The following is a 72,089-nucleotide window of genomic DNA, read 5'->3' on the forward strand; positions in this document are numbered from 1 at the left end:
CCCATAGGACATGAATTAACTCTTCTGCCCATAAACCACTGGCTCTTTCAATTTTCTTTTTTATGCCGGCTGAGATGAGTTTGTTAAAGGCTTCAACCTGGCCATTTGCTTGGGGTCGGCCGACTGATGCAAAACAGTGTGAGATACCCTGATCTCCCAACCAAGTCTTGAGTTGTGAGGTCTCAAACTGGGGGCCATTATCAAACACCATAGACATAGGTACCCCAAACCGGGTGATGATGTTCTTCCAGATGAAAGAGATGACATCCTTTGTCTTGATGTTCTTAACCGGCTCAGCTTCTACCCATTTGGTAAAATAATCCACAGTCACCAAAATGTAGCGCTTTCCGCCTGGAGCAGGCGTATAAGGTCCTAAGATATCCATGCCCCATTTGGCGAATGGGACTAGGCTGTGGATTTCCGTCAGATCAGTAGCCAGGCAGTGAATAAGAGGGCCAAACCTTTGGCATTTGTCACATCTTTTGACTAACTCTTTAGCGTCTGCTTCAAGAGTAGGCCAGAAGTAATGCCGCCTGGCTCTAACGGCTAGGGACCTACCGCCTATATGAGAGGCGCAGTACCCAGCATGAAATTCTTCGAGAACTTCTTTTCCCTTTTCTAGGGTAACACACTTCAGTAGAGGTTTGAGGAAACCCGCCTTGAAGAGTTCTCCATCTCTCAACTCAAAGTTTGTTGTTCGCTTTTTCATGACGGCTGCCTCCTGTGGTGAATCAGGAAGCTTGCCGTCCGCTAAATATGCACGGATGCCATCCATCCAGGTAGAGCTTCGGTCTAAGGTTCCCATGGGTTCTTCATGTATGCTTCTCTTTTCAAGAACTTCCCAAAAGACCGATCGAGGAGTATCACAGCAGGCGAATGAAGCCAATTTGGACAACGCATCCGCCTGGTTGTTATCTGACCTAGGCACTTGATTCAGACGGAATTCCTCAAGTGCCCCAGCCTCTTCTTTGACTGCCTGAAGATATTTGATCATAGCCAGATGAGTTGCCTCATATGTTCCCTCATACTGGCTGACAACCAATTGAGAATCAGAATAGGCGTCAATTTTAGTTGCCCCTGCTGCCTTACACATGCGGATCCCGGCTAGCAGGGCTTTGTACTCCGCCTCATTGTTTGAGGCTTGAAACTTAAACCGCAGTGCATATTCAAATTTGTCCCCCTCAGGAGACTCATATATAATTCCTGCACCACAGCCGTTCTTCGTTGAGCTTCCGTCTACATACACTTTCCAAACCTGGTCAACATTATTCGGTTGCACCGGTCGAGTCATTTCAACAATGAAGTCGACTAACGCCTGACCTTTCACTGCCTTTCTAGGTTCAAAAGAGATTTCAAGACTTTGCATTTCAATAGCCCATTTCAGCATTCTGTCGGATGACTCCAAAGTAGACATTGGCCGCTTGAGGGGCTGGTCGGTGTAGATTACCACCGGATGAGCCAGGAAATAAGGTTTCAATTTCTTAAAAGCCATATATAGGGCAAGGCCAAATTTTTCTACCATGGGGTACCGGAGCTCAGCATTTCTTAGAACATGGCTAATGAAATAGACCGGAAGCTGAACACCATCTCTCTCAGCAAGGAGAACGGCACTGAGGGCATGATCCGAGACGGCTAGGTACATGTATAACACCTCTCTAGGCAGTGGGCTAACAAGCCTTGGCAAGGAGTGCAAGTGTTCTTTCAGCCGTTGAAAGGCCGCCTCAGCATCATCCCCCCATTCAAATCTGGTCTTCTTCCTGATTGCTTGGAAGAAGTAAAGGCATTTGTCACCTGACCGGCTGAGGAATCTCCCCAAGGCGGCCAGGCAACCGGTTAGTCTATGTGCTTCCTTGACAGTGCGGGGTGACTTCATGTCAATTACCGCCTATATCTTCTCAGGGTTAGCCTCTATCCCCCTTTGATCAATCAGGAATCCGAGAAACTTCCTAGACTCAACACCAAAGACGCATTTCTTAGGATTTCACATAACCTTATGGCGCCTGAGTGTGGTGAAGGTTTCTCGGAGATCAGCAAGGTGATCCGCCTGCTGCTTGGATTTGACTATCATGTCATCAATGTACGCCTCTACATTACTCCCAATTTGATTAATAAAGACCGTATTAATCATCTGTAAGAACGTAGCCGGCGCATTTTTCAAGCCAAACGGCATCACAGTGTAACAGAATAGCCCCTGATCAGTGACGAAGGCCGTCTTTTCTTGATCTTTCTTCCACAGGGGTATCTGATAGAAGCCGGAGTAGGCATCCATAAAGTTCATCAAGGCATGCCCGGCTGTCAAATCGACCAGGCTGTCGATCTTAGGAAGCGGATAACTGTCCTTGGGACATGCCTTATTGAGATCTGTGTAATCAACACACATACGCCAGGTACCATTCAGCTTCTTTACAAGCACAACATTCCCCACCCAGTCGGGGAAATTACATGGCCGAATGAACCCTGCATCCAATAGCTTTTTAACTTCGGCAGCTGCCGCCTGACTTCTTTCCTCGCCGTGATTTCTTTTCTTCTGCCGGATGGGCTTCTTTTTAGGGTCCAAGGCAAGTTTGTGGACAGAAAGATTCGGGATGACGCCTGGCATCTCTTCCACTTCAAAGGCAAAAATGTCTTTGAATTCTTTTAGCAGAAGGTGCAAGTCTGCACCCAACTTAGCAAAAGCAACCGTCCCAACCTTCACGGTACGCTCCGGACGGCTGTCGTCCAGAGGTATATCAATGTGTTCACCAGCCGGTTAGGGACGGAGCTCATCTGACCGTTCACCGGTCAATGATTGCTATTTTTTCTCTTTCTTCACCTCCACCAGCATAGGTGCCTTTCTTTTCTTCCCGGCTGCTAGTGGGGCTGGTACTGGATCAGCATCCTTGACATTGTCAAGGTCTATTGGTTCCTAGCCGTCTTGAGCCACGGTATCTTTGACGGCTGAGAGATAGCACTCCCGGGCCGTCTTCTGATCCCCATTCAAGGAACCAACAGAGCCGTCATCCCTCTCATACTTGATGAGCATGAGGGAAGGGATGATTACAGCTTTGGATTCTTTGAGGGTTGGCCGGCCCAAAATAATGTTGTAGGTGGTCAACTCCTCAACGACCAAAAACTTGACGACCAGGTGTCGCCCTTTTCCTTTCTCACCCAGCCGGATGGGTAGATCAACCCTTCCAACTAGGTAAACCATTCCACCCCCAAAGCCAACTAAAGGGTGGGTAACCGGATGCAAGATGATGTCATTGTATTTCAGCTTCTGCAAGCACCGGAGACTGATGATGTCTGATGAGCTGCCGGTGTCAATAAGGATCCGTCCAACCAGTTGGTTGGCAACCTTACATTCGATGACAACCGGGTCATCATGCGGGCGGCGAACACTGCCCCTATCCTTCTCGGTGATCAGAACATCCGGGAAGGAGGAGCTTGCAGACGCCTGCCCATCATCATCTTTGTCCATCTTTCGAAGATGGCTCTTGGTGCCCCCGATGGTAGGGCCACCACATGAGAACCCGCCTGCTATTGTGTAGACCGGCTCCTGATCGGTATCTGAGCTACTAGCAGGCTGGGGGTAGTCTTAGAGGACTGACCCTTGTTCTTCTTCTTTGCCCCGGCTGAGGACTAAAAAATGTGGGACTTCAGCATTCCCTTGTCAGTTAGGCGGTCCAACGCCCGTTAAAGGCTGAAGCAGTCATTGGTGTCATGGCCAACTTCCTCATGGTATTGGCAAAATTTATTTTTGTTCCTTAATTGAATGGAACTTTTCATTGGATTCGGCTTCTCTAGGGACAGCCGGTCCTTAATCTCCATGAGGATGGAGTTGCAGTCCTTGTTAAACTTGTACTTTGGGACGTACGGTTTAAATTCTTTCTTCTTCTTCTGGGACGGCTGGTCAGAATCACTAACCACCCAGATTTCTTTTCTCTTCTTGCTCTCTCCTTTCTTTTTGGTCGGCTGGGCAGGTAAGCTGTCTTTCTGCTTGTCGGACTTCTTGGAGTCCAACTGGCTACAAGGCGAGCAGAGGCCAGTAGCTTGAATGTAGCTTTCCGCCTCCCTCAGAGCCGCCTGTAAGGTGAAAGCCCCTTTTCTGAGTAGGTCGAACTTGAAAGTCGACCCGTCTCTCAGACCTTTGAAAAAGTCTGTAAAAGCTACCTCGTCAGACAGTCCTTGAATCTGAATTCTAATCAGATTGAACCGCCTGACATAGGAGCGCAGCCCTTCTCTCTCCCCCTGCTTAATGGTGCTCAAGTCCAAGCTTGTTTTCTTAGCAGGGATGTTCATTGAGAAGTTGGAAGCAAATAGGAAGGCGATCTTCCTAAAACTATCGATGGACCCGGCTGGCAGGTTACCAAACCATTGTTGGGCAATGCCCTTCAATGTAGCCGGGAAGCAACGACACCAAGTGGCATCATCCAACCCCTGCAGATACATGAGGTTGGTGTAAGCCATGAGGTGATCTTCCGGATTGGTGGTACCATCATAGGTACCAACCAATACATTCTTAACCTTGGCTGGTTGGGCCGCCTCGGTTATCTCCCGGGTGAACGCAGAAGGTTGTTCACCCAGGCGGAGCAGGCGAAGCTGCCACTCCAATGGCTGGAAATTGTGATATGTCGCCTGACCTCCGAAGAGAGACGGCTGCATATAATAAGGTGGGTACTTACCATAGACCTGAGAAGGTACGTATGGTGCAGCCCCAATCATCTTAGGGCCAGAGTGGACGGTATTACCGCCTGTCTGACTCTCATACAAGGAAGGTGAATTCCCCGCAGAATTATTGTTAAAGTTGTCTGGAAAGTTCGATGTAGAAGCCGATTCAGACAACCGCTAATTTCTCTTCCGGTTGATAATCTCCCGGGCATCAAGAGTTGATTTTTTACTTATCACCGGCTGCTGAGTCCGGCGGGTGTTGTTGGTATTCTTCTTTGGGAGAAGAATGTTCGACCAATCATAGGTCCCGGCTGCCTTCTCCTTTGGGTGAGGAGTGGGTTGCCGCTCTCTGACTGACTTCCCCTTTTCCAGAGGATTCTTCTTGGCCGACTGACCTTTACTTGGGCCAGCCCGGCTCTGGGTGATCAGCTCTTTAATTTCACCCTTGAAATTTGTCATGAACCTCACGAGTTCGTCTTGGGTGACATGTGCTGATCCAGAGGCCGTATGGGTTTCCCCTTCCGGCTGCCCAAGGGGTCGACTTGTACCCGCCTAGGAGGCACCCCGCTCCAGAATATCTCTGGGCCAGATGCTCTTGATTCTGAGCGAGCCATCATCGGCTGTAAAGGTTTCGACTTGAGGATCCTCATCCTCCTGGTCTGTAAAGACTTCTGGGTCATCACCCAGACGGTTAGGGGGTGGTACAGACTCTTGAACCATTTTCGAGGTACTCTCCCCACAGACGGCGCCAAATGTTTTGGGAGTTTTTGTCCCTTGGGAGAGTTACAACACGAAGACTGATCCGGTGTGAGTTGTACCTGCAAAACAAACGGAGACACCGGTTAGGCGGTGCTCCGCCTCCGACGCACAAGTTAGAAACTTGAAGGGAGAGAAAAAGGTGCGGAAATTTAGGTGGGTATCTACTCGGATTCCAAGCTTAGGTCTTTCTCTGATGTGAGAGAATGCAGGTGTAATCAATTATTCAATCTGTCCCCAAAGTGGGGAAATATCTCCCTATTTATAGGGTCCTTGGAGAGTGTGCCCCTATCTAGGTCACTTGACCTAACTTTCAGTGGGTTGCGCCGTAAAACGGCGCTTCTAGGGATTTGGGCCCTTGAAGGCCGCCATTTCAGAGGTGTATCTGAGGGCGCCATGTGTCAAGAGGATGTTAAGCCACGTGGGCCATCCTGAGCTCGACACGTGGCCTCCTCTCATTGGTCCACGTGTCTAGGGTATTTTTACCCTAAACATCAAGCATATTCACCACATGTTTTACGTAGGCGCACTTCGAATGACGCCTACAAGTATAGTTTTTTTTTTTTTGACAGCTAAGAAAAACGGAAATCAATCCCCAGAGAGACACTTCCTTGAACTAATACTAAGACTAAAGCAATGAAAGTCACATAGTTTAAATCTAATCCTGTGTAGCTTTTCTCGCACATGCGTGGCATCATTGCAATCTCCCTGTAACTAGTTTGCTATTCTGGGATCTGTAGCAATCACTTGAATGTGCCACATTTGTCTGGCAAGAACCTCATTAATACCTTCCTACAGAGTAGTGACCATATCATGCACCTTATCTCTTGACTACCTTGTACCTTCCCCTTGATATCTGCAACCATCTGGATGCTTGAGCTCCCACAGCCATGAAGACCTGTTCCTGCAGTTCACCCACTTAACCATTAAGGTAGCTTCCTTGCACTTACTGCTCCCTTGAATCAGCTGGATAGTAGTTTTGGGATGCTGCATCTCCTCCCTGCTATTTGGCTTGTCAAAACCAGGTGGGCCCTTGTCTTCATCATCTGAGAGACCTGCATCCTTGTTACAGTTGCTCAAGTTCCTGCAAAAAAGCTTATGTTCCATTTTTTTAAAAGGATAGTATATTATATGAAGTATGTTTATTCAATACTTTTATAGTATGATATTATTTAGTGTGCAATATTAAAGCATAATCGACTATTTGTTTAGATGGTTAAACAATAATATTTCTTCAAAGAGGTCAAGGGTTCAAACCTTCTCATCCATATGTCTTTTTTCAATATAGTTGAGGCGACATTAAGTATTGTTGGCAGTGCGGATGATTTAGCATATTGAGAAATTGAGTGGATGAAGTTGCATAATAAGGAGTTGAGTGAGTGATGTGGTGTTGTAAGGAGGTCTACGTGGTGTAGGGACGTTTTTAGGAATGCCTTTTAATATATTAGTATAGATTTTCTGTAAATTTTTATAACAAGTTCATTTCTATATTGGTAAATGTTCATTTTTATAACACGGACTTTTTGTTCATCAAATTAATATATTTTCTGAATTAAATTTTAATAATTTTTTATAATTAAAAATGAGAACAAATTATTTATAAGGATTACTGCGTTCATATCATTTTTAATTATTATAAGAAGTATTGCATCATCTAATGTTCATTTTTGTTTATTCGTGTTTCAACAAATGTTCATTTTTGTATCATTGGATGTTCATTTCAAAATCAATGTGTAAGTTTTACAATGCAAATGCATAGGTCTTAGAATTGTAATTATATAACTAAAACGTTGTTAAAAAATAATTTTTGATATATAATAATTCAATTTAATTACAATAATAACGCATTTTCATACAGCTATTCTATTACATCTAATTATTTTATAAACATGAAAGTGAACCAAATGTACATATTTGTCTGGTTAAATGAACTTTTTTTTGTTGCATTTGGTATAGTAAAGTATATTTTCCATGATATATATCCTCCTTGTTGCATCTCTAATCATATAATTGTGTGTTTTCCATGAAAAATATATAATCCGAGCATAATGTATATGTCGCCTTCAACTTTCTTACTTGATTATCCTATTCAATAAGAGATCGATCAAGTTTTTCAAAAAAAAACTAATAATAATAACATCACATTCTTAACAAAAGTACGTGGAATCTAAGACTTCAAAATTGAACATTTACGCATGAATTACAATTACAAAATCAGAAATGAACACCCTATAAACATATAAAAATCTTTCAATTGAGGATGCAAACGTAAAAAATTTAAATGAACATGTATTCAATTCTAAACGAACATTTATTAATATGAAAAAGAACATATATCAAAAAATCCAAATGAAAATCTATTAATATGTAAATGACCATTAATAATAATTCAATATGTCAAAATACAACTTGATATATATATATAATATGTGGATGAAATACCATAAGATGATATTACGTTTTAAATAATAATCATCAAAGGTCAATGATGAATGAACAATATATGATTTATTTTGTAACATGTTTTAACATATGAATGAACATACATTAATATATATATATATATATATATATATATATATATGTTTGAATATACACAAATCCAAATGAACATCTACATATCAAATTCGAATAAACATCTATCAATATTAGAATTAGAATGTATGTAGTACAACATTCAAATGACGTTCATAAGCATATATTAACTTAATATGAACTTAAACATGTATTATTATAGTATACGTGGATATTTTCAATATGAAAATGAACATATAGGTATTTAAATCCAAATGAACATTTGTTTAAAGAGCAGTATACATTTATTAATATGTAAATGATCATAAACAAAACTAGGGTATGCTTTTCTAAAGACTGAACCAAAGTAGAACTAAGGTGATAATGTAAATGATCATGTACAAATATCATAATGAACATCTATCAAAATGAAAATGAACAGTTATCGAAAAGTCATTTTTAATACAAACTAATAATTTAAATATGAGTAATTGTATGAAAACTCAACTAATAATTAAGAAAATTAGCACAATTATACTCTATACTCAATTTTCAATGGCAAACAATTTTATTAGTCCTTATGATTTTTATAAACATAAATGTACAACTAAAAACATGTATATTTTGAAAATGAAAATCAGCAGGACCACTACAAAAATGTGCAACTACAAACAGGTACTATTAACGTTTAGTAAGTTATAAATGATCATTATACCTTGTAATTCGAGACATTTCATTTTCAGCAAGACCACTCAACATTATTATATCTTTTAGAAGTTGAGGATCAATAATCACGGGAGATTCAGGTTGGTGTTTTTTTTTTGTAATGTATCCAATCGTTTTTTAATATGAATATCGTCATCTCTGTTTTGCATATTTTAATTTTTTTTCATTTTCGAAAATTAAACTAAATTGATAAATAAAAAACTTCACATTAAGTAAATAGTGCTTAAAAATTTGCAAATCTTCTTTGTTGCTTTCTGAAACTTCCTTCTATGGTCTACAAAAGAAATTAAACAAATTAATACTTCCTTTACTTGTTTTTGAACAATGTATTGTAATTACTACTTTGTTTACTATATTTTGAACAATATTTTGCACTTAATAAGTTATGATGAGAAAATCGTGATTTTTTTTAAAAAAAAAATAGAGTTTAATCATAAAAAATGCACAAATTAACTTATAATTTTGATTTTTTTTGGAGATTTTTCTTTTGCTAGTGCAATTTCTTCTTGTATATCACTCGTTATTGTTGAAATTGTAATAAATTTGCAGATATTTTGTCCAGAATTGTGTGGAATTTGTAAAGGTTTGATGAGAGAGAAAATGACAGTGAAGAACTGAAGAACAATGTAGAAACTAGAAAGTGATGACTTTTTTATTTATTGTTTCATTTTTTTGTATATATATGTAGGGTAGGGGAATTAATCGTGGTTAGTTGGAAGTTATTGTGGTAATTGTCCTAACTGATGCGGTTAGTGGAGTTAAGGGCTAGTCTGGTAATTTTGGGAGGGGGGAGTAGACAGCATTGCCTAGAGAAGGTTGTAGGCATTAGGAATTTCTTAACAAACAACACAACTTGTAGCACACTAGCCCGATCGGGCCCATTAGTTGAGCAGCGAGCTGGGCTAGCTATTTGTTTCTTGGATTTGTATCTTAGGCTTTTCTTTGGTCCAATAATTCACAATTATATTTTAGAGTTTTGGACCCATCTCTTCTTTAATCGAGCCTTTAATCACCGAACTTAATTTCTCTAATTCGGACTTGGGCTTAAATATTCAGTCATAAAATACGATCGGACTCTAATACTTTGTAGCGGCTCAATAAGCTCGAAAATTGATATAAATCTGCAAATTCCTGCAAAATAATACCCACTCTACAAAAACACTAGAAACAAGTATATTAGTAATAAAAATAGCTCTGCAGAGCTCGGATTTGCACAAATATGACCGTGGGACGAAAAATAAAAATACATATAAAACAGACTCATCAGTGGCTGGCCTTACCATGTGGCCGCTTGGAAAAGATCAAAGTAACTTATATAACATTGATCAAGTAACCCCTATAACACTGACAATGTAACCCATGTATTACTAACTGAGTAAACCCCCATATAACACTAACAAAGTAACCCTTAGAATAGTTGGTCACATGGTGTGACCGCCACATATGAAAGTTTGTGTAGAGATTACGAGAACCATACAAAATGTTACAAAGTATATGAAAAACAACGGATTCCATCTATTTTATTAAAATTCACCCTTTATCAACGTTATAGGTAACCGTTAGCGTTTGGACCAAATCAAAATACTACTAGAAAATAAGAGTGTTTGGTAAGGTAGCTTTCCATGCAGCAGTTAGTGGTAGAAATAGCGTTTGATAACATTTCTCAAGTGTTAAAAAAGCGTTTGAAAGTTAGCGAGTAGTATTTGACAAATTTTGTGTACTTTTTAAATAACTACAGGGAGTAATATTTCAATCGCTATATTATTAACTATAGTTAAACTCTGTGCATCACTAATTGATAATTATTCATTGCTCTAACAGCTACCTGCTACTCGAACATTAAAAGTTGTCCGCTACTACGGAGTATTTTACTAAAAGGATACTTGTAATTAGTGATGTCAAATTTCAAATCGAAACCGTTTAACTGCCTGAAACAAATCGACCCAAATGAGAACCGAACCGATTAAAAACCATTTTTTTTAAAACCAAAAATCGACCCGAATCGTATGTTAATGAACCCAAAACCGAATCGATCTGAATAACGTTACACCGTATAAGAACTGAACTCATTAATGAACCGAACCAGTTCTAAACCGAACTGAAATCAAACCAAACCGAAAAAGAACCAAATTGTTTCTAACCCGAAACCGTTTGAACCGGGATAAAAACCGTTTACACCGAACCGTTAACAACCCGCGACCCGTTTACACAGAAGTACAGAACTGTATATAAATCGAACCGCTTGCAAACCGAATCGCTTATGAACCGGACTGCTTGTAAACGAATCGGCTACAAACTGCTTACTATAAAGAGAATATTAAAATCAAGTTAAAAGGTGTTTTAAATGAAATTTAATTATCATAGTACAAAAATTCTTCCTGCCAAATTAATATTTATTGAAAATTTATTATCATAGTATAAAATATCTTCCTGCCACTAAAAATCCTCCTGCCATAAATGAATCGAAAAAGAACCGAACTACTTATAAATTGAACCGAAAAAGAATCGAACTGTTTCTAACCCGAAACCGTTTCCAACCCGAAACAGTTTGAACCGGGATAAAAACCGTTTACACCGAACCGTTAACAAACTGCATCGAACCAATTAACTACCCAGACTGTTTACAACCCGAACCGAATTAAAACCGCTTAAGAATAAAATGAAACTGAATCGAACCGATAACTATTTAAACCGAAATAGAACCGACCCGCGAGACACTTAAACCGATTTCAAACCGACGCGATTTAATATCGAACCGATTTCAAACCGAACCGAACCCGAACTGTCAAAACAAGTGCTACTTGTAATACAAATTGTTTCCTTCCCTCAAAAAAATAATAGAAATTGTTTCCTCCTCGGATCATTATTTCATAATAGTGTTCCTTTAATTTCGGCCGGTTTTGGCTTTACATGGTGAGCTTCGGGTATACAATGCTTCTATTCTCCAGATGCTATAATTGAACATATAGGTAGTACACAATTAGAAATTGTTTTGCTCACATCAAAGTATGAAGATATTGCAACACGTAACACGTTCGATTGTTTGATGGATACAATTTCATGGTGGTCCATCAATACAATAGGTGCACCGTATGACTTTTTCAGTCAACTGCCGGTGCTTTTGTCATTTTCCCTAGTTTCTCGATTACACAAGAATTTAATACTCCTTATTTTTATTTTTATTTTATTTTATTGGGACAATGAATACTCCTATTATATTATTGCCAACACAAATCCATCCAAACTATATAAAGACACTTTTTTTTTTGACTTGACAATAATAATATTCAACTTATTAACCATATAGGCGATATAGCATAATAAGATGGCATAAATTTTTTTTTTTATTATTATTTTTTTAATTCAGCAACTTATTAACCACTTCTCTTTTTGCTCTTCTTTAGCACCCTCTCAATATTTATTAGACTAATAAATTCGAAATTAACTAATATCGATCCTTCAAGACTCCAATTTAAGGAAGTTCCTACAATGCTTATACGTTTCTATAACTATGGCTTTAACCTCTGCCAAAAAAAAAAAAAAAAAAAAAAAAAAAACTATGGTTTGAACTGAAAACCAATGCTAGGTGGATCAATTTACTTGGCAATTGACTAAAAAGTCTAAACAATGTTTGATCATTTCAGCTAGAACTTGTCAAATTTTGACTCAATCCTAACCTAAGTCCCAAATTAAAAACAATGACTTTGGGGGGGAAAAATCCTTGGAACCTCATTCATCCAATCCCAAACATGGAACAAATACTCACATAGGGTAAAACCCGATCCAACTAGTTTGACTAGGGGCGTAAATGAGCCGAGCCGAGTATTAGCTTGTTCATGTTCAAGTTCATTTAACTTAGGCGAATTCGAGCACGATCCCGAAGTTTCAAGCGAGTTCAAATTTCTGTTCAAGCTGAGCTCATTTAGTACAATATATGTTCACAAACGGTTCGTGAACAACTCGTTTATTTAAACGAACCTTTCATGAACTAAATTAATAATAATCGAGCTTCTCCAATAAATGAGTTTTGTACTTTTAATATTTGAAAGTTTCACAATTAGCATAATAATTGAATCTTAATTATTAATTTAATAACTAAATTAACAATTATAATTAAATAAATAATTCATGAACATAAATAAACAAGTAGTTCATTAACATAAATAAACGAGTTGTTTATGAAATTATCTGAACGAGCATATTTATGTTCGTGCTCAAGCTAGCTAATTTATTAAATGAGCTTTAAAATTTGTTCAAGCTCGGCTCATTTATTAATTAAACGTACATGAACGAGCTTCAACCAAGCCCGAACATAAGTAATTTATTGATCAGCTTGGTTCATTTACACCCCTAAGTTTGACCTAGCCTAAGAACTTTTCTAAATACAATTCATTTAATTCCTTTAGTTTGATTTTATAATCCATATGATTTATTTTAACTTGGACATAATTTAGTTAGTTGAATGGCTATTTTATTGTGAGTAATTGGGGTAAACATATATTTAGGGTCTGTTCTCATACGTTAAAATTCAGTTCAATTCAGTTCAGCTCCTAATTTCCTTCTCATTTCAGTTCAGCTCCTAATTTCAATCTCTTATAAAATATTCATTTCAGTTCAGTTCAGCTCAGCTCAGCTGAGTTCAGTCAATGAGAACAGGCCCTTAATATAATATTGTCTTTTTATACATCACTTTGAAAATAAAGTGGCCAGAAAAAAACCACACGGGTAGGTATGAACAGAAAAACTAAGAAATTCTAATGGTATTTTTTGTGGTACCATTATGAATACATTTAGTACTATGGAAAGTTGTTAGTACTATTAGTCTATTAGACTATACATCAATATGTACCATTTATATGTTTATTTGTACTAATATGTGCATCATTAGACACTTAATAATATCATTAACAAGTTTAATGATACGAATACTATCTAAGTACTATCTCCGTTTCTGAAAGTTCTACTCACTTATTATTCATGCGGTCAAAATAAAATAACTTTGACCACATTTTATGATTTATACAATCAAAAGAAATTAACAAGTTTAGTCTTATTAGATTCCTCTACTGATAAATTTTTTAAATTTCAATTTTTAAAAAAAAATTATTTACACATAGCCGAAATTATTAATAGTAAAAAATGTTAATTAAACTTTCAAAAATGAGGGGAGTATTATCTAAAATCTTGTTGGTATATTGCACATATATCCAAACATAGGTAAAAACTCATATAAGTGGACCCCATTAATGGACTAAAGTATGCATAAACAAGCATAAATGTCTAAATGTTGCAGTTAAAAAAAAACGTAGAAAATATTTCACATTTAATAATTAAAATAGAAAATCATATCAACATTTATTGACTAAGAATTGACCTAAAGCTAAGATATTCAGGTAATAGTGTATTACTTGACCCAAACCCATTACATACCTAGAATGACCTAAACTAAAAACTCTTGAACCCAAGCCCGACCCAACCAACGCTTTTGACATGTCTAGCTTCCAAGAATTCAACTCGAATATGTGAAACCATCAAATAAGATGCAACTAACAACATAACTGGAAAAGAGCTGGAAGATTAGGTAAAAAATTGACCGGACAAACCAACCCAACAAGATTGGGTTCTGAACATATTTTGATGACAAAAACCACGGGTATACAATTCCATATAAGCTCCAATTTGGACTATTAGTTAAGGGAATCGCCAGTCACGCCAAAAATAATGGACTCATTCTCACTACGCATGTGAATTGCTCTGAAAAAATGCTTGATTGAAGGTTCTAGTTTAAATTCTACCGTATCTTACAGCTGTAATACATCGAAAGAAAATACTAAATCAGTTATTTTCAAGTTCTACCAAGTAGAAGCTTCATGTAAGCCAAACTAAATCTACTTCATAAAGGTTACAAATTATTTTTTTCCAATACACGGGTTGAGTAATCAGGTATATGGGTCAATTTTATCAGGTCTACTTCTAGTGTTTAAAGACTCACAACTTGTTTAGTGAAAAGGTCATTGATTAATCTGATGGTAATGACTTTGTAAGCAATTTTACCTATATCTGAGAAACACGCTACCACCCCTGCACCCCACTATACGTGAACGAAAGGGAAACCATGCAACTAAGGTAGTAAAAGATGAACTAAAGAATATTGTTAGAATTCCCTAAAAAAAATGAAAAAAAAAAAAAAGAATATTGCTAGAATGGGTGAAGGTAGTTGTAAAAGGACAAATATGATGATTTTGAGCTGTTGCACCTTCGCAACTGTAATATTGTGCATTCATGTAAACTAGAGCCACAATTTTTTCTTACAAAAGAATAGGCCCTCAAAGAACTTAAAGGAATGAGAAAGGCAATAAATTACAAAGTAAATTAAAAAATGGGCAAATTTTCTTACATATGAAAGGGCACTTTAGAATTCTTTGTTCCATAACGAATTCATGCATCATCACTGAAACTCCTCCTGCATACCTCTTGCATCAATAGGGCGAACAAGCCCCGGAAACCTGAGGGCAGGGGTAATTAAAAAGAAGCCTCACTCTCATCCCTCTTGGATCTCCTACAATCAAGACTTGCTATATGCTCTGGTTTCTCTTTTCTTCAGCCTCGAAGGTTTTTTACCTGTAGAATCACTTCTGCCCTCATTGATTTATGTTGCACTAATACTGTTCATTGTATCCCCTACAAAATCCTAAACTGTAAATGTCCAACTTTGATCAATCAACCTGTTCACCAATCAAATCGAGACCAACCAGCAAGAATGAAACCCCTTGAAAGAGTAAGAAGTAGAAGTGGATGCCCTGAGCTGAGAGCAGACTCCGAGCTGAAGCAGTCAATAGAAGGAACGCAAGGGACAATTCCTTCATGTAAATCCTATTGTGCTTCTTTTTCTTCTTTTTCTGCTCTTGCTTTAGTAGTTCCTCTTTCATTGCTGCCATGGTAGGTTCTGAAGAGCCCCTTTCAAGGATTTGCTCTTTCTCACCTAAAGAGACAAGATCACCTTCTGATGAACGGCCTGACTTCTTGGTGACAACCCACTCATATGCACTACCCAATTGAAACAAACCAGAGATCATGGCATTGAACTTTGTGATCGACATAGTATTCTCAAATAAAAGATATGGGACAATAAATGGGAAGGATTTTGGGGCGGGAAGGATGTTGAGAAAGGACATGGTGGCTGGAATGTAGCACACAACCCAAGCAGGGAGCTCTGCCTCGGGGATAAACATGGTCATTGGGAGGATGATACAGAAAAGAGTGAAAGAGTAGAACGGCAAAATCAACTTCCTCAAGAGGAAAAAGAGGAAAATCATATTCGCCTTTTTCCAAAAGCATATCTGAAAATTAATCATGGGATGAATATCAATTTGAATTCATGCTACTAATGTTCCAAATTCATACAATTCATGTGAAACTCAAGTTTTTCTTCTTCAAGTTACCTTTGAGTGGATAATGTCGGGCAAACAAAGACGGAATAACTGCATTGGCCCTGAGTGCCATCTATGTTGCTGTTTTCTATAAGCTTCGTAAGATTCCGGTAATTCACATTGGCACTACAAAAATTATATTCCAGAGAACAAAATACATTTAGTAATCATTAAAGTTAATAATCTAAAAGACTTGGTCTTTATAGCACAGCTAACAAATGAATTGAGTAAAAGAGACACAAAGATAATTAAAGAAAAACAGATGGGAATCCAACTGGTAAGAAAGGGACAGGAAATAAAAGGCAGGATTGGGAATACCTCAACATCATTAAGGAAGACAAATTTCCAGCCTTGAAGATGTGCACGAACCGCAATGTCCATGTCCTCGACAGTCGTTCTCTCCAACCATCCACCCGATTCCTCAAGCGCCTTAATTCTCCACACACCGGCAGTTCCATTAAAGCCGAAGAAGTTGATAAAGTTACCATTCACTTGTTGCTCCACCTCAAAGTGGAATGTCAAGTTTATGTTTTGCAACCTTGTTAGTAAATTCTCATCCTTGTTCACAAATGACCACCTTGCTTGCACTAACCCCACTTCTTCATTATCCTGTTCCATTTCATCAAACACCCACATTAACCCTCTACACAAATTTTCATTTCTCACACTCCGTAATTCAAACCAATAATAACAGAACACAACTACTTTTGTTCATCATACATTATTACATTCATCTATGCACCTAACTAATGGTAATTCGGAGTCAAATAAACAATCATAGTTATATTTAAACCAATAAAAAACGATAAATTACCTTAAAATGGATGACAGTCCGCTTAAGGAAATCAGGAGTAGGTTGAAAATCAGCATCAAAAATGGCAACAAATTCGTAATCCTTAACCGAGCTGCAATTCATAGCGGACTTAAGATTGCCCGCTTTGTACCCATCTCGAATCACCCGGTGCCGGTATACGATATTAGCACCCTCCGATTTCCACTTATAAACTTCCTCCCTAATCAACATTTGAGCCGTAGGATCATCCGAATCATCGAGAACTTGAATTAACATCTTCGACTTTGGCCAATCTAAGTTACACACTGCACCTATAGATTGCTGATAAACCTAATAATCCAACCAAACAACACAACACAACATACACGAATCAAACACTGAACTAAATCAAAGATAAGCTCAATTGGCAGGGTTAATTATCAAATTTACAAGCTGTACCTCTTTCTCATTGCACATAGGAATCTGAACAAGAACCATGGGGAAGTACCCACCACCCTCGCCGCCCTCCACATCCATGATAGAATCAATTTTAGGGACAGGTTTGATCTTCCGAAAGCGGATCCAAAAACATCCTAAACATAACACAAGTCTATCCAAAGATTGGATGAGAAACAAAACAATGCAGAAGTTAGTAAGCCATTGAAGAGGAGGAGCAAGGTACCCAACCCTAATCAAAACCCACATATTATACATCCATCCGAAGAAACCCCGAAAGCCGAACCCGAAAACGGCATTTCCATTCATAACAATGTGATCAAAATATAGTGCGGAATCTGCCAAATGCCAGCCCTTCAAGTATGCAGCAACCTCAACACAGAGAAGGATCAACGACATAGCTAAGAAAATCCGAATGAAGGTGTGAAGACGAGAACGAACAGCGGAGTTCTCGGTCCGAAGTGAGTCGGTGGAGTCGGTGCGGCCAGACTTGACTCGACGGCCGACAGCGGAAGCGAGGGACGAGAGGCAACCAGCAGCACGGTGTGCTTTAAGGAGTAGAACCCAGGTGAGTTGTTTAGCATTTTTTCCTCGAAATTTTCTAGATTTCTTAGGCATGAAATCGTCTTCATCAGAAGATGGGTTCTCGATCTCTGAGATCGACCAATTTGGGTTCTCCATTTTGATTACAACTGGTGTTCCTCTGTGTAGCTTTTGGTTGTCCTTTGCTCCTCCGCCCCACCATGGTACCATCTTGTTTTTTCACTCCTGTTATTCTCGAGTTCGGTTCGAATTAACTTACACAAATACAATAGATAATGTAGTAGTAATGGTTATGCTACAACATCGAAGGCATTGTAACGATTTCAAGGGGAAATGAACAAGAACAAACAACAAAAATGGGACAAAAAAAATGTAATGGAAAGTAAGATTTGGAAGATGAGGAAATTTGGGAGGTAATTAAAAGACAAAGAATAAATTTGGCATTTGAAGAGAGATGATTTTGGCAGGAAAAATATAGCAAGGAGATGACGAAGAGAGGAGAGAGAGAGAGCGGCGTAGGGAAAGTCATAGACAGGTATGGTGGTGGTAAGGTAGTAACAGACAGCTCAACACGTCTTTGATTCCAAGTATTCTCTTCCCCCTCTTCTCTTTACAATCAAATTTTGTTTTTTTTTTTTTTTTTTTTTTTCTTTTAGGACAATCACACCACTTTCTCTTACGAGCTATTTTTATTCAAAGTAGTTTTAGGCTCGGACGATACAAATACACATTCGGATATAAAGAAAAACACGATTTATTTGAATGCTAATTGCCGAAATTAAGTCGAAATCAGGATTTAGAAAAAAAAAATATATATATATATAGAGCAACTCCCACGAAAGGATGAAAACGATGGATGGAAAACAGAAAAGCCGGAGTGTTCCGACAAAATCATAAATAAAACAATCAATTCAATCAAACCTTTTCCACCTACTAATAAGAATAAGAACAACCAACTTTTATTTAAAAATAATTTTTTAATAGGAAATAAAACAAAGAAAGTGCCCTAGAAAATACCTAGGTGAATGACATCTGGGAATGAATTTAAATTTTAAAATTTAAATCAAAGCCCATAAACCCAGAAAAAAGAATAAATTAAAAATAAAAATGGGGTAATTAACTTTTTTTTTACAGTTGTGTGTGATTTGAAGGAAATGAAATGAAATTGATTGCCCAGATTTGGAGAATTAGGAATTTTGGCCCCTTCCTTTTTAAAGGATTGGGGCAAAATCTGGAAAAGTATCTGGGAATCAATTAGCTCAAAAAAGGTTGTAAAATAATTATTTTTTGGTTTTTAACATCTGTAGTAATAACTCCGTAACTAATGGATTTGAATGGTAAGGATTTTGTTTGATGTCTTTTTTTGACCAAGATATGGTAAAAAATTAAAAAAAAAAAGGATAAATAATTTTAATTTTTTGATAATATTAAAACAAAGTAAGGTTTTAGATTAGATTGACACGGTGAAAAAGGGATATATATACTTCATTGTTTCACAAGGAACGTGTGATATACTAACAAAACATAAACATATTAATTATTTTGGTTGGTAGTGCCCATGTAGAAAATAATATGTACTGTAGTATTTAATAATTGTTGGCCTTATTTAATTATTTAAACAATTATTTATTAGTTTATTAGACGCCTAAAAAATCAAAAATTTAGGTTGATTATACATTGTTTAATTATATATTGTTTTATTTGATTAAATCTCGTGTTTTTTGTTAAAATGGGACAAATAAAAATTCATAGGATTGACATATTAGTTTGTTTACCAAATTATAGGATATACTTTCTTCGGTTTTACTTAGTTGCTTCATATCTCCATGTGCGGAATTTTAGGAGAAGCTAGCATAGCACCCGTGCGATGCACAGCTTACTTATCTTATTACTTATATTCATTTCACAAAATTTTAAAGGTAAAATGATTTAATGAGTGATAATGTATTTACTTACATATATGTCTTAATCATGCATTTTTAACCTCTTAAAATAATGATATCTACTTTAAAGACAACTTTTTTATTCTTAAATTTACGTGTGACTGGCATGAATACAGTTACATCTTTTTATAGAAACCTCTTAAAAAAGACTCATGTCATATCTTTTTCTCTATGGCCTCTAAAACACTTGAAATTTAACATGCAACTTCTAAAAATAGGAATTTTTATATCCACATATAGCATGAATATAGTCACATCTTTTTATAGAAATTGATATGTTTATCCCAATTTTTTGTATGCGGCCTGTTGTATTGTGCGACGGATGCTACTTAAGTTACTCACGCGGTCAGGGGTTACTCGAGTTGTCGGAGTTACTCAAGTTACTCAGTCAGGGGTTACTCGAGTAACTCCTAACCGAGTAACTCCTCAAGTAACCACTAACTGAGTCACTCCTCAAGTAACCCCTCGAGTAATCCATGACCGAACCCCTCAAGTAACCCCTCGAATTACCCCTAACTCCTAAATAACCCGTAACCAAATTACTCGAGTATGTAACCCGTGACCGAAATCCTTACATAATCCTAACTTAGTAACTCAGGTAACCCCTGACCGAGTAACTCGAGTAACCCCTGACCGAGTAACCCTCAAGTAACCCTAGTACCGAGTGAAACCTTCGAGTAACCCTCAAGTAACCCTAGTACCGTGTGAAACCCTCGAGTAACCCCTATTCGAACCCCGCAAGTAACCCCTAACCGAGTAACTCGAGAACCCTTGACTGAATAACTCGGGTAACCTTTAACAAAAATAACTCAGGTAAACCCTGCCACACAGTGTGGCCTGGTGCACCAAAAAGTTGCTGTTGTTTTATTTTGTATGTAAATATTGGTTCTCATATTTTTCTTTCTCTCATGGAGAATAAAAAATATGAAATTATCTTGTCTCATCACCTACTAAATTTTATCACATGATGAATCAACCTCATCACCACACACATATTGCATCTTCCACATCCAAAAATTTGCACATATAAAATCTGAAAAATGTGGCTTAGTATAATTTTTTTTTTTTTTTTTAATTTTGAAACCTTTAGCTATATATGACCTTAGAAGGATGCGTAGGCTTGCCCTTAATTGTTTGATTAATTGTCTTATTTTAATAATAATAATAATAATTATTATTATTATATTATTATTATTATTATATTATTATTATTATTATTATTATTATTATTATTATTATTATTATTATTATTATTATATGTAATCATTTGATATTTTTATTGCACATACAAGTATATAATAGTGAAAAAAAAATTATAGGTTGTTTTTACCTTCTTTTCGTAGATTTCTTTCTTAATAAATGCTTATTAGTTTTATGCATTTTCTCTTTACTTCCCTTTTCTCTCTTGTTTTGTGTTGTTATGGTTTTTCTTGTGTTTTCTCCTTTATTTCTCCTCTTTTCTTGGTTGTAGGTATTATACGAGGTTCGGGTCTCGATATTGGTGGTTTTCTAAGTTGGAAGATGCTTTTGAAGTAAGCTCATAGCATTGGGAAATCTCAAGATGCAAGGAAATGGATGCTCCAAGTTCTAGCTCTTACGCTCTCAAGTCGTGCTCTCATGAAAGATAGTGTTAAACCCACCGTAGAGTCCATTTGAACCTGACATGCTTAGTGTCTATCATCATCATGTTGCGTGCACTCGAAGACCCATTTGTGAGCGCACGAAGTGGTGAAGAAGTCGAAGAAACCCAGAAGAGCGCGGGTGTGAAACCCACTCGCGCAGGTGCGCTGACCTGCCACGCGGGCGCGCTGCCCATGTGCACGGGCGTGCACATCCCATGCACGGGCATGCACATCCCATGCACGGGCGCGCACCTCTGCCCGCGCGGGCGCTCCTCCCTGTTTCCGACTTCGCTCGATTTCGTTTTCCGCACCTCTTATAAATGCCTTTTTCAGCCGATGTTTGTGAAGTTTAAAACATAATTTTGATCATAATTTTAGCTTAGTTGAGAGCTTCTCTCTCTAAATCTAGGGTTAGTTTTAGGAGTAGATTTAGAGAGAGAAAGTGAAGTATTTCATTGGGGATTTGAGAGATTGAAGATTCAAGGTGACAATTGTATTGAACATCTCCATAATCAATCAATGAGGAGTTCTAACTCTATCTCATTTTATTACATTATATAATTTCATGTATGTTTGGTTTGATTTGAATGTTTGATCTTGATTAGTGTAGTTGCTCTTGATATTTTGTTGATTCTTGCTTTCTTAGTTGTTTGTTTATTAGATGATGATGCTTGAGTAGTTGTTTAGCTAGGGATTGGGTGAACTTGTATGATTGATTGATTTTGATTAATTTGGGAATTGTGTTGATTGATTGTTGAGATTAAAGTGATTAATGTAAGTTTGCATGTGTGTAATTCTGTTAGGCATTGAGAATTATGCTAGATTGCATTATAATTGCTAATGACACGACCAATTGATTTAGAAATTACAATTATCGATTTGTTTGGATTGTGATTCTTCTAGTTTGTTATTCGTAGAGACATCTAGCTTAACGATTAGGAGATAGCTCTTTGATTCCAATTGATAGCTCTTATCATTAGTCTTCACAACCTTTGATTGGCATGTTCTTTCCAAGTTGTTGTAATTGTCTTGATTACTTGTTGATCCTCATTCCCTAGTGCTTTATTTGTTGGTTGTTTGTTTGTTTGTTAGTTGTTAGTTTTAGTTCTTCCCCTTCGACTTCGACCTAGCTTAGGCGCACAATTGAGAGCGCTTGAACTTAACCGTTCCTTTGGGTTCGACCCTTGAATTACCTCTGTACTTGTATTTAGGTTTGTTAAGTGTTTATAAATTTGTATGACTTAGGGAGGTTTAGTCAACGACCTAGTTTTTCCCCTTGTCAAAATGGCGCCGTTGCCGGGGAACGACGTCTATGTTTGAGTGTTTTTTATTATTGCTTGAGTCTAGGTCTTTTTATATACTCTTCTTTTATTTTGATTTTTGCTTGTTTTGAAAAAAATGGCAAATATCCCGTTTCCTCAATTTGAGAATGAGCCGTTTTGGGTGTACTTTAATAAGCTAGAGAACTTCATTAGTTACAATGGTTGTGATCTTTGGGAGGTTGTGAGATTTGTTATCATGGTTTGAATGAGCAAACTAGAGACATTATTGAAAGCATGTTTAATGGTAGATTTCGAGCATTGTCAATCAATGATGCTTGGAACTTTTATGTATGGTTTGTTAGAGATACCTATGATCATGGTCATAGTTATTCAAATTTTTCTATTGATAATTGTGATGTTCCATGTTCCATGTATGATGAATCTTGCATGCCTAATTGTGCCCCCATTCCCGATTTTGATGATGCCACTCATATCTCTAATGTTGATCCCCACATGCTTGCACATGATTCATTTCCCCATGATACACTACTACAAAACTTGGAAAAATGACCCCCAATTAAAGATTCGTTATTTAACTAACGGATCTGTTTGCTGTAAGAGATCTTATATTAGTTATACCGGGTCTTGAACCCTTTCTCCCCAAATTGCAGTGCCCCTACTCTTATTATTCGGTACTATTTTTTATACTAATATATTTCCCTTTAAACTCATTCACATGTTCTCTCACTTAAAAACCTCCGCCCTAACCAAGCCTAACCTCAAAGTAAATCCTTCATCCTCCTGATGAATCCGCCGTCACTTTCTCATAGAAAATTAAAGTTTGTCAATTTAAATTTATTTCTCAAAGAATTCTTTGAGTTTTGTTATGAATTTCGTTCTTAATTTCTGAATTTTTTCTCATCTACTAACTCTAATTTCATTTGCTTTTTTCTTCCGGTTATCACTCTCTGAATTTTACTCTATACATTCTATCATCTTATCACAAGGTTAGAAGTAATTGGTTTTCTATGTAGTATGTTGTTAATTAGTTGATTATTTTTCAGATTATTTTCACCCTCTATCTTTTTTTTGGTACTCTATTTTTCAGATTATTTTCATTATTAATTTTTTTTCTTCAACGCGCCACCCGACGCCACCAAGTCCTACTCCCTCAATGAGATCGTTTCCCGCTCTCGCTCCGGCGGATTGTTAGACGTTATTGGAAATCCACTTTTCGATTCGCGAGTTGGGAAGAAGAATTGGCCTTATGGGTCTGGTGTTTGGTCGAAGGAAAAATGGGTTCTTCATGAGATTGGTGAGAATGACATCCCTCGGCTTTCGAAGGTAACTCTAATCTGTTTTGGGCTGAAAGGTTGGAAAATAGTTTCTGGGTATGTTTGATTTGTGGGTTAAACATTGTGGGAATAGTCACACTGGTAGTTTTAAGGATTTGGGTATGGTTGTTTTGGTTAGTCAGGTTAATAGATTGAGGAAGATGAATCGCCCCGTTGTCGGTGTTGAGTGCGCTTCAACTGGTGTTTTTCTACATTGTCTTATTATGCTCATCTGGGTAATCATTTTTTTTTTTTTTTTTTTTTTTTTTTGGAAAAATTGCCCGGAATAATCACACTTTTGGATTATTTTTAAATAATCCGACCTTTATAAACAATCCGTTTAAAATGGTCCCAATGTAACCTATTATAACAAGTTACTTGACGTGTGTCGCTATGAGATTTGTCAAAAAATAAAAATAAAATAATATTAATTTTAAAAAAAGTTAAATGTTTTTGTAATAAAAAAATTAAATAAAATTAATAATAATTTAAATACCACCACCAGCCCAAGCCTTCCCCGCCACCCCTAACACCCCAGCCGAGTGGCTCCGGTCACCCAGACCCCTAACCTCGGCGCGCCGGCCTGAACCCCCTCCCCTGAACAACCCGCTTCCTTCCCTCACGAAACCACCATCTCCTTCCTTCCCTCACGAAATTACCAACCAACCTCCCTCACCAGCACGATCCCAGCCCCCCTCCCCGTTCCCCGTCCCTTTTATGGCCGCACCCCTCGTTCCCCGTCCCTTTTAACGGCCGCGCTCCCGTTTCCTGTCCCTTTTACGGCCACGTCGTCTTCCCCTACCTCAATTTAGGCTGCGCGACCTCAATTCATCAGGTCTGGTGTGGGTTTCGATTTTCGAAGGGGCTTTGGGGTTGGTTTGGGATATCAGTCGGTTTCAAGGCGGCGGCGGATTCGGGTTTGGGTGGGGCAGTGGCTTCCGGTCTGGGTGAGGTTGTAATTATTAGGTCTGGGTTTTTGTGGTGGTGGGGATAGTGGTGGCTGTGGTGTGGTTTAGGTGGTGGTTTTTTTTTTTTTTTTTAATTTGCTTTTACTTTTTTTTAATTAATTATTTTTAAATTTTGGACGAATCAAGTTGTGACACTTGTTAATTAAACTTAAAAAAAAAAATTACCTCTTTAACCGGTTACTGGTCATCCGGAATCATTTTGAGCGGATTGGATATAAAGGTCGGATTATTTAAAAATAATTCAAAGGTGAGATTATTTTGGGCGGACGGCCCAAAGGTGAGATTATTTCGGGAAATTTTTCCTTTTTTTTTTTGTTTTTGACAGAGATCTGGGTAATTATGTTGGTTATAAGTTTAATAGAGTTTCGGTTGTCACCAATATAATTATACGAGTACTACTATAGCTTTCATATAATATATTTTTTTTTTCTTTTTGAATAGTTTCATATAATTTCATTAAGAGAAATTTGTCTTATTTTTTTTTATCAGATTTGCGTGATTTCGTCACAAGAAATGCTCAATCAAAAGGAGATGGAAAATGTAGTATTCAAGTCTTTATTAATGTAATTATAAATTTATAATTGTAAATTTCAGTAAATTCATTTTTTTTGTTGCATATTATGTTGGATAATTTTTTTTTTGTATCACATCAATTTTTTTAATTCATTGTTATTTCTGTGGTCATAAACTGTAACTTATAATTCATTGATTAATCCGCCAGTTTTTATATTGCAAATAAACAAAAGTTTCAAAATTCAAATGCGAACCTGCCCACACCAAATAAAAAACAAAAATATTTTTTTTTTTTAAAAAGTTGGAGAATAAAGAGACCCGTTATTTGACATAGTAGGTCTGTTAGATACCCACCAAATAGACCCCTACCTCAAATAACAGGTATGTTTTTCTTCTTAACTATTTATTTCATAACATATTAAGCAGACCTTCTTTCACTTACCACGGGTCTCTTTGTCCTAAAAAACAGACCCCTCTAACGAACGGGTCTCTTTATCAAATAGACCCCTGAGATAGAGACTTATTGTGAGGCGGTCTCTCAGGCATATTTTAACGAATCTGTTTGCCAATTTTTGTAGTAGTGATACTCCACAATGCTCTTCATCTTTCCAATCTTTAGAGTCTAGCTTTGAGTCTCCTCATAATCAAATTAGTGGTTCCTTTAAAGAATTGGAGATGAATTCTAATTTGGAGCCAAATGAGATGAGATATTTTGAGATTATCGAAATGGAAATGTTGAAAAGGATAGAAGAGAAAAATGAGGAAGATTGTAGGAGAAATGATGAGATGAAAAGTCAATTGTCATCAATGTTGAATGTAAATAAAGTTTCTACAACTTTGTTAGATATGGAAGATGATGACGATGATCGTTTTGAGAGATCCAAAGTGTGTGAGGAGAATGTTAGAGAGCCTATGAGTGAGGAAAAGGGTGTAGAGATGGATGTTCCTAAAGAGAGTTTGCATTTTGAACCTCCTTTCCAATTTAAATTTCATTCCATTGAGCCTTTAGATGGAGTTGAAAAAAAACTAAATTTTTTTGCTTTTCTTAATGTTGAGGAGATGGTAATTCAAGTAATGAAGAATGGGACATTAAAATTTTTTAAGAGTGGAGAAGTTGTGAGGAGAGAGAGGGATGATGAGGAGGATGAAGTAGTTTCCATGGGAGATTGGATGTTTGAGGGTGGTGAGGACCAAGAGATTTTGAGTGTTGAAAAACCAATTAATGAGTCAATTCCCCACCCACTTCCCTTGATTATGATTTCATTCCTCCATTTTATTTTTGAAAACCAATCTTCTTCCACCAGATCTCCTTTACATGATAACCGTGGTTGCTTTGAGGGTTAGTCTTTGAGCTTAAATGATTTTGATATAGACGAGGTTCAACATGAGAGGGTTGAGGAGGTAGAGCTTACTTTTGATGATTATGAAGATGAGAGTGAAGTGTTTGGTGAGGTTGAATCTCCAACTCCTATCTTAAATCTTCAACCATTGCCTTCCTCTTTCACCTTTGATGACCCCTTCTTTTCTACATTTTCCACCATCAAGAAGGATGAGGACTTTTTAGAGGGAGATTGTACTTCTCATGTTTATCTTGAGCTACCTCCTAAGTTCGACCCTCAACCCTTTGATGAGCTTTCTTTGAACCTTGATGATGATTTGAAGCTTTTGAGAGTTCATTTGGGGTGTGAAGTCTATGAGGAGAATGTGATTGAGAATGAGCTTAATTTGAATAATGATGATTTGGAGGAGAGCCCTTTGGATGTGAGTGAATTGGATAAGAGAGATTGTGTTTCAATGGATAGTGGTGTAAGTGAGTAAGCAATTCCTATTCCTTCACCTTACACCTCATTTTCAAGAAAGTTAGATCTTGTTTCCTCTTATCCCATGTCATTACCTGTTTTTATCATATTCCCTCCTCTTGATGAGCCTTTAGTCCCCCAAGTGCCTCATTTGATGACTTTTGAAGATAATGGTGAGATTTCCAACCAAAAATATTTTGTTGAGAAGAGAATTCCTTCTTGTTTTTCTTTTATTTCTCTTCTTTTTTCTTACATTCTTGTTTTTCCCTTCTCTTCTTCCCCTTTTTAGCATACCTCTTCTCAACCTCATATGTGTGCACTTAGCTTGTTACATGCCTTCATTTTGTCATGTGAATACTTACTTTCCTATGAGATGTGTAGCAGTGCATTTGACAAGCTCTTGCGTTCGTTGCAATATTATTTACTAGAGCGGTCAAGCTTGGACCTTAAGCAAGCCTTTCTCGAGAAGCAACCCGTGTTTTATTGCTTTCACTTTCTTTTCTTTTCTTTTTAGAATAGATTTTCTCTCATGGAAATGTTTGTGTGCCTTTTGCCAGGTACATAACTTGATATACTTTGGTGCATTGGTTTGGATCAAGAATCAAGGAAGTTTGGCACCACAATTTCTATCATATGGAAAACATGATTCAATTCTAGAGGAAATTGGCTTTGAAAGGTTTAAGTTGGGTCATTTATTTGTGGGTATTTACACCCACCAACATCTGATAATATCTTCCTTGCTCTTTCTCTAAGGGTTGGTGATTTTTTGGACATGTGTTGGTTTGTTGGATATATTTCTTCCTTTTTCCCCTCCCATGGATTATTTGATTTATGTTTGAGTATGTTGTCTCATTCAAGCTTGGGGGAGGGTATTCTATCATGTTTGGTGGGGTATGGATTCATATATGTCATGCATATTTGTATATGCATTTCCATGTTCTTTTATTTTGAAAAACTCCAAAAAAAATAAAATTGTTTCTATCAAGGCAAATTTGCAACGTGTTTTGTTTTGTTCTAGCTTGCTTTGGACATAATACCCTTGAACTTGTGTAGTTGAATGTTTTTCTTCTTAAATGGTAACGGAGTGTACGGTTTGAGAGTATCTTTGGTTGATTATAGGATAGAGTAGGCTAAGGTAGTGTTTTTAGAACTTTTGGGACCTTGAAGCCAGATTCTAATTGTTTTTAAAAATTTGAAATTGCTCCCTTTTGTTGAATTTTAAACTAATAGTGAGTTATTGCTACAACCATGTGAGGTTTCATTCTTTTCAAGCCTTCTACATATTTTGCATGAGCGCACGTGGATCCTTGACTATTGTATGCTTTATTTAGAATTTGACTCTTGTCTCCCAAGATCGCGACCGAGCCATTTAGGAAGGACAAAAACATCTTTTTGGGGTGGTGAATTTTCTTTTCCTAGTATAGTTTTCTATTTCTTTATTTTGGGTTTTCTATTGTTTCTCATTCCTATTGTAGGTACTTAGGATCAAAACAAACAGTTTGTTGAAATTATGAGAAAAGGTGGATTCTAAATTTTTTCTATTGGAATGGTTAGAACCCATTTCCTACAAGCAAGCTTTGGGTAAGTGTCAACTCAATAAGTGGCTTAAGGCCATGAAATATAGAATGGACTTCATGTCTGTAAAGATATTGTAGGTGTCGCTCGAAGTGCGCCTACGTTAAAAGCATGAGTGAATATGCTTGGCACTCATAGGAAGTGTGAATTAACATATACGATTAGGGACAAGGAAAGTAGGGAGCTGCCAACAAGTTTTTAAGGAACTTGTAAACCGTTCACGGATCATAAAAGGCAACCACGATAAAGGGACAACGATAGGCAACAACGATTGACCCGTGAAGGTTACACCCCATTCATAATCCATGAGATTACTAACTCCATATGGTTCGGAACCACAAAAGGAGGATCGGGGATGATGGTACGAAGTGAGTCATGGAGTCACATTCGCCCGTATTGGCCTCCACTCGATTCTTATAGTGAAAAGTGATTCCTGCAATCTCAAAGGCATACAAACAAAATATTCAATTCGTTCCAAACTATAATTAAGCTAAATTGGTTGAATATTAATGCAACACATAATTCTAAAATATTTGTGACCACTTGATCAAACAATAAGATTAAAAAGGAACCTAAACCGGTTGTCCAAACTATCTTATTAGGCGTGATTTTCAATTACATATTTCCTTTAAACATGCAATATGGTGATCAATAAATAATAGAATAAACATTAATATTGGAAGCAATTTAACAATAATATCGTCAGTCAAATTAAATATAAAATAACCTAATCATGATACTAACAATATAAAATAAAATAAGAGTAATTAAATGATTAACTACTCACTTTCCGCGTTTCCTTGAATTGCTACATCATGAATAAACTATTAGTAACTTTAATAAAAATAAATCAAATGGAAATTAAATTAAATTAAATAAAAAGTAGAGTTAATTTGGTCCAAACCCTCAGTTAATTCTACCTATCACGCCTTGGTAAGTATAGAACTTCAAGTATTGTATGGACTCCTTGGAGTGCTTAAAGGAAGAAATACTGAAAGAATGGGGAGGCTAGTGTTTAGGCTAAAGAGGGAGAAAAGAATGATTTTATGATCAAGCTTGTTTATGTTTTAAAAAAGGGGAGACATGACCTCTATTTATAGAGAAAAAAGAGGGTCGAAGAATCAAGAAAAGATCGAGTTCGAATCGGATTAAAACTCTTGCGATAGACAACAGTTTTTGCAATTTTTGTTTTTATCATATCTTTTGATCCAGAAATCGGAATAAGATGAATAAGATATTGTTGAAAATCTCTTGAAGTCTACTTTCTAAACCAATTAGAATAAGACTAAAATATTTTTTAGAATAAAAGATATGGCCGAAATAGTGAGACGATGTCAGTTTTGGATAGAGTTTGACATTTTATTCATATCTTTTCCGTTATAGCTCGGAATTGATATTATAATACATCATTGGAAAGATAATTTCAAGAGCTATCCAACCATATAAAATTTCGATAAAAAATATGAGGCACGAAAATAATATCTGTCTATCTTTGAACGTCTTTCAATTCGGATAGAAATAGGATTTTCAAAAAAAGGAGTTTTATTCACTTTCAAACTATTTAATCTTATCTTTTCAAAAAGGATAATTAGGATCTTTTAGAAACTTATAGAAGCTTATATTTAATCCTAATTGGTTTAGAAATGGGATTAAATAATTTGGACCCTCCACATGATCATTAGGTCGTAGGTAAGGTGGGCTTAGGTTCGGTTTGGGCTCGGTTTAATATTTTGGCCATAACTTATTCGTTATAAATCGAATTTGGGCTTATAATATATCTTTGGAAAGCTCTTTTCAAACCCCATCCAACTATTAAATCATTAGACCCATATTACGGAACAAAATAAAATGGATTAAACGTTTTATAAAAAGGACACGAAATGAATGATTTTAAAGGATACGAAATGAATTATTTTGGGGTTAAAGGCACGAAAAGAGGAAAATAAATTATGGTTTGGGGAAATGGGATAGAATTTGTGTTGGTTTATGAAATGAAAATATGGATTTAAGCACTCCAAGATTAAATACTAAACCTGACCAATAATGGCGGTGAAAGGTTGTTCATCATCGGGTTTGGTTTTGGGGAGACATTTTTAGGTGTCTACAGATATGTTAGTCCATGATAGTCTTACAAATGGGGTCAAACCTATTATAGATGCGTAAGCCTATTTGGATTCTTCTAGTGTTTGCTGAATTTCGATTACGAAGTTTAGCATTGGATATCAAAATCATCTTCTTGAAATGTTCTTGATGGAGGATATGTATATGATACAACCTAAGGGTTTTGAGATCCAAAAATCATATAAAGTTTTGCAGACTTTAGAAAATTCATTTATAGGTTGAAGTGAGCATCAGGGGGTTGGAACATTCGTTTTGATTAGGCAGTCAAATAGTTTGATTTCCTCAAAGAATGAAAAAGGAATCTTATAGAGACAAGAAGTTTAGTGGGAGCAATTGGTCTTCTTAGTCTTGTATGTAGATGACATATAATTCATATGAAATGACATATCAATGCTTGAATAAGTCAAGGAGTGGTAAAAGAGTTGTTTCCATATGAAAGACTTAGGAGATATTGAGTGCATATTGGGAATCAAGATCCATGAAATGAATCTTGAAGAATGATTGGACAACATTGAGAGTCTTATATATGTTGATAAGGTTCTTGACAAGTTCATGAAGCAAGACTCTAAGAGAGGATGGCTTCCCATGTTTTATGGTATTACGCTCAGTAAAACTCAATGCCTTCAAAGTGGAGTTGAGTCGTATGGATAGTGTACCTTATACTTTTGTAAAAGGGTCCATTATATGTCCATGATATGTACTAAGCAAGATGTTACATATGACTTGTGCATGTGTAGCAGGTTTCAAGTAAATTCAAAATAAGCATATTGAAAGTTACTAAGAACAAATCCTTAAGTACTTGAGAATCACTAAAGGAATGTTTCTAGTTTATGGTGGCAAAAGTGAACAAGTTGTCAAAAGGTTATACAGATGCAAGTTTCCAAACAGCCAAGATGATTTTAGATGTTGAGCTAGATGCATTTTATGTCTGAATGGAGAAATACAATGAGCTTGAAGAGTTTAAAGTAGAATGCTATCACATACTCAATGTCTGAATATGTTTTTTAGCTACAGTAAGAGTAGTTAAAGCGGAAGTTTGGATCAAATTGTCCTGTGACTAAAAGAACACCTTTGCCAAAACAAGGACCAGGGTCACATCACAAATCCAAACAAATAGATATGATACCACCTCATTTATGAGATAAATGACAAGCACGATGTCGTGATCTGAAGAGTTTTATTATGAATGAGAATATCATTTATTAAACCTCTTCCACAGACTAAAGTATGAGAGTCATATTAAAGTCTTGGATTGTAACAAGTTGTATGATTTAAGTTGTGTGTGTTTTGAGAAAACATATTACATAAGTAATATGTCAATTTGCAGAATTATGTTTAAACAGTAATTTCATTTCTTTTAATTATGGTTTTGGAAATTAAATAAAATTTCCAAAATAATTATGAATTGATGGGCTCATCAGGTTGATGACCTGGTTAATGAAACCCTACAGGTGAACAAAATTCATATATTATTTAAGTTCTTAGTTCGAAATCATCAAAGTGGACATAAATGATTTCAATAAATTGATTAGCATGTAAGATTGATTGGATAGCGCAATTTCATGGGCTATAGGGGCATAGTGATGCTTGGTCAATCACTTGGATATGCATAAAAAAATGCATGATCGAACTATTGACCTACTTTGAAGTTCAAGTACAGAGCTTCCGTATATGTTAGTGGATTCCTTTGACATGAGTGGAACATTGATTCTATTCAATGATTGATTTAATTGTGGTTTATTCAAACGTCTATCCGTAATTGGAGATTATAAAAGATGTTTTTTGGTTACTTCAAAAATTGAGAGGGAGCTTTGTTGCTGCAAGATTGGATTGCGTCTACATATTAAATTAGGGAATGTGTCATGGTCGCTTGAAGAGGAAGAATTTAGGAAATATGTGGCCGCATTCAAATGCATTACTCAGTAATCATTTGGTTTTGTAATTCAAACTCAGATTTCAAGAAACGATTTATAGATTAATATGATCTCGACATGTGATGCAATCATATTATCAAATCAACACACATTGACTTAAGGAATTTGAATATTGCACACTTGTCTCAGACAAGTGGGAGATTGAAGGATTTATGTCTTCGTCATGTACAATTACTAGATATATAAATGGATCAAATTATGGAGATAATTAAGTTCGTACATTTGGGTCGTCGTTATATCATAGCTAGAGGTACAATAATCTTTGGGCTACTAAATTAGGCCAAATCCCACTTGGACGGATCCTATAAGGTCACACAAAGGGCCTAGATCAAGCACAAGAGGACGAGGCCCATGATGGGCCTCAACCCCTATTATGGGCGGTCATATGGAGTGAGATGGAGGGTTTTGGGCTTCGTGACTTAGTCTAATTATAATGTGATTATAAATAGACTAAGTGCCTAGGGTTTTCAGTTATGCAATTCAGTGATCAGTTTGATCAAACCCTAATTAGCAAACACGAGACCAAACCCCCCCTCTCTCTCTCTCCCTCACACACACACACACACACACACACACACGACACACTCTCTCCTCTTTGGCGCCGGTTGTGGTGGTTTATGGTTGTGGTGGTTCGTGGTCGTCGGTTATTCCAATAAAGGTGGTGATCGCGGTTTTCCTCTTTCACTCGACCAATCTAGTATTGGTGGACGGCTCGTTTGAAGCTCGTGGATTAAGTAGAGGAGCAACGCTTGGGGCCCTATTCTTTCCCTGATTTGCATGTCGGATAGCTACATGGAATTCACACTTCAAAGGTATGATTTTGTGTCTTGTGTGTTATGCATCCGATCTTGAAATTAGGTGCTTTATGAATATGATTCATGTTTTTCGCTTTATAGTACCTATAAACTCCTACAAAAATTTCACCCCTAATTAGGAATATTTTAAAAAAGTGAACGTGATAAAATATAATGTATAAATTAAAGTTATAAATAAAAAGTAGAAGTTAGTTAAGTGTAATTTATTTAATCTAAAATAAGATAATTACAAAATATAAAATAAGATATTGTAGTTTGAATTTCTTCAATACAATTGATTAATTTAATGCACAACACAACAAAATCCACATTTAAATGAAGTTTAATTTGAAAGACAAAATTAATTTAACAAAATCAAACGTGCAACAAATATAAGGCAGAAAAAAAAAAAAAAATCAAAATGCAAAAAAAAAAGAAAGAAAGAAAGAAAGAAAATATAAAAATAAAAAGATAATTGTTCCGCATACCCTTAAAAATTCAATAAATGCATTGTATATTTCTGTAGTGCTTTGAATGAACAATGTACCGTACCCCTGACAAATTTTGATGCTTAATAACATTTGCAAAAATAAACAAATGATATATTTTTTTATATATAAAACTATCAACATATTTCACTTTATTTTATTGCAAGTAAGAGGTAGACGCTACGCGTGTACAATATAAAATTCTTATTGTACATGAGTAGTGTGATCCTTTCTATTAACTAAAAAAAAACAGTTTTTGTATGTGATTAGGGATGTCAGTGGGGCCCAAGTAGGAGATCAGCCCCATCCCCGCCCCAGTAGGGCGTGGATGAGTCTTGGTTTGGTGGGTGGTGGGGCGGGGATGGGGATAAAAATCATACCCGCCATGGGTGATGGGGCGAGGTGGATTTTACATCTATATATTTTATAAAACAATATTATATACTTTTATACTATTTTATATATAAAAAAATATGTAAAATAAAATAGTAGATATAATAATTTGTAATACACTAATTTTATAACTAAAAAAAAGTGTGTAATATTAATAATAATTTTATTTGTTGTAATTTATACGTAGTATTAAATATGTTGGATTGTGTATTAGGAGGTGGGTCATAGGTGGGGATTAGGTGGAGATTAAGTGGGGATGAATATCCAAGTGGGGGTGGGGCGGGGATGGTTTTAAAATTGTACCCGTCGGGGCGGGGATGGGGATGAATTTTGGACCCGCCACGGAGATGGGGAAGGGGATGAGGATGAAAATTTTAGGTGGGGATGGGGATGGGAAGGCCAACATCCGCCCCGACCCGCTCCATTGACATCCCTATATGTGATATATGTTTTCTTTATTTTGTTTTTGTTAAAAAAAAATTATCGGTGGTTATTTTTTTCTATGTGGCATATATAACTGTTTTAAGGGTTGTTTTTTTTAATTATTTTTTAAACATGAATAAGGATAGTTATTACAAGGAAAATATTTAATATATGATTGTGGATAAAAGACATGTAAATTTGCATTTTTAGAGGGGTATTTTGGGATGTGTCAAATTTATTTTTCTCTTTATATAATACTATTGATAATTAGACGAAATAATAAATTTTGGGGTTAGTCAAGATTTTTGTGAAAAGTTAATGAGCCCATTACAATTAAAAAGTAAATATGGTCTTATAGATTTTGTCACTTTGAATAATTTTGAAGAGATTTGTTGAAAAAAAAATAATAATTCGTCAAACGCTAAATAAACTATGGCCATGTTTGGTAATTGGCTTTTTAATGGCTTTTTGGTTAGCTTTTGGCTTTTTTAGGTGGTCAAACAGCCAAAAAATGTGTTTGGTAATTGGCTTTTTAGTCAGCGAAAAAGCTGGCTTTTAAGCCAAAATGAAAAAGCTGCTTTGAGTAGCTTTTTTGTTGGCTTTTGGCTTGTTGACCCACAAATTATCTAATAAACAGCCAACAACCAACAATTAATTTACCAAACACTTTTATAAATAGCCAGCTTAAATAGCCAATTTCAAAAGCCATTATGAACAGCCAAACATTCCGGCTAGTCAAACAAGCCAAGTGAACCGACCAACAGCCAACCGCCAACAGCCATTTTCCAAACAAGGCCTATATGTTAGCAATGATATGCCTCCTGAGTTTTTTTTTTTTTTTTTTTTTTTTTTTGATGATTGTCAAATTTGTTAATGCATTAAAGTCAACTGCTTTTTAACGTGGAAGAATAGTTGTGATAAAGAAGATTTTTTTATTCAAATAAAATAGTAGGGTCTTTTTTTTTTTTTTTTTTTTTTTTTTTTTTTTTTTTGTGTGTGTAAGAAATAAAAGAGTTGTTATGATAGAGCAGTTTTTTTATTAAAATAAAATTTAACTTTTAGTTTTTAATAGGAGAGGTAATTTTTAATATTAAGAAGGGGCATTTTGGAAAAACACAAATTTATCACCCAATATAACCTTTCTCTTTATATATTACAATAGATAATTTTTATACCCAAATAATCACGTGGGCTATCGCTCGGGCCAAAAATTAGTTATTCATATAACACATTTCAGGAGTACATGGTGCATTTTTTTAATCCATATGGGTACACAGAATAGTTTCATTATTTTACGCATGCATCGCATGCATAAAAAACTAGGCTCAATGTAGGAACATGTTACACATTTACTTTACAAAACCTATCTCATTAATCAACTCTTAAGAATCCAAAAATAAGTAGTAATTCTCTACTATAAAATCTTAAATTCCTTTTCGTCAGTTTTAGGGCCTGTTCTGATTTATTGAATAACTGAGCAGAATTGAACTGTACTGAAGTGAATTGAATGGAGCTGAACTGAAGTGAACTAAATAGAGCTAAACTAAAGTGAGCTGAATAGAGCTGAAATGAATTGTTTATGAAAGAAGGAAATTAGGAACTGAACTAAACTAAACTCACTGGAGCTGAATTGAAGTGAATTGAAATTAAGCTGAAAAAAACAAGCCCTTAATCAGTCAAAACACATTATTTCCATCCCCTCTATCTCCGTAATGTATGACCATATATGTTATACATTTATTTTGTACTATTTTTTTCCTTAAAGATCTTGACACTTTGGAATGTGTGGTTTACATAAGAAGACTTTGAACATTAATTCTTACTTTTTTTTTGACAAAAGAACATACATATAAAAAACAACAAACAAACTAAAAATGAAAACAAAGTAAATCATGCCGACGCGCCATCACTGCCAAACTGTGAGCTTGAGCAACCGTAGATCTTGGAACCTTCTAAACATGACACACAACCAAAGCCCCAATAATTTCCAGAAGCTCCTACTGAAAGAAATATCCTTGGGAACCGGAGACCGAAGCGAATCCACCACCGAAGAACAATATGTAAGAATCTGTAAAGAGGAATACCCACGCTGCCTAGCATGGCTTAAAGAAAATAAACAAGCTATCATTTCCGACTGGAACACAAAATTAGAGCTACAAGCCTGCGCCCCACCCCCGAGTTGAACATCAAAAGCCACATCCAAGAATACCCATCTAGTACCTGCATTATGACTTCTAGAATTCCAGGCCCCATCAAAAGTAAGACTGATAGTACAAACATCCGAAGCATTCCCTCTAAGAACTGCAGAAGACATACACCTGTCCACCCAAATGGAAGCTAGATCCATAATTGAATCAGGAGCATAAACCGCAGAACGAAACCTCAAAGAGTTCCGAGTAAGCTAGAGGGCCCATAACAGACTTAAAACCGATCTAGCATTAACCAGTCCTTATCATGAAGAAACCTAAAAAGAACCTGAGGAAACCATTCTTCAAAAGCCTGATCCTAAGACATGTTCAAGGCCGATCCACAAGGTCGGCCTTCCCATAAACTCCAAGTAAATGGACAGTCTCGAAAAAGGTGAGAAAGAGTCTCTATATCCTGATGACAGAAACCACATCTTGAATCTACAGGAAAACCTTCCGAGCAAGCAACGAAATAGAAGGCAACACATTATGAATAATCTTCTAAGCAAACATTTTCCACTTCGGAAGTAAAGGCGAAGCCCAGAAATGCCTCCACCAACTTGAGTCAAGAACCAAAGGATATTCCTGGTCACATTCTCATAACACAAGGAGCACACATACGCAGTCTTCATGGAGAACCTCCCATCCTTAGTAAATTTCCAGTAAACAAAATCATCGATTCTTTCCTTGGGTCGTTCAAGGCCCAAGATAAGGCCATCCGTACAAGGAGGAAATAATCGATGAATCATACCCGCATTCCATGCGTTTGAATGCACATTAATTAGATCAGAAACAAAGTATGGGGTACCCATCCTGCCCACAGAATCCTTAAACTGAACCTGAACCTGTAGACACCCATTTGTGTCTCCCCAAAACCAAACATGGTGATGAGTACCTTTCACGTCGAGTCATAATCGAATAAAGTGAAAGTGTGGAAAGTTTAGTGTTGCAGATAGTTTTAATTTCTTTGCTCTTCTCTCTGTTTTTGAAAACCTATTTTAAGAAAATAGCCAATCTAGTTCGGTTGGTCCATGATATGGGTCTAATAGTAGTGTAGTTGGATAGGGCTTGAAAAGACCTTTCCAACGATATATTATAAGCCCAATTTCGATGAATATTGAGGAAGTTATGGCCAATTTACTGAACTGGGCCTGGTTTGAGCCTTATATGCGGCCCAATGATCTTGAGGAGGGCCTAATTTAGATTTATCATTCCTAATACAATTAGGAATGATTTTAGTCTTCTAGATTCTTCTAGAAGGTTCTTTTCATTCCTAATTCAATTAGCATTGATAAAATGACTTTTGTTGACTTTTTAGAGTTTTAATCAGAATAAAAGAACGTTTTTGAGGAAAATACGATTTTATCCTCTTGTACGAAAATTTCTATCTGATTTTAAGAAAACGCGTCAATTTATTAGTCAGCGCCAAACGCCAGCTGTAGCGCCTGGCGCTACGCTTGGCGCCTGTCACTACGCTTAGCGCCTGACGCTAACGTCAGCGTTTGGCGCTAATTCCTGTTTTACGCGTCAGAACTCTGTTTTGATTTTTTATCTTTTTGGCTGATTTTCTCTATAAATAACTTTCTAAAAACCCCGTTTTCATTCACCAACTCTCATCAAGATTCTCTTGATTACTCTCTCTCTTTTTTAAACTAGCCTTTTCTAAAATATAAAATTCCGCATTCGCAAGACTTTGATACACCTAGCCATATTCGAAGTTGCCTTCGCCCTAGACGTGAAAGGTTTGGTCCCAAATCTCTCTTTCAATTATTTAATTTAATTGTTTGTTTTTATTATTTTCCTTGAAGTTACTAACGTTTGTATTTTGTTATTAGAAAGAGGTACGAGGCATCCAAGTAAGTGCTTTAATTGTTTACAATGTTATTATGATATGGAAATCATGTCTAGGTTGTTATTATGATTCCTAGTGTCATGTTAGGGCGTTTTGATCTTCCTAGTATCATGTTTAGGGTAACAACTATAATTTCTAATATCAAATATGACAATTGTGTTTCCTGCGATGCTTCCTATTTTCTTTCCTAATAGCTTGTTAGTATCATGTTAGGGCTAAATATTTGATCTTTATTGTTTAGATATGCTAGAGTTTGTTATTAATTTTGTTAGTATCATGCCTAGGATCTTGCTATTATTATTATGCTTTATTTTTAACATGAACATGTTTATTTCTATGATTATAATTATTATTTTTATAATAGTTGTTATTATTATGATGATTATTTATTATGATGCTTATTTATTTTTATTGCTTGATCACACCTTTTATGCATGCTTAAAGGGAATTTGTACTTGTAATCACGCTTAATAAGATAATTAATAATCTTGTTAGGGTTAATTTAGATTATAATTCATGTGATCGCTAATAATAGTTTTATTTGTGCATTAAATTCAACCAACATAGATTAAACAGGTTTAGGGTAATCCTATTGATTGCATGTTAGTCAGAAAGCGCACATGAATACGATCAGAATAAAGTAGAGGCCTATTATTAGGGCAGGTTCAATCTCTTTTAGTTTGGATTTGTACCTTCATCCTCGAACTACCAGTCATGGTTCCAGACCTATTGGAGTTGACGATCTCCTGGATCGTTAAGGGGTGTAACCTTCACCCTGTGAACGGTTTACAAGTTCCTAAAAACTTGTTGGCGACTCTTTTGCTCTATCTTCTTTACCTTTGGACGCCACCGTACTTTAGTGTATGATCATAGTGGGGTTTAAGCTAGGGGTTAACGCTTGAAATATTCCCTACAGAACCCCAGGCACCCAACTGTCATCAAGAATCCAAATTTTGGTACCATACCCCACCTTCCATATCAAACCATGACAAAGGGTCTAAAAACCCTGTAACACACTACGGCAACCCCAAGATGGCCTGACCATCTTGGCAGTACCATGAGAAGCCAGCAAAGATGGATACTTTGCTCAATAAACCCTGAAAACAAGAAGCTTAGAATTATGCATAAGCCGCCAAGACTGCTTTGCTAAGAGACCAGCATTAAAGCAACTAAATTTTCGTATACCCAAGCCTCCAAGCTCTCGAGTCTAATAAAGAGAAGATAAAGGAGATAACGCTACTCCCTTAGAGGAAGGAGAAGAGTGCCACCAAAAACAAGCTAGGAGATTATGAAGCCAATTACAAACCATAGTAGGCACTTCGAATACCGAGAGGATATGGTTGAAAGAAGCGACACATTGGTTGAAAGAAGTGACACATATAGAATTGATAATAACCCACTTTGCAGCCGCTGAAAGGTGCAAAGAAGCAAAGGATGATAGGTGTTGAACAAGTTTATTAACCATAGGATGGAAAACTTAACACTTCCCCCTTCCCATATCAATAGGCATACCCAAATAAGAACCTAATGAGCTCCGGGAATCCATACGCGACGCATAAGCCAAATAATTCCTATAATCCGATGGAGTATTAGAGCTAAAATTCAAATAGATTTTTGGAGGTTAACCATTTGGCCCGAGATAGAGCAAAACTTATTAATGACAACCATCAAGTTATCGCAAAAAAAAGGCAAAACTCAGAAGAAAAGCAAGGCATCATCAGCAAAGAAGAGATGGGAAACGGGCGGGGCCTTACGGGAAATCTGAAGTCCTCGAACTAACCCAGAAGCCTCAGCACGACTAATCATTAAAGAAAAAATCTCCATGCAAAGAACAAAAAGATACGGGGAAAGAGGGTCCCCCTGCCTAAGCCCACATCGAGGAAATAAAGTCTTAGACGGACAACCATTAACCAAAACCTAGTAGGAAATCGTTGTAACACACTGCTGAATTATATGAACCCAGTATGGAGGGAAACCGAAAGCTCTTAAAACTTGCCACAAGAAATCCCAATTAAACCTATCATAAGCCTTATTCATATCCAACTTAAGGGCCTCTAAGAAAAGTTTAGAAGTCGAGGAATTCATATAGGAAAGAAGCTCATGAGCAAGCAGACTATTATTTGACATTAACCTATTAGGAACAAAGGCACTCTGACATCCTGAAATCAAAGATGGAAAAAATCTCCGAAGGCGATTCGTTAAACACTTAGAAATACATTTATAAAGGACATTGCAAAGACCAATAGGACGGAAATAAGAAGGCTCCTCTGCGTAGTCCACCTTAGGCAGTAAAATAAAAAAGGTGCGATTCCATTCCTTAAGAAGATAACTGTAGACACCCATTTGTGTCTCCCCAAAACCAAACCCAGTGATGAATACATTTCACGTCGAACCATAATCAAATGAGGTGAAAGTGTGAAAAGTCTAGTGTTGCGGTTAGTTTTTGTTAAAATTCTTTCTTTCTGTTTTCGAAAACCCACTCTATTTTTATGAAAACGTCCATTCCAGTTTAGTTTGGTCCATGATATGGGTCCAATAGTAGTTTAGTTGGATGGGGTTTGAAAAGACCTTTCCAACGATAAATTATAAGCCCAATTCCGATGAATATCGAGGAAGTTATGGCCAAAATACTAAACTAGGCCCAAACCGGATTTTACCTACGACCCAATGATCATGAGGAGGGTCCAAAGGTTTAATCCTATTCCTAAACTAATTAGGATTGATTAGAATCTTTTATAAGTTTCTAAAATATCTTAATTATCCTTTTTTGAAAAGATAAGATTAAGGAATTTGATTTAAATATAAACTTTCCTTTTTTTATAAAACTTTCCTTTTTTAAAGTCCTAATTCTATTCGGATTTAAACATGTTCAAATACAGTCAGATATTATTTTCGTGCCTCATATTTTTTATCCAAATTTTATATGGTTGGATAGATCTTGAAATCATCTTTCCAATGATATATTATAATAATAATTCCGAGCTATAACGAAAAAGATATGAATAAGATATCAAACTCTATCCAAAAATGACACCGTCTCACTATTTCGTTCATATCTTTTTATCTACAAAATATTTTAATCTGATTTTAATTGTGTAAGAAAGTAGACTTCAAGATATTTCCAACAACATATTATATGCCTTATTTGGACTTCTGGATCAAAAGATATGATAAAAACAAAATCCACAAAAACTGCGAGTTTTATTTCGATTCGAATTTGGATTCTTTTCTTAATTCTTTGACTCTCTTTTTTTCCTATAAATAGAGGTCATATCTCCCCTTTTTCAATCACCAACTCTCATCAAGATTTTCTTGATTATTCACTTTCTTTTTCTAAACTTTGGTTTTCATACAAAATTCCGCATTCATAAGATCAAAAAACACCTAGCCATATTCGAAGTTGCCTTCGCCCTAGACGTGAAAGGTTTTAATTTCTGAGGGTTTGGTCCCATATCTCTATTTCAATTATTTAATTTAATTGTTTTGATTATTATTTTCCTTGAAGTTACTAGTGTGTGTATTTTGTAATTAGAAAGAGGTACGAGGCATCCAAGTAAGTACTTTAAGGGATTTTATTGATTAATTGATTTATGATGTAGATATCATGTTTAGATTGTTATTATGATATTCCTAGTATCATGTCTAGGGTATTTTTAATATTAAATATGATTGTTATGATGCTTCCTATTCTCTTCCTAATATTTATGATTGTTAGTATCATGTTAGGGCTAAAGATTTGATTTTTATTGCTTAGTGAGATGCTAGGGTTTGTTATTAATCTTGTTCGTATCATGCCTAGGATCTTGCTATGCTTTAACATGATCATGATAATTTATGATTATGATTGATATTATTGTTATTAATGATATTGATTATTTATTATGTTGCTTGATATTATATTCTTTATTGCTTGATTACACCTTTTTATGCATGTTAAAGGGAATTTGTATTTGCAACCACGCTTTATAAGATAATTAATAATCTTGTTTAGGGTTAATTGTGATTATAATTCAAGTGATCGCCAATAATAGTTTATTTGTGCATTAAATTCAACCAACATAGATTAAACAGGTTTAGGGTTAATCCTATTGATTGCATGTTAGTCAAAAAGCGCACATGAATACGATCAGAATAAAGTAGAGGCCTATTATTAGGGCAGGTTCAATCTCTTTTAGGTTGGATTTGTACCATCATCCCCGAACCCTTATTTGGTTCATGACCTTATGGAGTTGACGATCTCTTGGATCGTTAAGGGGTGTAACCTTCACCTCGTGAACGGTTTACAAGTTCCTTAAAAACTTGTTGGCGATTCTTTTGCTCTATCTTCTTCCTTTTTGGACGCCACCGTACTTTAGTGTATGATCACAGTGGGGTTCAAGCTAGTGGGATTTTAAAGGCTTGAAACTATTCCCTACAGTTTTTGGCGACTCCGCTGGGGAGGATTTCTCTTTTAATTCCTGAATTTGTTTCAGCAATGATTTAAAATGAGTGGATGAGACTCGAAAAGTTCTAAGTATTTCATGTGCGTAATTTTGATTAACATTATTGTCATATGCATAAAAAGGTTCTCATTGGAAAGACCATCCGTAATGAGTAAAAAACATAGGATTTTACACGTTGGAAATTTGAGAAATGTCTTTCACAACTAGGACTGAAATAACACCGCGCAAAACTGGATGATTTTATCGAGCACAGAAAGCTGCTGAGGCATGTGGGAAGTAGCGTCAGGGGCTAGAGCTTGGCGCCACACTTTTAGCCGTAGCGCCAGACGCCAGTATTGGCGCGCTACAGTTAAAATTTGGCGCCAGTCTCTGTTTGCTGGCGCCAATTTCCCCCAATACCGAGCCAGAAATATGCGTTCTAATTTCGACCGGTTTTTCGTATTGCTTGCTCGATCCTGCTTCCTGATTGAATTTTTTCTCACTTTTCTGAAACCCATATGTGTTCTACATATGGACATAACCCTCTGGGAATTCATGCTCTATCTACCCGATTGAACGCTCCTGACAACAAAGGGTACATATGAGATGTTGAATTCACCAAACCATGGAAGTGAGTTTTTTCCTAAAAACTCGCGGTGTCCTATCCACACGCGTTAACCCTTCACGGTTAGGCTTCTACGCGGTGCATCCGGACAATTAACCATGGACCCTATTGACTAAACCATATCTCAAACTTTAGAGAACTAGAGACATGGTTAGGTTGCAAACTCATTGCATCATATTGTGCCTACTTGACTAATTGTGCATTATTTGTTGTGCATATATATTCTATGTTCCTCTTAATCGTTTGTTGATTTGTGTTGAGACCAAAATTAATGACTTAAAGAACTTTGCCTAATTAATTAATTAATTAATCAATTAATTTGAGTCAATAAAGTTTTTTTTTAATCGGAATTGACCTAGTACAACTTTAGGCATACCCCAGTTGACTAATAATACCGAAAATAGTCCCAGACCGAAGCTCCAATATTGGCGCCAAAGTCTGAGTTGTAGCGCCACATTATAGTGTGTAGCGCCAGACATTAACTAAATTGTCTGGCGCCAACCACCATAGTGTGACGCCAGTCTTGTCGCTTGGCCGACAGTTCGGATTATTTACCGAGTCATCACCTAGGGTCTAATTAACCAGTTTGCTAATTAATTCGGTTAATTTTCGCTGTTAATAACACCTTGTCAAGTCATTAATCGAGTCTTGATCACATAGTCTAGCCACATGGTCATGACCCGAGTCTTAACATGTCACCTACACTCACTAGTCTTAGCACACACTTTGAGTATACATCACCATGGCCATGTCTTAGGTTCATGCATAAGTCGGTCTTTTCCGTCATTTGAGTTGGGGGTACATTCTATTCCTAATTCTTCATATCCCTTCACCTAAATCTTTTTTCACATTCTATTCCAATTTTTCTTCACTTCCTTCATCCATTGCATATCGAATAAAGCTCGAGTCAAATAATTAATAATAAGTATCCCCAAATTCCTTTCCCACAGTACTTGGTCGAGGAGAGAAGGGCGATTAATCAAGGACAACACCTTTGTTCAAGTCTTACTTTTTGATAAATCGATTCGTCAAAAGAGAAAGGCTAAGAAGATAATGGCAACTCAAGAAGAAGTCAATGAGCTTAGGAACCAACTGGTTACCATGACTGAAACACTGAAGCTACTCACCCTCAAGGTTGATTATCCCGTGAAGCAACAACAGATGAACCTCATGCAAGAGAGTCTAAGCAAGCTATCTAGTGACTATAAATTTCTAGGCATGAGTTCACAAGGGGTCTTGCTGGACAAGGAACTTCTTCCGCATAAGTTCAACGCCACTGACATCCCTAAATTCAAGGCAACAGATAACCCTTACTTCCATCTAAGAGCTTTTGAAACTATAATGAGCATTAAGGGTATCGATAAGAAGGTTTTCCCCTCTCTGTTCCCACTATCTCTTGAAACCGTTTGTCAACAATGGTTCTTCTCCCTTGACAAGGAGAAAACCTCTACCTGGGAATCAATAGTGAACGCTTTCGTTGATAGGTACAAGTGCAATATCCAAGTTGAAACCGACCATAGATAACTTGAGATGCTAAGACAAAAAGAGAATGAAGGCTTTACTTCTTTCTTTAATAAGTGGAGGGAAACTTCCGCCAAGATGATTGAGGTCCCCTCTGAAAAAGAATCCGTGAGGATGTTTATCAAGAATCTCCAAGAAAAGTATTCAAAGCACTTAAAATATCAACACAACTTGAATACTTTCAAGGCCGTCTATGACATAGGTATCGAGATCGAAGATGACCTCGCAAAGCAAAAAGCTACTAACAATAGCAACCACGGTGGCTGGAAAGGAAAGAAGAGCGAAAATCCTTCTTCTTCCGAAAACGCCCACTCTAGTAATAATGTTAGTACCTTTGACCATGATGATGTCTTAGCCATGGATAATCAAGGATCTAAAAGGAAACCCAGGCAAGAGTTCACACCCATTGGAATGACTTACGATGCTGCTTTCGATCGTCTCTATGATAGAGGATTAATCAAACCTATTGGCCCTACCAAGGATCCAACACCAGAAAATCGATCTTCGAGATGGAATCCAAATTCCTATTGCAAGTACCATCGAGGAAATGGTCATACCACTGATGAATGCTACAGGTTTCAAAATCTCATTCAAGACCTCATAGAAGCAAACAAGGTCCCATTGCCTCTAGCTAGCGAGAAGACTGGGTGATGATGAAGCAAATGAGACAAGACAAGAGGCGAGCTGCAACGACAAGATTTCGTGACCTCTTTTTCTATTTCTTTTTCATTTTTTTCCTTTCCCCAATAAGTCTAGCATAGGCACCTTTTCCTTTCCTTAGATTAACTTTGTAGATTCTTTATTTTCTTCTAATAAAATGAGCATCTATTTCCTTGCACATGATCATCACATTGCATTGCATCAAAAAAAAAATAAAATCCATGTTGAGCTAAACACAAGGTATACCAATGATTTGAGGCACCCCTTGTAGCCACATCATATCTCCTTTCTCCCTTCAATTATACAATCCTTTCTTCATAAACCACTTTGAGCCTCGTCTAACGATAGACCCTTCTTTTTTCAACCTACATTTACCTAACCTTGGGATGGGATAGTGTGCAACTTATGCAATTCTAAAGAAAGCTTGAGCAAATTCAAAAGAAAGCAATAGCAAAAAAATAAGCAATAATAAAAAAAACGAAAACAAGTGTACAAAAGGGTAAGTGTTCCAATGTCTTTGATATGAAAGTATCTTCGATAAGAACACGTCTCAGATTGCGTCTTTTATCGAGTGCTCGGTACCGTACCTGAGAAACATGAATGCCAAGTGAGTGATAGACCGCATGATCAGGATTGCCCACACTTATTAAAATAAAATAAATTCTAAAGCAAAAGAAAGAGCTAAAAAAAAGAAGAGTAGAAAAACTCAAGCATGAAAATACAAATATTCAAAAGCAAGGTTGCACACCTTTGGGGCTTATCTAGGGTCTTGAGCCTTTATCCCCTTTTTCTTTAAACCTTTAGCCTAAACACGTTACAACCCTTAAAAAGACCTTTTTGAGGTATACACACTTGTGCGAGGTTTGGCTAGAGCTACGTTCGGCCTGATTCCTAACGGATACGTAGGCAACCTCACATCGAGGTGCGACCGTAATAAACATGCATTCATATTCACATTCACACACTTACACCATGATCATATCAAGGGATCTCCAATGCTCATCCCTTTTCACTTAGAGCTTGACTTGGGGGCTTGATCCCTACATCATTAGATTACCTAGCCTAAGAGTCACCACCATTTGACTCTTTTAATAAATAATATCTTTCCACACACTTAGCTCTTGCGGCCTAGCTTTAGTGTCACTTTCACACACCACACAGACACATGACCAAATAGTGTTTCCCTTAGGAACCCTTTGTCATGAAATCTTAACACAACATTTAAGCATGCCTTATCGCTCATCACTCATAATTGTCATTGCATCACGAAGTATGAAGTGCTTAGCCTCCGTGCCTAAGTTATCCAAATGCTTTCATCATGGAGTCAACAGTTGAGATAGCCTAGGATGAATTAATCCTTGAACCTTGAGAGATAGTATCAAACAACATTTGACTAAGCTCATTCAACATGCATCTTCAAACTTCACTTTCGATTCTTTTTCGCGTCTTTCTTTTTCGGGAGAAAGTCGGTACCCTCCACAAAATGACGGAAAATTTTTGCTTTTTTGACATTTTCGAGTCGCACGATCACATTACAATGCACACACGAGTCATGTACAAATTGAGTCATGTCATGTCATATCACTTTGATTTGAGTCACACATGTCATTTCACTTTGAGTCGAGTCAACCTCAAGTCAGTCAATCACATCGAGTCAAGTTTATGCCTTGAGTCGTGTTAAGTCAATGAGTCAAGCAATGCTAAAACTTAGGTCAACCCTAAGATAATTAAAGAGTTTGGCAAAGTTCTATAGTCAAAATAAATACAAGTGCTGCAAAATAGGGAGGACCCTACTCCAATTCTTGGCGCCAGAGATATCTCAACAACAACAGAGCTCGAAGCCTCTCAGAAAGGTGATTTCGACTTCATGCAGCAATTTCGGGTTCCTTGGTACACTAGTTAGCCCCTATAAGAAATTTGACATGATTAGTAGTCGGCTCGATTACAATCGTAGTAAGTGATTGACCTGACAAAAAATTGTCTCACTTAGCTTAAGCGCCTAAAACACTGGCTCATTACAATCGGTTCAAAAGCAAGCACTTAAACGACAATATTTCCAAATATGGATTGTCGCGCATTCTTATTAAACGACAAAGTTTTCTAAAAATTGGATTGTCATCCCCAACTGACAATATTTCCAAAAATGGATTGTCGTGCATCTTCTTCAACGACAATTTTTCCAAGATCGGATTGTCATCTCTGGCAAAGTTTCCAAGCGTGGATTGTCGTGCTCCTTCTCTATTTGGCAATTTTTTCCATGTTCGGATTGTCATCGCTGGCAAGTTTTCAGAAATTGGATTGTCATACACCCAGTTCCCTATAGCAAAATTTCCCAAAGGATTGTTGTAGGTCCCTACTCATCATAAATTTCGGCAAAAGTTCCTCAACGTGGATTGTCATTCATTTCCATAAGTGGAAAATTTTTCCGAAGTGGATTGTCGGTCGACTCTTTTTTGCAAATGTTCCAAGACGCGGATTGTCAATAGTGGCAATATTTTCCCAAAAGGATTGTCGCACAGCGTTGGCAAATTTCCAAGGTGGATTGCTCTCAAGAGTTATATTCCAAGATGTGGATTGTCGATCGTAGCAAAGTTCTTATGAAAGATTGTTACGAAGCATTGGCAACTTTTTCCAAAAATTGGATTTTGGCAAATTTTCCGAGATACGGATTGTCGCTTCATCGTGACAACATTTCCAAGGATGGATTGTTATGTGGCATTGACAACTTTCCCTAAATCGGATTGTCATACATCATACAAAAGTTGTGTTGGCAACTATTCCCAAAGAAAAGAGGATTGTCATCACATCAAAAGCACCGACATACTGGTTCACAAGCAGCAAAGTACCGACGTACTGGCATAGAAAACATTAAGAAGCAGTGATCTTTTCGAAGACTATCATAGCGGAAATTAGAGTCATATCAAAAAGAAGCTCTTTGTTCAGAGACGAGTGAATATCGAAACAGCAAGGTGGCGTTCCCTGGATTATGGAGAGTTGTCACAAACAACTGAGGATTGTTTCAAGAGAAGCAATCTTCGATAGTATTCCCTTGGACGTGGAATGTTATCAATGCGGATGAGGATTGTTTCAAGAGAAATAATCTTCGATGATGTTCCCTAGGATGTGGAATATTATCATTACGGAGAGGATAGTTTCAAGAAAAGCAATCTTCTAATTTGGAAGCAGTTACAGGCGTAGCAGTTTTCAAGCGGGATGACATTCTCTAGCTTGCAGGAGGTCATCAAAACAACAGTACAACAACAATCGGTTACTTTCAGAGACGTGTGCTCGACGGTGCAAGATACGCGTTTCTTAACACTTTTATCTGTTTAACTAACGCTAGTTTTAAAGGTATCTGCGTTACAAGATTGATTTAGGATCGCAGAACGTTCTGAATCATTCTCCGGCCCTATTGCTACTTTGACTTTCGTTTTCGAAACATGCGTTTCTCCAAACTCAGTCAAAGTGGGGGCTTTTGTAGACACCCATTTGTGTCTCCCCAAAACCAAACCCAGTGATGAATACATTTCACATCGAACCATAATCGAATGAGGTGAAAGTGTGAAAAGTCTAGTGTTGCGGTTAGTTTTTGTTAAAATTCTTTCTTTCTGTTTTCGAAAACCCACTCTATTTTATGAAAACGTCCATTCCAGTTTAGTTTGGTCCATGATATGGGTCCAATAGTAGTGTAGTTGGATGGAGTTTGAAAAGACCTTTCCAACGATATATTATAAGCCCAATTCCGATGAATATCGAGGAAGTTATGGCCAAAATACTAAACTGGGCCCAAACCGGATTTTACCTACGACCCAATGATCATGAGGAGGGTCCAAAGGTTTAATCCTATTCCTAAACTAATTAGGATTGATTAGAATCTTCTATAAGTTTCTAAAATATCTTAATTATCCATTTTTGAAAAGATATGATTAAGGAATTTGATTTAAATATAAACTTTCCTTTTTTTTATAAAACTTTCCTTTTTTAAAGTCCTAATTCTATTCGGATTTAAACATGTTCAAATACAGTCAGATATTATTTTCGTGCCTCATATGTTTTATCCAAATTTTATATGGTTGGATAGATCTTGAAATTATCTTTCCAATGATATATTATAATAATAATTCCGAGCTATAACGAAAAAGATATGAATAAGATATCAAACTCTATCCAAAACTGACACCGTCTCACTATTTCGTTCATATATTTTTATCTAAAAAATATTTTAATCTGATTCTAATTGGGTTAGAAAGTAGACTTCACGATCTTTCCAACAACATATTATATGCCTTATTTGGACTTCTGGATCAAAAGATATGATAAAAACAAAATCCACAAAAACTGCTGTCTACGAGTTTTATTTCGATTCGAATTTGGATTCTTTTCTTAATTCTTTGACTCTCTTTTTTTTCCTATAAATAGAGGTCATATCTCCCCTTTTTCAATCACCAACTCTCATCAAGATTTTCTTGATTATTCTCTTTCTTTTTCTAAACTTTGGTTTTCATACAAAATTCCGCATTCACAAGATCAAAAAACACCTAGCCATATTCGAAGTTGCCTTCGCCCTAGACGTGAAAGGTTTTAATTTCTGAGGGTTTGGTCCTAAATCTCTATTTCAATTATTTAATTTAATTGTTTTGATTATTATTTTCCTTGAAGTTACTAACGTGTGTATTTTGTAATTAGAAAGAGGTACGAGGCATCCAAGTAAGTACTTTAAGGGATTTTATTGATTAATTGATTTATGATGTAGATATCATGTTTAGATTGTTATTATGATATTCCTAGTATCATGTCTAGGGTATTTTTAATATTAAATATGATTGTTATGATGCTTCCTATTCTCTTCCTAATATTTATGATTGTTAGTATCATGTTAGGGCTAAAGATTTGATTTTTATTGCTTAGTGAGATGCTAGGGTTTGTTATTAATCTTGTTCGTATCATGCCTAGGATCTTGCTATGCTTTAACATGATCATGATAATTTATGATTATGATTGATATTATTGTTATTAATGATGTTGATTATTTATTATGTTGCTTGATATTATATTCTTTATTGCTTGATCACACCTTTTTATGCATGTTAAAGGGAATTTGTATTTGCAACCACGCTTAATAAGATAATTAATAATTTTGTTTAGGGTTAATTGTGATTATAATTCAAGTGATCGCCAATAATAGTTTATTTGTGCATTAAATTCAACCAACATAGATTAAACAGGTTTAGGGTTAATCCTATTGATTGCATGTTAGTAAAAAAACGCACATGAATACGATCAGAATAAAGTAGAGGCCTATTATTAGGGCAGGTTCAATCTCTTTTAGGTTGGATTTGTACCATCATCCCCGAACCCTTATTTGGTTCATGACCTTATGGAGTTGACGATCTCTTGGATCGTTAAGGGGTGTAGCCTTCACCTCGTGAACGGTTTACAAGTTCCTTAAAAACTTGTTGGCGACTCTTTTGCTCTATCTTCTTCCTTTTTGGACGCCACCGTACTTTAGTGTATGATCACAGTGGGGTTCAAGCTAGTGGGATTTTAAAGGCTTGAAACTATTCCCTACAATAACCATGGGCAAAGAAGAACTAAATGGCCTCCGTCACCGAGGCACCAACCACTGACCAATTGGTCTTAAACAAAGCTGCAGCATACCCATCGGGACCTGGAGATTTGTCATCACCAATATGGAACATAGAATCTTTGATATCCATATCTGAAAATGGTAACATAAGCTCTTGGCAAGCAGAGGAAGAAAGTGTGGGAATCTGTAAATCTTCCCAGTCTTGGACCGGAATTCTAGTGGACGGGGCATAACATTGGTAAAGTTTTGAGAAATGATCAATAAACATCTGCCAAATCCCAGCCGGATCCGAAACCCAATTGCCCAAACCATCTTTCAAGCTGATTATCTTGTTGCGTTGTTTACGAACCTGCACCAAAGCAAATAAAAACCGAGTCGGAGCCTCACCCAATGCATCCCATTTAACCTTAGCTCGCTGTTTCCAATATAGAAATTCAACTTGGGCTTGATCTAAAACCTCCTTCCTTGCTGAAATAAATCTCAAACAATCTAACTCAGTAGCCAAATTACTAGATAAAGAGCAAATGGAAGTCTCTATCTTTCTCCAGCCTATACCCCACGATTTCTTATTAGCAACACACCAAGCCAATAGCAAACGGAGAATATAATCCAATTGACGACAAACCGAAAACATCTTAGACCCCTGAGAATTAGTATAGGTCCCAATAAGCAAGGAAACTTCCTGAAATAGCAAACACCAATTCTCAATCCTACAAGGACGCTTCCTATTTGGAGTAACTGGACTATCACGTAAAATAATCACCCCATGATAAGAGAATACAATAGGTTGATGGATAAGCTCGGTCTCAGGAAAATACTCTAACCATTTTCTAGAAGCATAAGCCTTGTCAAGACGCTCGAAAATCGGGTTTTCTAATTGGCCATTAGTTCAAGTATAAGTAGGCCCCGAAAACGGAACATCCACTAATTCCTCATTTAATTTCCAATTCACAAAGTCCTAACGGCCAGAAATATTAAAAGACCCACCAACTTTGTCTGTCAAGTATTCAACTTGGTTAAAGTCTCCTATTAGAACGACATTGTCAACTGTCTTAAGAATAGTAGAAATCTCATCCCAAACAGTACTTCGACAGAAATGTGAGGCGATCCGTATATAAAAACTACATTTTTTAATACTTGACCAGGAACATGGATTTCACAAAAGATGACATTAGGTGAAACTGAAATAGGAACTGCCTTAAGGGGTGCAAACCAAAAAACAACTAAACCCCCACTAAGCCTATTAGCATCCATACCACAAAACCCACTAAAATCTAAAGAGGACAACTTTTGTACAACAACAATAACAATAGATAAGGTTTCAATTAAAAACATAATATCAATACCATACGAGCGGATTAAAGAGGCAATATACAGAACCTTAGGGGGGTCCGCTGCTCCAAGACCCCTACAGTTCCAAGATGCCACATTCATGGAAACCTTGGTCACCCAGATTGAGGAGCCACCGAGCCCTCAGAAAATAAACCTAAACCACTGCCCAAATGATGGTGATGGGAAGACCCTTTACGTTTTTTAAAAGGGTTAAGACACTGCAAAGGAGCGAGATATATTACCTTCATTACCTAACCGTGACTATGAAAACTTCTCCACTGATGCAGACCTTTTACAAGGACAAATTACCTTAACCCACCACCTTAACGTATCATAAATCTTAATTACATTGAGGTTCAATGATCTTTTACCCTTACCACCACCATGACCAGAATTCCCCGACTGTAGAGGGTTCACCAAATTACCAGAATTACTATTTTCCTTACCACTAACATTATCTGAAGCGGGTGAAGAAGCCGAATGAACTGGCAACCAGTCCATCAGTACTACATCAGAAAAAGTGGTTGATTTGGATAATGAATTCTCTAGGCCTATAGCTAAAATATGATCCAATTGAGAGAATTGACAAGAAAAATGCCCAATATTACCCAAGTTGTCAGAAATAGCATCTAAATACTCCATGTCACCCAGTTTAAGGCCCAATTGTGAAGAGTTTAATTAACTAGTAGCCTTCATGTGAAAAGATGAGCTAATAGAAGGACTTGGACCCATATCCCCATTCCCCAAGCTCTCCATGTTTTTACAAACTACAAATGGATCGTTAAGCAAAGGACTACTAAACGAGTCATCACCTTCCTAGTGTTGGTTCGAAATGTTCCCATTATTGGGTTAGCCTAATTCATTAAAATAAATATCATTGGATGGGTTAATATGTGAAGAGATAAAAACTAGAGTTTAAATCTCCAAGTGGAGAAGTTGGGCTTAACTGATTTTGATTATCATGAATTAACATATGTGAGTTATCTAAATTCATTCCATGATAAGGTTGTCCCACTTTATTTGCAGAAGAGGACAAAAAATGCCGCCAAGGTCTACCTTTTGTAGTGTGATTTCCTCCAGCAAGTTGATCCTCACATGTCCAAGGAGGATCCCACCCATCCATATGCCACCATTCATTCTTATATCTATCTTCACGATTGATACGTGGAGTTTACCTAGCTTTAAGATTAGGAACCTTTATTATTGCCTTAATGGAGTAATTAATTCCTAAATGATATCCCAAAACTTCATTTGCAGAACTTTCATACTCCCAAGGATGAAAAACCGCCGAAAATTCGGAAGGCGCATCCAACCAAAACTCCGTAGTCCAAATGTCATGAAGGGGGGGGGGGGGGGGAGAGACCACGGAAATCACCTGAATATAAAATAGGGTCGGTAGGACCATAAAGCACGCATCCACTGTTTTCGTGTATCCTACGAAAACGGTCGTCCAAGCGGGCATTAATGGATGTTTGAGATTCTATACGTGTCGTTCTGTAACACTTTAGAAATTTCTTTCCTTTAAATACACACTTTACTCTTTTAAAAATACGTTTTAGGAATATTTAAGACATTACCAGCACCGTAAAAACAGCTAAGACAACTATCAAAGATACACAGCGGAAGACTAATTTTAAAAACCTTTCCAAAACAAACCAACTTGAAAAGCAAACCAAATGAAAGTAAAGTTAAAACCAAAATGAGCGAAGTAAAATGAAAATCGACCTACAACTTGGAACCATTAAAGGCCCTTATTAAAAACCAAATCAATTCCAAACTTGATATTAGCTCCACATATAAATATTAGCATAAATAATTAAAGGAGAAACACATTGTAACTAATATAAACTAGCATGATTCGCTCTTCACTCGTGCCCCATCATGAATATGCCTCAATACCTAAAAAACTTATCTCTACTTGTCTCCACTACTCTCCATTAAAAATGGGTCATCATAGGGCCAAGATAAAGACATGGCCAAACACACAAACACACACAATCAACAAAGCTGAGTACATAAGCGTAATTAAACACACTAACATGCTTTCACCTATTAACACACACTTACCTCAATGCACCTGTTTACAAGCACACACAACAATCAACAAGACACTTTAACTAGACACTAAATAATTCATTTAGCGTTGATTACGCATCGAACGGGTTTCCAACTAATCCTATCCCAATAAATTGGGGTTAACTGACACGGGAGCTAACCGTGCCAGCAACAAACCTGTGCCACACATAGGTGGCGGAATTCCAGCGCATAATAATAAAAAGGAATATACAGCGTCCTGTACTCCGTTAGAAGTTATGATCAAATATAAAGTCACATAACTCCCCCCCCATATGTTCATACTCAAGGTATATACGTTCCAAGAGTTTTGGTGCGTAATCTCTTTCACTTTACATTATTTACATATTATTAGACTTGGTGATGACTCTCAAGGCATAATAAGTCAATCAACAATAATTATTCAATCAAACAAATATACCAATTTAATTCTTGAATAATTAGTGTCCACATAATATTTAATGTTGAACCCTTTTTAATTCTACCTCAGTGTCGAAGACACCTTAAACGCATAAAGCGCCAACAATCCTATACCTCGGTATTAAAACACCTTAAGTGCACAAAGGCATCAACATACAATTTATTCCTTGTGTACATAGACACTTATATAGCTCCTTTCTCATGCTTAAATCATCAATAAAAATTATATGAACCATAATAAAATTTCTTTTCAATATTCCAAACATAATTAAACAATTAGTTTAATTAAACATGCTCTCTATCATGCCATAAATAAATATGTAGTCCATATAATCATGCCAAAATATAATTTTCCAATCCATAAACCATCACAAATAATTCATGCTTCACAATTCAATCACCGACACCAATAATTCACGATTCTATACATAACCCTTAGCATGATACTACTTGTAATTGATTGAAATTAAACCTAGCATGATTCTACATCATCAAAATATGCTAAGTACGCGAACGTACCTCAAATAAGCCCTTAAAGTAGCCGATTACACTACAATAATTCCCGAACCAAGTCTCCTACATAAAGGGACAATAATACTATATTAATTACCCTTGTATACACAATTTCCAGCAACTTAAACTCACTTTAAATAACTTATAATAATCTGAAAATTATTTAAAAACCCCTAATTAAACTCCTTTTTAATGGATAATCACACCCTTTTATTAAAAATCACAATTATACTACTTTAAATACAATTCCAACATTTTAAACTAATCAAAAATCCTTTAAAACTTCATCAAAATACATCTTTATACTTAAATTATTCATAGGAACATTAAATTATCTCTTACCCCTTTTAAACTCAAAGATAAAATTTAAAGCATAAAAAAAAAAACGGAAATTTCACCATATACCACTGAGTTTAAGCATAATTCACCGTATACCACCAAAAACTTTCTAATACACCATATACCACTCAGTTACTGTATATTAACACAAAATGTCCTTTTTGCTAACTGCCGTTAGTCTGCCGTTTGGGGGACTTTACCATTATGCCCTTATACATCTAACTGGCGCCATTGATAGGGTTGATTCCCCCAAACATAATTTTTCTAGTTTGAAAAAATTGACCCCCCATTTCCCCTTTCCATTGAAGCTTCTCTCTGTTCTTCTCCATTAAAATCGAACCCCAAAATCAATCAAAAAGCTTCAAACTTTCATCGATCCAAGGTCGACGTTGCCAGTATGTTTTCAATTTGGGGCTTGTGATTGGAAAAAGAACGAACTTGGTGAAGTTTGAGAGAGAGGAAGTTGTTCTTGACTGAATTTCGGTCGTAATTCGCACCTGGGCTCGATCAAGCTTTCTGAAGGTAAAATTATCCTTTTCAATTTGTTTTTCGAGGCCTGATTTTTCTGTTTATTGCGAAATTGAGTTAGGGTTAGGGTTTGTTCGACATTGATTATGTGAGTGTGGTTGTTATGTTATTATGTGGGAATGATGTGTTACATGCGATTTATAAGTAAGTTTGTTGTTAAGTATGATGTGTTGGTGTGTGTTGTTAATTTTTGTTGTGTATTATTCATGAATAGGATGAGTGCACTTTGGCTGTTAGTTCGTTCGCCAGGTGGTACTTTTGATGTTAGGGTAGATGATACTGATAAGACAAATTTGATGGAGTTATTTGAGTATATGTTTGAGGATTCAGTGAAGCAGAATGTTTTCCTCCCTAAGTACTTCACTTTGTTTGTGAGTAAATCTAGAACTAATCGTAAGCTGGAGTTAGTGGATGATGGGGCAATGTTGAAAATGTGGGAGTGGAATGAAGGGAAGGATGAAATTGAAGTGTTCATAGAAGAGACACAAAACCCATTGGTTGTCTTTCAGTCTGCAAAAGCTAGTTGGGCTAGAACTGTGAAGAATAGGGCTGACCAAATTAGGCAGAAGGAGGAAGAGAGAAGGAAAAATGCAGAGGCTGAAGAAGTTGAGGAGGAGCTTAATGCTCAAGTACCATATATTGTTGCTGTAGAGGTCCCTGTTGTGAATGCAGAAGATGATGTGCTTGAATATGTGAGGGTATTCCACACTACAGCAGCTGATGAGTCATTTCCAGGAGATTCTCAGCCTCAACCTTCACAAAATGAACCATGTCAACCCTCAAATGAAAAAAGTAAGACACCATCACCACCCAAAAAAAATCCTAGAAGGAAAAAAGTAAATCCAAGGAAGAAAAAAACCCAACCTTCACAATCTACTCAACCAACTCAGCCTCCATCTCCACCAAATGTTTCTCAAGAGCACCCTTCTCCACCAACAACACCAACACACCATGCTTCCCCCCCACCCAGGCAACCTACACCACCACCCCCACCCAGGAAACCTACACCACCACCCCCACCCAGGCAACCTACACCACCCCCATCCCCACCACCACCACCCCCACCACCACCTCAACCAAATACAGCTGCATCAAGGCAACCAACCCAAACTAGGGGTGCTTCTAGTTCTGCAGCAAAGCCTAAAGAACAAACAAGGGTTAAACCAGCTGAATGGAGGGTGCCTAGAAGCACAGCAAAGAAGTATGGTGTTGAGGTTGGGAAAAACAAAAGAGGAGGGAGGGAAATCAATACTAGGAGCAAAAAACCTATGCATGTTCAAGAAACTGACAGTGAGTCTGATCCATGGCCATTTGATGATAGTGATGATGATGACTATGAATTTTCTGAAGATGAGGGTGATATGGAGATGGACTTGAACCTTGATGATGACTACATTGTGGAAGAGGATGACCTAGCTGATAACATACCAGAGAAGACATTTGAAGATTACCTAGATGGATCTCATGCTCTGGACAAGATGTACAGAAATGGCAAGGTTTGGGCTAACTTACCATTTGGGTCAATTCAGCTGGAACCTTGGTTAATCTTTGAAAACAAAACACAATTTCATGAGGTATTCAGAGATTTTTGCATACAAGAAGGCTTTACAGTGTCAGTTGACTATGCTGATAATTACAGATATACAGCTAGGTGTCTGATCAGTGACTGCAATTGGAGGATTCATGCAGCAGTTCTTGTTGATAAGGTGAGCTGGGATATTAAGAAGCTAGAAGGTGAACATAGAACTTGTGGGATGCTGGAAGAGAACCCCATGGTCTCTTCAGCATGGCTCTGTAGACAGTTGAGGCAAGACTTAGAGGCAAACCCAGAGACTCCAGTTGAATCATTACAAAGAATGTGCCTGGAAAGGTTTAGGATCCAAGTGAAGCTCAGATTGTTTTATAAAGTGAAGTGTTTAGCCAGGGAGCAAATTCATGGTGGTTTTGCAGAGTCTTATGCAATTTTACCAAAATATGCAGAGATTATTAAAGCCACAAATCCTGGCTCATATGCTCTGATCACATGGACTGACAATGGGGTTAATGGTACCAAATTCAAGGCATGTTTCTTCTCTTTTGCAGCTCAGGTGAAAGGGTTCTTGAGTGGTTGCAGACCCATTATAGGGATAGATGGTGCACATCTAAGTGGGTATTACAAAGGAATTATGCTCACTGCAGTAGGCATTGATGGTAACAATGAAATTTTTGTAATAGCTTATGGATTGGTGGATACAGAGAGCATAGACAGCTGGTCTTATTTCTTCACAAACCTAAGACACTTATTTGCCCAGAATGGTTGCCAGAAGGAAGATTGGACTTTTATAAGTGACAGGATGAGGGTTAGTGTCTTGCTTTTTTTTGTAATTCAACTTTGCTTCTCTTATGTGAATGACCACTAACCAAGTGTTTAATCTTCCCTGAAGGGTGTTGAACCAGCCCTTTTTGAAGTGTTCCCAAGGGCAACAAGGAGAGTCTGCTGTCAGCATCTGTACTTAAATTGCAAGACTGCTGGATGGAGTGGGACAGAGTTCCATGAGCTATTTTGGATTGCAGCCAATGCCTATAATGAGTATGTATATGACAAAGCAATGTCAAAGATAAAGAAGTATGATGCAGCAGCATTTGAGTACCTGACAAATATTGAAGAGCAGTGGACTAGGCACAAGTTTGACAGAGTTGTTTGTTGTGATCATAACACAACAAACTTTGTTGAGTCATTCAACTCAGTTACAAAGGACAACAGAGACATGCCTGTGTTCACTTTACTGGAAGATATTAACTAACACTTTATTTCATGAGTTCAGTTGGTACTTTATTTCTTGTTCTGATATCTGTGAATTTGTTTGTGCTGTATTTGTTTTTTTTTTTTTGTTTTTTTTTTTCAAAAACTAAACCAGCTGTCAGGAATTGGTGCATGAAAAGAATGGGTTCCAGGTTTGACAAAGCAATTGACATGGACCCTAATGAGCTGACAGAACATGCTAAAGAGGTTTTGGAGACAAGAAGTGAAGAGTCAAGGTTGTGTCATGTAACAACAGCTAGTGGGAGAGAGTTTGAAGTCAGGGATGACCATGTCAAGTTCCCTGTCACACTTCAGACTATGACATGTGGGTGTGGGAAATGGCAGGGATCAGGGATACCATGCAGGCATGGTCTTAGGGTCATCTACAGCCAGAGACTACAGCCAACAGATTTTGTGTCACCATACTACAAGGGGGCTGCGTATAAGATGACTTATGGAGACCATATCCACCCTATGGCTGATCCTACTCATTGGCCTGCATTTGATGTACCTGAAATTTTACCACCAACTGTCAAAAGAACTGCAGGCAGACCAGCTAAGCAGAGAAGAAGAGCCCCTCATGAAGCAAGGAAAGGAAAGAGGCACAAGAACAACAAATGCAGTGTTTGCAAGGAATTGGGACACAATGCCTTAACCTGTAAGGCAAGGAAGGAAGCAGCAAAAAAGGCACAAGATGCAGCAACCTCTTCACAGCAAGCCAAAGGAAGGGGGAGGAAGAGAAAGGCTGACAGTCAGCAACCTTGAAGCTGCCATGCATGATGTGTCAACTTTGTTTGAGGATAATTTTTAAAATTTTTTGTTAAGTTTCTGGTATTTTGCTCAACAAACTGTTAAGTACTTGGTTGTTTTTTAGGGATTACTATTTGACCTTAAGTGTTAATGCACAATTATGTGGCCATAATTTTTGGAATGATAATGAACTTTGATTACAATAATAATTTCAAGGCTACATATAACTAATGCACTTTGTTTACATTAATCATTTCAAGGCTACAAATACAATTAACAAAAACATAAGTACTCCTATTTTTATTGCTAGATCAACTATCTTTTGCTGCCTTACTACTCTTCGCTTGAGGTCCTTCAACTCTTGCTTCAACAACCTCTCATCTCCATAGTATTGGGTGTCTATCCCTCCCCTACTTTGATTTTCATAACCCGATTGGACATTTTGCTCGACATTGCCCTTGCACCATCTAAATATGTCACACACATCACACTTATAGTACAACCGTTGCGGATTTTTTGCCGATTCAGAACTCCGTATTGCAAACTTCCTACCACAAGAACACGCTTTGTTAGGCACTCTTACAAAACCGGACGACGATGATTTCGAGTGTGTGGACATCTTTGCAAATGTGTTTAGAAGAGTGACCTGAAACATGAATCCCTCACGCCCAGCTTTTATATAGACAAAGTAGTCGTTATCAATGTGCAACGGCTAATTTTTTTCAAAAAAAGTTACCGTTTTAAAAAAGTGGTATACTGTGAATTAACCTTAAACTACATGGTCTATGGTGAAATTACTTATAAATTAACGGTATATGGTGAATTAGTAAAGTCCCCCAAACGGCAGACTAACGGCAGTTAGCAAAAAGGGCATTTTGTGTTAATATACAATAACTGAGTGGTATATGGTGTATTAGAAAGTTTTTGGTGGTATACGGTGAATTATGCTTAAACTCAGTGGTATATGGTGAAATTTCCATAAAAAAATACTTCGTTAAAAATCAAAAACTGCTCGTAAATCGTATTTAAAGGCTGAATTTGGCCACGAGAGGGTAGTGCTCACTACCAAAGGTAGTGAGTCTTTCTTAAAACGTTGTTTTCACTCGAAAAACACTACTTTGTTTTTTATCAAAATCGGAGGAGTTTTGAACCTGATCGGGATTAAAACGAGATTAATATTAACGAACGGAAATCTAGTTATTAAAACATGAATTTGCGTGTTTAAAATAAATCTGGAATTAAGTTAAACTAATAAGTAGTTATAATCACCAAAATTTCAAAACATCGTTACTATAAAAGCCCTAAATCAATTATTCATAAAAACCCTAAAATCATGATTTTCAATAATTAAAAACCCTAGGTTATAAAATTTACAAAATCTGAAAATTATAAAGTTCAATCATCAAAATAAAATTTGATACTAGTTAAATTAATTTCTAACAATAAAATCAAAACCCATAGATCAATAGTTATAATTACACAAATTAATAAAACAAAGGAGAGAAGAAATAAGACTAATCTTTTTGTGTGGGAAATTTTTGGGGATTCATGGGGTATTTATAGAGTAAAAAGTGTAGGGTTAAGTTTGGGCTTATAAAAATGTGGGCTTGAGTTATGGGATAGGGCTTAAGTTATGGGTTTTGGAATGGGTTATTCCAATAAGAGTATGTAGGAATAATTTACAATGCCCAACAATTAATAAACGTTTGGCCCAAAACATATTTTACTTTTATAAAACTTTATATTTAAAATACTTTAACCCTTTAAAATATTTAATTAAAATACTTCAGCCCTTGACAATACATTTTATTAATACTTAAATACTTTATAAAAATACATAAAAATACGGGGTATTACAGTCTACCCCCTTTAAAAGAAGTTTCGTCCTCGAAACTTAGGTACGAAAACTTTGAAAACTCGTTTAAAGGCAAATAAATACTTAAAATCTCAAAAACGTTTCTTAATACTTTTAGTTGCTGTACTTTTGTGATACTTCCTTTCTACCTCATCTATTCATTCACACACAAATTAGTGTGTACAGTAACCCACTTGCTGACCTAATTACACAAAATAATGTGTAAACTATTAGACTATCTAACAAACTCACACTACTATTAGTGTAAGATTCAACTTTGGTAATAAACTTACACATCCTTGTGTGTAAGACAAACAAACTAAATAACAAAATCAGTGTAAAACTGACCGAAAAATCACTTAAAATGCCAAAATTAAGGGAAAAGCGCGCAATTCTATCGCACTCTACCCCCCTTAAAGAAAACGAGTTACGCCCCCGTAACTCCACTTAATTCAACTTTAGAGTTATGTTGTTCGTTTTCTCTTTCCATCCTTGGTAAAATCATAATACTTCTCTATATTCATTCCTTGTTGCGAGTACCAAAAGTCTCATCGATTCCGTACTCATTATACCAAAAATAATCAATACCATCTATACTATCTTTTACCAATCCTCTAGTAAAAGTATGAAGCACTTTGCTATTCAAAACCTTGATTTTTGTCTAGCTTTCTTTTGATCAAATTGGTTTTATTCAATGGTTTCCTTTGCAAGTCCTACCTTTAGTCAATGACTTATGAAGAATACCTTATACCTTACCAAGGTCCAATAATATGCCAAGTTATTCTTCACTTTACCAATTCTATGCAATTCATATATTTCTATATACCTTGGCTCATTCTCTTTATTCTTTCCATACTTTAACTTTGTTTTATGGGTTACACTTTCAATAACACTTGTCTTTTGTCCCCTGTTTAACTTGCACCACTTAAATCCGTTCATGGATACTTTTCTTGCTTCCCATAACTTTACTCGTTTGAAGTCCTAAGACGATCTTCTCACTAATGTTCCCCGACATAGTGAACTTTCATATTTCTTTCTATACCAACCTCGAAATGTTGCCATGCCAATGCGGCCTTGCATGGTTATCTTTCATTTGTTTTCTCTCCAATGCTTCATGCTCTCTAATGACTTCCAACGTAAATATTCCTTTTGTTTGTCCATTATTATTTGGTGGTTGTAGTAATCATCCTCCGTGTATCACCAAAGTTCTCCTGTATACCTCCTAGGATCTTGAAAGAAACTAGGAATCTCAATCTAAAATGATATCCTTAGGAACTCTATGTAATCTCACAACAAATTTGTTGTAAGCCTTTGCAAGTTGCTCCTTTCTCCAAGTCTCCTTCATCAGTTTTACACATTGTGGATTTAGACAAGCTATCCACCACAATTCAAATGAAACAATCACTCTTAATCATCAATACGCCCTTGTCGAATCCTTTTACAACATGTCCTTTCCTGGGTGTATTTCACCTTCCTCCCATTATATTTCACTTCAACTTCTTACTCTTAAATGTATATTTAAGCTTATTTCCATGACTAATAAAATAGCACATCCTCCTACGAATTCAATCCAAATTCACATTCTCTTCTTGAATTTCCTGCATTTCCTCGAATATCGTCGGTCTCAAACTCTAGTTATCCCAACATTTTCTTTACTTTCTTTTCCAACACTTTTGAGGGGGTTAATTTCCTTCTTTCCTTTTTACTTTGTATCAATCCACCACATTACCTCCAATGATATGTATGTCTTACCCCTATTCCTTTATCAACTCCAATCATTTCTTTGCTACATATTTAAATCCTTGTATGTGAGAGTCTATCTCAAACTTTAAACGTCATTCAAATAATCATGTTTCCATACAAAATTTATTTCACATTTATATTCCCTATAAACTTTCTATTATTTTCCATTAATACATTCACTTGTCTATTATCCTTGAAAATCCATCATAGACCTTTTTCACCCCTGTTATCCAACTTAAAGACCTCAAATGACAACTAATTTATTGTCCATAATTCACCGCTTCTAACCCTGTTACATTAGCAATTACCTCTATACTTTATCACAAGGTCTCCCAAGATGGTCCTTTCTTAATCATAACTCACTCTTAGGAAAAACCATGTGTGCATTTGCTTCTATCTCTGTATTGATAACTTTATCACAAGCGTTCACATCGTCCTTTCCTTCCCATTCTTAGAATTTACCAAAATATCTTCGATAAAACACTCTATTCCTTTAGGTCCATATAAAACATAGGTGCTCTATTAATTCAAAAGGAAAAATAAATGAAACTCAAACCGACCAAATCTTGTCATAAATGCCAATATTCGAAATGTCCTCTTTCGAAGGTTCTTACTTAATACTAGTTCCTATCTTCAAGTCTAACTTCAACATTATATTTATTCCTTTCATTTGATCAAACAAATTGTCTCTTTTAATCAAAAGATAAATTATCCTTCATTGTTACCTTGATCAATCTTCCTAAGCCACTTTACAAATACAAATTTTCATCCCTTCACTTAACAAATTCATGCGCTCTCCAAGGCGATGTAACTTTCTTTCAATGACTTACCACAGTATTCTTTAACTCATTTAAACAATGCAACATTAATCCTTTCTTCACACACAAACACGTCCTTATTTTATTTCCAAAGTTCCCTCAACCCCTATATTTCTTTTCTTACATTACTCTTGCTTACAAATTTCATTTAATCAACCCGTAATTTTTCTTCTAGCATCCCTTGAATAAATCTCATGACTCATAAATAATCTCAACTTCAATTACTTTATAACCAATCCTTACCTAAACCATATAAACACATTCCAATTAAATTCATAAATCTTGTCATAAATTCTTCTCCTTTATGACATTTTCATATTCATAGTTCAATAATTTCAATATCTTTAAGTATATTATTTCTTCATGGTTTTAACATTCTTAACCTACAAGAATTACTTAAGCCACCTTCCTGCTTCTTCTTATTCCTAAAATATCTTTTTAAAACTCCTTTAGTCATCTTGTTGATCTTTCACCCACCTTCTTTCTGGTTTGATCCCTTATCCTCATCTTTAGTCTCACCCTTTTTTTTAGCGAATATATGAATTGTTCACTCTTTATAAAATTCAGTCAAACTCCTAAAAACATTATATGTTGACAATTATCATTGGAACTCATATAAATATCACCCTCCTTTAACTTGTTCCTTGGGCTTCTAAGCAATACTACTCCCTTGAAAACTTCGAGATCTTAACAACTTGGAGTGCTACTCCAAAGCAAACAATCTTTTCATTTCTACTCAAACTTCACTACATGTTCCTTCCATCTGCATGAAAGTTCAGTAAAACTTATTTCGAGTTTGCTATCTCAAATGTCCCTCAGATAAGATTGGGTGTATTCACAACTTGTTCGTTCCCATTGACATGGTAAAATCAACTCTTTCCAGTACTTATCATACAAACTTACATTCCCTCTCAAATTCTCAAGACACATTTTGCCTTTAAACAACTTGCATAGCTCTTTATCTCAACCCTCAAAACTTTTGGAATTGATCTCCCTTTGGTGTTTAGATGGTTTTCGATCTTTAACACTATTTAGTTACACCTTCATCCATTACAGGATTATTGGTTGTTATATCATCCTTGGCAATCTATCAAGTTTGCCATACTACTTTGTTCAAATCATTTCTATTACTGGAATTGTTTCTTGTCATCATACTTTCTGGATGATAAAACTGGATGCTATATAGGTTAGGTTGAAACACCTAGCTTTCTCTTGTTCTAATCAAAACATCAACCAATAAACTCAATCAAGGAACAATTATTATTTAATTTGAATTAAGTTTTGAGGTAACATATTTTTGTCCTCATATCCAATAATTCAAATGCATAAAATTATGATTGATAAACAACCATAGTTCATATAATTAAACAAGCAGTCAAAAATATAAATGTCCCCATGACTGCTACCCAAAAGGAGAGAGAGAAATGAGTAGCTCTTAAAAACAATAGAAATCATTAGGTCGTTGAACAACTCTAAAAGAGTAGGTGAATAAGTTCAAGAACTCTCTTCAAAATGATAGCTTTGCTATGACTCCTTAATGTAAAATAATTATTTTCATATCCCAAGGTTAATGAGTAAATACTCATAACTCCTAAATAACATATGTCAATATTCTCAAGGTTGAACATGTGACAATGTATCTAAGGTCCAACATAACAAGAGTCCTCAATATTCCAACAAGATCATGATTTCTCAAGACTCCCATTATATATTAATATATATATACTCAATTCTCCATCCCAAACTAAATAACTTTAATCATAAGAAATGATAATTCACTAAGCTTACAATGTCAAACTCCAATTGCTTCGGATTGAGTATCTCTCAGCTCATTTAATAACTTCCATCATCACTCATCTCTAATCAATTCCTATGCTCACCTTTCTTGGGCTCTTGTTCAATTTCGGTTCATGCTCAACCTCGTGTTCAAAGACACAACATATTCCTCAAAATAGATAATATCCCAAATGATTTCATCCTTAAGCTTCTTAACCATATGCATTAAAATCAATCTCTTTATTTATAACTTGGTGTCTCCATACACAAGTGTACAAACTCAAAAACTCATTCTAATAACTAGACAAGGTATCTTAACAACATGCTATCCCAAAACACAATACTCACACCCATGTGATGATGTGTATCCCAAGATATCTTCCAAAATACCTCTCTAATAAAAAAAAATTTGAAGCAAACAATCCTAAAATAAGCAATTGAGCTCTCAAAATCCTTAACATTCCTCAAAATTCTCATCATGGAAACTCACAGGGTATGGTTTTAGGGATCCTACAAGAAAACGGGCTTGACTACCAAAAGAAAACCCTTCCCATAACAATATAATACAGTTCTTGCAGAAAATTAAGTTTGGTGTTCAATCAAACAATCTTTATAGCTCACATATAATAATTAACATATTTCATGCTTTCATCAATAAACATTTAGTCATACAACAAGCTTGAACACCTCATATAAAAATATGCACATAGGGAAGAAATTAAATTCTAGCCTATATGCCCTTTCTTCTCCTACCCAAGCTTACCAACATGCTAATAAAAGCTTTTAACACATATTTCTTACCTCAATCCTTGCTTTCCTGCAAAAAGCACAAACTAAAAATATTTTTTGATTCCTCTTTTTAAAATAAAATTTGAAAATAAGCTTCAAAAAAGGGCCTAAATATTCGGCCATCACAAAAAAAATTTGGGCATACCATAAAAATTTCGAATGTCCAAACTAAAAATTTTGGAGCTCGTAAAAAAAATAAATAAATATTTTTGTTCTCTTAAAATCAAAATAAAATAAAATAACTCGCTTTTAAAACTACTTTATTAAATAAGCACTTGGCAGAGTTTTAAAATAAAACACTGTAAAACACGTTTTTAGCTTTAGTGGTAATAAAAATCTCAACCAAAGCTCCCAGATACCACTTTGTAACACCTAGAAATTCCTTTCCTTTAAATACACACTTTACTCTTTTAAAAACACGTTTTAGGAATATCTAAGACATTACCGCCACCGTGAAAACGGCTAAGGCAACTATCAAAGATACACAGCGGAAGACTAATTTTAAAAACCTTTCCAAAACAAACCAACTTGAAAAGCTAACCAAACGAAAGTAAAGTTAAAACCAAAATGAGCGAAGTAAAATGAAAATCGACCTACAACTTGGAACCATTAAAGACCCTTATTAAAAATCAAACCAAATCCAAACTTGATATTAGCTCCACATATAAATATTAGCATAAATAATTAAAGGAGAAACACATTGTAACTAATATAAACTAGCATGATTCGCTCTTCACTCGTGCCCCATCATGAATATGCCTCAATACCTGAAAAGCTTATCTCTACTTGTCTCCACTACTCTCTATTAAAAATGGGTCATCATAGGGCCAAGATAAAGACATGGCCAAACACACAAACACACACAATCAGCAAAGCTGAGTACATAAGCGTAATTAAACACACTAACATGCTTTCACCTATCAACACACACTTACCTCAATGCACCTGTTTACAAGCACACACAACAATCAACAAGACACTTTAACTAGACACTAAATAATTCATTTAGAGTTGATTACGCATCGAACGGGTTTCCAACTAATCCTATCCCAATAAATTGGGGTTAACTGACACGGGAGCTAACCGTACCAGCAACAAACCTGTGCCACACATAGGTGGCGGAATTCCAACGCATAATAATAAAAAGGAATATACACTACCAAAGGTAGTGAGTCTTTCCTAAAACGTTGTTTCCACTCGAAAAACACTACTTTTTTTTATCAAAATCGGAGGAGATTTGAACCTGATCGGGATTAAAACGAGATTAATATTAACGAACGAAAATCTAATTATTAAAACATGAATTTGTGTGTTCAAAATAAATCTGGAATTAAGTTAAACTAATAAGTAGTTATAATCATCAAAATTTCAAAACATCGTTACTATAAAAGCCCTAAATCAGTTATTCATAAAAACCCTAAAATCATGATTTTCAATAATTAAAAACCCTAGTTTATAAAATTTACAAAATCTGAAATTTATAAAGTTCAATCATCAAAATACAATTTGATACTAGTTAAATTAATTTCAAACAATAAAATCAAAACCCATAGATCAATATTTATAATTACACAAATTAATAAAACCAAGGAGAGAAGAAATAAGACTAACCTTTTTGTGTGGGAAATTTTTGGGGATTCATGGGGTATTTATAGAGTAAAAAGTGTAGCGTTAAGTTTGGGCTTATAAAAATGTGGGCTTGAGTTATGGGATAGGGATTAAGTTATGGGTTTTGGAATGGGTTATTCCAATAAAAGTATGTAGGAATAATTTACAATGCCCAACAATTAATAAACGTTTGGCCCAAAACATATTTTACTTTTATAAAACTTTATATTTAAAATACTTTAACCCTTTAAAATATTTAATTAAAATACTTGAGCCCTTGACAATACATTTTATTGATACTTAAATACTTTATAAAAATACATAAAAATACGGGGTATTACACGTTCGACCATGTCCGACAAAGCCACACTTTTTACATAGTCTAAAAATACCCTCATAAGTAAAACGTACCCAAGTAACTCTATTATCAGGATTTGGAAAATAACAACCCGGAATCAAAGGCAAAGACAAATTAACTTGAATTTTAACTCCAGGACAAGGAATAGGGAACTGACCATTAGCATTTTCCACCATCGTAATATCACCGACCCTAGAGAGCACTGCGGAAGTTGTTTTTGGGGTTGAATACCCGATAGGTAGCCCTTCCACACGGACACATAAGTTAGCCAGATGCATATTCATATTCTTAGGAACCGAATAACATCTTAAATGATGAAGGACTATCAAACTTCCCCTTCATATAAATCCACCTCTTCGAATCTAGCTCCTCCGCATCGAATTCCGATCCACATCAGAACACCATATCCCTACCATAAGGGAAAACTTGAACTGGTGCTCGGAGATGCCAGAACCTTCGCACTAAACGTTGAACTAAGGTCAGGGAAAAATCGCGAGTGTCCCAAAAGTGACGAATAACAACACAGTTCCAGTCTATAAAAGGATTATCTGCAAGAGGAGGAAGGGTAAGAAACGGCTCACCCATCCAGTAAGGATTAGAAGTAGTATTGGAATGAAAATAAAAATACATAGAGGAAGGATAGATATTCAGTATAGCTTAACACTGACGAAAAGAGAAGCTATGAACTAAACTTAAACTATGAGTGTTCGAGACTTTTTCTCACTAGAGCTTTAATTCTTACTATTATGTACAAAGTATTTGAACACATAGCCATGTAGAATCTATAATATTATTAAAACTCAATGGGACAACATGGTACCCCCATGTGTCACTGTTCCTTTCATATAACTTGGCGAGCTCTTTCCCACAATAATGTTGGGATAAACTCCAATTCCCTAAATACAGTCCTTTTTTTTTATTATTATTCCCACATTACCGTCCACACAAACAAGTTACAAAAAACCGAATTTTATTTACCGATTCAGAGATAAACCGCTACTTGAAGTAGCGGTTTTAAATAGAGAAAACCGCTACTTGAAGTGGCGGTTTTTAATACAGATAACCACTACTAGAAGTGGCGGTTTTTAAATGTAAACCGCTACTTCAAGTGGCGGTTTTCTTTATTAAAAATCACCACTTCCAGTGGCGGTTTCTACTGAATACAATTTTAAAATAAAATTTGTAATCGCATAACACACTATAATAACTTGCATCATTTACACATGCAAAAATTTTAATTTCAATCTGCAAAGCAACCAAATCACACACACACCAATATCATCCATCACGAGAATAAATTATCAACAAGCATTGTTTGACCTAAAATCCAATCATAATTCAAGTAAATTTACAAGCGATGTCCATTAACCAAATTCTAATCAATCAACATATGCAAAATATGTATAATAATGTTAGCAAAACAATCTCAATCTCTACACCTAACCAGTACGTTGCTTCTTCCCAAGAAGTGATGATGATGATGGCAAAGCAAATCCGTCCTCTGGAATGTCATGTAGAGCAACTCCACCCCGAGAGTAAGTAGTACCTCGTCGTCAAACTCTGTTATAATGGCGCTGCACTAGTGGAGGAGATGTGACAATAGTATGCTGAGGTGTAGAAGTAGCTGATATAGGTGTTATAAGGGGTGGCAGAGGGGAAGGAAGATGAATAGAAGGAGGAGGAGTACAAAGTGTAGGTGTTATAGTAGAAGCAGGAGTACGTAAGGGAGGACGCATAATAGGAGAAAGAGTACGAAGTGTAGGTCTCACAGTAGGAGTAGGAGTACATAAGAGAGGCCGCACAATAGGAGAGGGTGCACGAAAGGCACGTGAAGTTTGACCACCATGATGAGGTGGTGGTCTGATCGGTTTAGTGTGCACAAAAGAAGAAGAAGAAGAAGATGATGACACTTGAGGTTGCTTAATAAGGCGTGAATGTCCAACCCTAGATAAGCTCTAGCCACAAAATGTAGTAAGACTTTGTACGGTCTCTATGGAAAAAGGTAAAGCCTTGTCTGCAGGCATATAAGAAATGGTCTATGTAGCTCTACATAGCCTCGTGTGTATTTCAGCAACTGCATGATCCTACATTAAACATCCAATGTCAGTACAATGAATTCAACAACTAAACAATTACATTGAAATAAAAATGAAATAAAGTTCATACGAGTAAGAGGTCGGAGGTGGATGGCTGGTAATGATTCGGTGGACGAGACTGTGAAGGCAGAGTAATAATAAGCCTGGTGATACGACGATACCAAGCTAGGTACTTTGTCATAATTGGCGACGAAGATCCGGTAAACGAATTACCCTAAACAACCAATGCCTCTCGTCGGCTCCATTCCTGCACATGTCTGGAATGTCGAGACTCCCAGTTACTCTGTCCCCTCCGATCCTTCTTGTGCAGAGCATCACCTGTGTCAACTCCCTATGGGATCAATTGCTCTAACCCGAACTGACGCATGACTCTGTCTGGTACATGTATCTCAACGAAATCAAAGCAAATCAATGGGGATCGTGTACGCCAAATTTGAGTGTCAG

General features: G+C 36.3%; 2 protein-coding genes and 1 long non-coding RNA gene across 3 annotated transcripts; 2 read left to right on the plus strand and 1 right to left on the minus strand.

The window, feature by feature from the left end:
- Positions 1-14,883: 14,883 nt before the first annotated feature.
- On the minus strand, positions 14,884-18,786 carry LOC110732068 (probable xyloglucan glycosyltransferase 12). Its single transcript, XM_021911979.1, has 5 exons — positions 17,305-18,786; positions 16,888-17,196; positions 16,392-16,682; positions 16,086-16,199; positions 14,884-15,983 (listed from the first exon to the last, which is right to left on the minus strand). Exons 1-5 carry the CDS (start codon positions 18,052-18,054, stop codon positions 15,360-15,362), a joined length of 2,088 nt encoding a protein of 695 aa, XP_021767671.1. The 5' UTR covers positions 18,055-18,786; the 3' UTR covers positions 14,884-15,359.
- A 3,995-nt stretch (positions 18,787-22,781) lies between these two features.
- Positions 22,782-25,589, plus strand: LOC110732069. The gene is made up of 3 exons (XR_002513429.1): positions 22,782-23,678; positions 23,780-24,015; positions 25,463-25,589. It is a non-coding gene; the product is annotated as an uncharacterized LOC110732069 (long non-coding RNA).
- Positions 25,590-59,993: 34,404 nt separating this feature from the next.
- LOC110732026 lies at positions 59,994-60,617 on the plus strand. Its single transcript, XM_021911937.1, has one exon. The coding sequence runs from the start codon at positions 59,994-59,996 to the stop codon at positions 60,615-60,617; it is 624 nt and encodes a 207-aa protein (XP_021767629.1).
- Positions 60,618-72,089: the final 11,472 nt, after the last annotated feature.

The sequence above is a fragment of the Chenopodium quinoa genome, unplaced genomic scaffold (genome assembly GCF_001683475.1).
Source record: "Chenopodium quinoa cultivar QQ74 unplaced genomic scaffold, ASM168347v1, whole genome shotgun sequence".
Lineage (NCBI taxonomy): Eukaryota > Viridiplantae > Streptophyta > Magnoliopsida > Caryophyllales > Amaranthaceae > Chenopodium > Chenopodium quinoa.

Coding starts and splice junctions, on each gene's coding strand:
- LOC110732068 (XM_021911979.1), bottom strand. CDS start 18,054: ATGGTACCATGGTGGGGCGGAGGAGCAAAGGACAACCAAAAGCTACAC. Junction 16,683..16,887: donor GGACTGTCATCCATTTTAAG/GTAATTTATCGT, acceptor GAAATGGAACAG/GATAATGAAGAAGTGGGGTT. Junction 15,984..16,085: donor CCGACATTATCCACTCAAAG/GTAACTTGAAGA, acceptor ATTAATTTTCAG/ATATGCTTTTGGAAAAAGGC.
- LOC110732026 (XM_021911937.1), top strand. CDS start 59,994: ATGGGTTCCAGGTTTGACAAAGCAATTGACATGGACCCTAATGAGCTG.